This window comes from Mixophyes fleayi, chromosome 6 (assembly GCF_038048845.1).
Source record: "Mixophyes fleayi isolate aMixFle1 chromosome 6, aMixFle1.hap1, whole genome shotgun sequence".
NCBI lineage: Eukaryota > Metazoa > Chordata > Amphibia > Anura > Limnodynastidae > Mixophyes > Mixophyes fleayi.
In genome coordinates, this window is record NC_134407.1 from 122,890,754 (window position 1) to 122,962,842 (window position 72,089).

At 42.1% G+C, this 72,089-nt stretch overlaps 1 protein-coding gene across 2 annotated transcripts; it reads right to left on the bottom strand.

Moving 5' to 3' along the window:
- Positions 1 to 806: 806 nt before the first annotated feature.
- RPS6KB2 (ribosomal protein S6 kinase B2) lies at positions 807 to 39,133 on the bottom strand. Of its 2 annotated transcripts, XM_075217246.1 has the most exons (15): positions 39,025 to 39,131; positions 37,672 to 37,706; positions 37,448 to 37,568; positions 33,118 to 33,186; positions 32,687 to 32,834; positions 32,399 to 32,456; positions 32,208 to 32,308; positions 20,326 to 20,416; positions 18,524 to 18,614; positions 11,591 to 11,698; positions 11,442 to 11,504; positions 9,482 to 9,559; positions 7,547 to 7,651; positions 7,228 to 7,322; positions 807 to 6,068 (listed from the first exon to the last, which is right to left on the bottom strand). In XM_075217246.1, the coding sequence occupies exons 1-15, from the start codon at positions 39,082 to 39,084 to the stop codon at positions 5,957 to 5,959; spliced, it is 1,335 nt and encodes a 444-aa protein (XP_075073347.1). In that variant the 5' UTR covers positions 39,085 to 39,131; the 3' UTR covers positions 807 to 5,956. The 2 variants fall into 2 exon arrangements, with proteins under 2 accessions (XP_075073347.1, XP_075073348.1); XM_075217247.1 differs by lacking the exon at positions 33,118 to 33,186 and having other exon boundaries at positions 39,025 to 39,133.
- Positions 39,134 to 72,089: the final 32,956 nt, after the last annotated feature.

Genomic DNA, 72,089 nt, shown 5'->3' on the forward strand with positions numbered 1-72,089 from the left:
ACGGAAATGGTCAACATATTGTAAACATTATGTATTCTTTCGATGCAGATGTACTTTCGAAATCAGTCATAAAAAAACTTAAGTGTAAGTCTAAGGGGCATATTCAATTGTCCAGATTTCCCGCCGCATTAAAACTACTACCGTTATTACAGTAATAGTTAGCTGGATTTCAGCTCGCGGCTCAGGGAGCCGCGAGCTGAAATCCAGCGAGAAAACTACAGCAATAACGGTTTTTCCGCGCACTATTACCAGGTGTGTGGATAGAAGTAAATGCTCATATCTCTATCTATCTATCTATCTATATATATATATATATATATATATATATATATATATTAATTAGGTCACCTCTAAGGTGCCATTTTTTCAACGTAAGCTCTATGGACCGGAGTCATTAAGGACTGTAAAGCACAAAAAGGGAGTAAATTTACACCTGGGCAAAACCATGTTGCATTGGAGGGGGGGATAAATTTAAAATGTGGGGACAGAGTTATAGTTGGGGTAGGGCATGTCCAACTCAACTTTAAATTTCAGTGTAAAAATAAAATATTTGTGTGCTACATGAAAAAGCAGCCAGTATTTTCCTTACATGCAAAATAATAAACTAATTTGCACCTCTTGCATTGTAACATGGTTTGTCCCAGAGAACATTTACTCCTTTTTTTGCCTTACTTTCCTTAAATACTCAGGCGCTATGATTACATCATTTGCATTTATTCCCCATTTTATGCACAGCAGTATTTTGTATGTACGGGAAACAGCTAAAAGAAATAACTGGTGTGCACTATAGCATATTAGTGTAAGCAGTGTTAACATTGGATAAAGACATTTACTCAGATTTGATTGCCTGATGGATGGCTGCTCCTGTATGAGCAATGGCACTCAAGAGAGTGACAAGAACACCGCTACCCCTGTTTTTGTGTGAGCAATGGCGCTGGATCTCCTGGGGAGGGAGGTACTGATAGAATCCAAAACCCTCGAGATCCGACAACGCAACAATGACGTTTTGCCTTGACTCAGATCCGAGCAAATGTAACGAGCGGATCCCCTAAGTTCAGGTGGGCTCAGTTATCACAAAACCGAGCCTGAGCATCTCTAGTTAGAATACTTTACACTTAACAGAAAAATATATTAAGATATGAAAAATACAAAGTAGTTCTAAGGCAAACTAATGGTAAATCTACCTATTATTACCTTAAGATGTATCCAACTAAGCAAGACCTGGGTGTGTGAGATTGTGTGTAATAATGTGTGCAGTGTACGTTATAGTAGATAGTCTGATGAGGTATATCTGCTACTGCTGAAGAACTATATTTTATTTATGTAAAGAGTAACAGCCTTGTAGGAAATGGGATTTCTAATGCTGTGCCAAATTTAGCATCTTGCTAACCTTATCGGATCCACACCAAACACTTAACTCAACTGATGTGTATTCACCAAGTGAGTTGTAGACAAACTAGAAGATAGAACTGCAGTTAAAATCTTCCTATGTTTATGATGTAATATCTTTGTACCCACTCCTGGTTTGGCCACAAATGTTATACCCCCACCGATAGCTTCAGCTTTTCCTCACAGCAACACATTTTATTCATTGAAACCATTCTGATACATGGAGATGTAAAATAGGTTCCGTTGTATTACATGAGACACAAAGCCACCACCTTTGAGGGGTTGCAAAATGCAAATCCCTGTGTGAAGTGAAAATGGCCATACACCCCTTTGCACAGCAAGCAACACTATTAAAATGTACTCTCTCCAGCCCTTCATCTCATTACAATTACAATCTTGAACTGTATAAGGAAATCACTTTTCTGCAATCTGAAACACCAGTGTGCTTGCTTTTTACTTTGCAAGAAATGCCCTCAATCTGTCTAGAATGAGCAAGCCCAAGATGGGCAACCTTTAGGTTTCATGACCATTGTAGTCTAGGGTTATCGAGAGTGAAAGGTGTTAGAGTACCTGTTTGGACTGCAATCTAGCTAGTTTAGCCATGTTCAATTCAGCATTAATACATTTTGCTTCCATTCTGACTTTATCACATGAGTATCTATGACAACTAGACTAAAATATAAAACCAACAAATAAGAACAGAATAAAAACCAGTGAGTGCCTAAAGCCTAACAAACCTCAGGCATACCAGACGTTTCCACAAGCACTATTGATGTATCCAGAAAACATGGGATGAGTGGAAAAATGTTCTCTGAAGTGTATACATGCTTCTTCGTACAGCCATCTTTTTTATACCCCTTCTGTGTCTTCACTGTCAGTTACAGACTTTGCTGCAAGTGATCCAACTAGTGGCAAAAACAAGGTACTTACCACATTTCTCCTCATTTTGTTTATGCAGCCGTTACATTTCATGTTTTGATGTCATTCCTTTTGCCCAGAGGACCTCCAAATGTACATTACTGATTGTGATAATATGTTATTACTGCAACAATTTGCCAATTTACTACTTTAAGTCAGCTCTGATATGCAGATTTGAAAGCACTGCCTGTGCTTAATCACATTTTATTGATATGTTCTTTGTTCAGATAATATTTAAACATATGTTTGCTGCAGCTATATAGTTTCTTCTAAATTCCCTATTTACAAGAATCTCAACAACAACAACCATCTGCATGACATATTTCTGATTATTAAGGAGTGTGCGAACATCCCATGTACTGGTACTGGCAGCATGATCACCTTGCTCACAAGAGGCTTTTTGTGAAATCATATTGCAATTAACATGCCAGTTTAATTCAAAGTCGTCTGATTTTATTATACCTATGACGTAGGAGGGAAAAGGCCCCATTTTGAGAATTTTTTTAAAGAATGACATGTTTGTTAAAAGCTGTTCATTTAGGCACTTTTAAAGGTTACAATGTTAAAGGAAGAATATATATATATATATATATATATATATATTTTTATATAATATAATATATTTCCACCCTTTTTCATAATTATATGCACACGGCATCTTTTTGCAACACCAAAGACGAATTCTGACGGATTGTGAATGAAATTTGTTATCACTCAAAATCGTGACACACATATACACTGCAAATGTCAGAATCAAGGTCACCTAGGACAAAAACAAAATAATCCAAAGCAGCACAATAGAGAAACCAATATAAAACTACTAATATTGTAGAAAAAAAATAAACAAAACATGCTCATAAAACAACACACAAATAGATAAGTCACAATAGACATCCTCTGCTACAGTACATTTAATTACAGATCTTATCAATTCACAGAATTAGCTCGCAGTATACACAACACATCATAATGCCAGCTCCTAGCAAAGAATGAGACTGCAACACTGTTGTAGGTTCGCTATATACTACCCTTTCACATATATGAATTTCTGTCACAGTTGTAGTGCTTTTCCATTTTTTGGTGTTCAGTTCCACAAAAGAGGGTTTACATTAACTGTAATACATAATTGCATTAAATTACTTGTACTGCCGCCCTTGGGATGATGCAAGGATAAATTTGCAGGTACAGAGCAAGTTGCAACTTTAAAGCAAAACTTCACCTGAGAAGTGTTTTAGTGGAAAACCCCAAAAACATGTGAAATAGTACTCAAACTGTTTACATGACATGCAATACTTCACTTACATCAGGCAATAACTAAAGACCACAGGAATATGGTTTTAGAACACTGGAAAATATTAGATAATAAACATTAGAAATTTACATTTGTTGTGACGTAAGCTGTGGATACTCCTTGATCTACTTTTTTTCTGCATGTTAATCCCTTCAATAGATCCCTGCTGAGATCCTACTTCATCTAAGTATGTTATGTGACATGCCTTCACTATAGCTGTACTGCACTTTTTCCAAAATTAGAATACATATGGAAAGAACATTAAATGCAGTCTTATAATACCCTTTTTTAGTGCTCCTTCCCACTACATCCTCTATCGTAAAAGACATAACACCAGTCTTTTTGCGCACATAGGCAAGGCTTATCAAAAGAAAAAACAGGTAATTGCAAAGTGTTTCTTGCATTTGGCAACACAACTAGGCACAGTGAATATTTACAAATTAGATTTCCCACAATTCTTGCCCATTCTATTTTACTATTTGTAAATAACTTTATTCCCCAACTATAATCCAGCTATTACTGACCTTTCATATTGTGACACATCTGCCTTGTGATTCCCTTCTGTGCCACATGTGTCAAAATATTACAAATAAAAAACTAGAATAATGGAAAAAAAAATGTGAGAACCCTAGGCAACTCTTGGCTCTTTCTTATTTTCAATTTACATTTCAACATCAGTATTGTTCCACTGACTTGTACTGCCACCCTTCCCCCAATACGTCCATCACCAGCCATGCACTGCTGTAACTTAGGGACTTAAACTGTGAGTGGAGTAAGGGAAGGAGAGGGAGAGAAGAGATTTCCACAATCCTGCATATCATCTCTGTTAAAAAAAAAAAAAATATTTAGACTTTTCACTATTGCATGTATATTTTGTGACATATCCAACATAAGTCTATCATGTAAAAATATGTCAAAGCCAATGCTTTTCATGTATATCAATTATTACAAAAATAAATTGTCAGTATCAGAAAGGATAACATAACTTATACAGTTGATTATAAGAACGTTAGACATTTTCCTGGAATCCAGTGACCTCCATGAAGGTTGTCAGCCTGTAGCTGTGTAGTGGTGATCACTTTAAATAGATCCTTACAATATGTATAACAGAACCATCAGTTACATCTTAACTATAAGATAACACCTTGTCCACCTGAGACCACCTCTTTTGCCCGCATAGAAATTTGAAGAGCATCCTGTCCTATCGCACCCCACTGTCACCTGAGAACAAGTTCTGGACTGTGACATTTTCAAGGCAAGAAAGTGTCTGGGGCATTCAAATGTCCATGGATGGGAATGTAGACAGGAATACAGTGCCTGGTTAGACAGATACAGAATTCACTAACACCCTTGTCATATGTAGAAGTTTGATTCTCCCGCTGCATAGATTCCTCCTCTCCTTTCTTGTACATGGTTGAGTCTGACACCATTTCTCGGGTAAAGGTTGGGTCAGGCCAAATTGTTACACAGGGGTGGGGAGTGTGTATGGAAGTAATTGCACATTGAAAAAAATATTGTGAAGTACAATATATTTAGGCACAGCTTCAAAGTGTGAAAAGTCTCACATTCATATATTGATTTTTCATGGTAAAAATCAGCCTCACTAGAACAATGAGATGTTATAGAGAACCTGGAGGTAAGCTGCTGGTAGATATTCTGTGTCACCACAAGCCTGTGTCTTGCTCTAAAATCCCAGTGGCAGGGCAAGGACTCAAAGGGCTGTAAAGTCAGTGGCTTATTCTCTTTTTGCAGAATATAATTGACATGGTTAAATCAAAATTCCACCACTATAAAACACCTAAAAGCAATATCATACTTCTGCAGAAGATGATCAGGGTTCAAAACAGGTGGGACTGACTTTAGCAAGCACATATGTGAGTTAAAGTGAAGTCACTGCTCACAGCTTCCCAAAAGCAGAGATATAAATTATCTGGACATTGTTCTACATGTCTAACCCTTTCCATGCTGTTGTCGCAGCACAATGTGCAGTTTTGTTGTTATTTTAAAGCTTAGAGTTTTCAATCTTGATAATGCACGAAGCACTGCGGACCTTTACATTTTAACAGGATGTAGGCAGACCACACTGTTCTCATTTGAAAGGTAAGAAGTTAATATATTATTCTGCTGAGAACGTGAAAGAGGTTTACGAATATGGTGCAGCCCACTTCCCATAGAGAGTTTCATTAGAGTATTAACATTTTGCATTCAGACAGTTTATTTCCCTGAGAGCTCTCACAGAGCAGCTTGGAGCCACCTCCTGCTGCATGTCCGGTTGTGCTGTAAGGTTACCAACAGCCGTCTGTTACTGATGGCTGACTCATCTTGTGAATCCTTTGTAGCAGTCTCTCTTTCTCTCTCTCATACTCCCAGCCGCCCTTTATTTTTACGGCTTTTTGAAGTAATTAGTAGTGGTTCAGAGGATTTCTGGGACTTTACTTCATTCTGAGGGATATGAGCAACGTTGCCAGGACTATAAAAAAAAAAAAAAAGAAATAAGAGACTCAAATAACTATTGTTTTCCAAGCCATGTAAAAGCAGCCCAGAACATGCAAGATACAACTATATAATTAAGGATTGTTGAAGTCAAGTTTATTTAGTCAGTACTGGAACTTCACAGCTTCTTTCTTCTTATATTACTTGAAGTGGCAACAAAAGTATAGGAAAATACACAAAGATAAATAACACAAGATACATATGGGAACATACATATCTTGTTTGCACAACAACAACAACAACAACAACTCACAGGAATTGCTTGCTATCATGGAACACAACTTCAACTACATTGGTTAGCACTGAGCAGACATGTAGTAGATGTACATAGCTTTATTCAGCTAAATGTCACAATAACCACTTAATGACCAGAGTACTCTGTGGTTTGTTAGCACTTATATACGATTGAATATATAACCCACACAATATATAAAATTTAGAAGTGACTGTACTAAAATGTAAGTATATAAAATCATACGTAATTATATACTTTTTTTTGGTAACAGACACTTTTTTTTTGGTATTGTTTTAAAATAAATAAAGTCAGGATTTTAATAACTACACATACAAACTGTTAAAAAAATAATGAAGTGTCCAAATTAATAAAAACTGTATGAGAAAGGACAAACAAATATTGTTATGCAGCTCAGCAAAACCACGCAGCAGGATGTAGGTAATGCAGCCAACTGGTAGACAGAACACGGCAGGAAACAAAATATCCACCACACTCAGAGCTGAACAACACAAATGTCTGCACACCAGAGAAGTGAATGGAAAGTTACTATTTCAAAGCTAACAACATCTTGCAGCAAACATACTGAGCATATGAACAGGGTTTTGCACATAGAAGACAGCAATTAGTAACTCTTCTACAAAGAACAGCTCAACCAACTGTCTAAAATAGGAAAATCTGAAATATTCAGCATTTCACTGAAATATGGAGCCTTTCCTCGTAACCTGCAAAACCCTGGCTACCCTCCACCACCTTTCAGTCCTTACACCTAAACATTAACCTTATTTATAACTACAATTTCAAATGTTAACTTTTATCACTGCAAAACAATATATACAATTCAGATTGTTTCTCATTTTGGTACATACACATTTTAATTATAGCATAAATGTAAAGTACTGACCTCTGTGGTTGGAAGTGGGGAGTTTGATGCCAAGACTGGAAACTGAAAACCTTTTGAAGACTTTCCAAAACAGAAGGAGCAATATAAGTGAAGCCCTAAGATAATAGTAGACAGATGTTAGACAAAAAAATAAATAAATATACAAAAGCAATTCACAGGCAGTCATAAGTAAGTTCTGCAGACACTTAGAATATTACAATTTATATTATATTGAGCACTCGAAGGACATGCCATAGTTGTTTGTGATTTTTAGCATGTTGACTTGTATCATAAATACATAATAAATAATTTGCTTGTCAGAGAATCAGTCACCACTTACCAAAAATGCCTGGTTTGCACTCTCACTGATGCCAGTATCAGGACTGTCTATTGGAGTCTGTCGGGTGAAGTGAGCGCCAAAGTGGCTTGCATCGTCCTCAGACAGCTGAAAGAGTAGATAAAGAATAGTGAAGACAAAATGTTTTATATTATTTCTTGAAAAAAATAAATAAATCTGTTAACAAATTCCCTCCATGACTTCAAAAAGAGAGGTGTTGCGTTTACTACCGTCTACTGCACCAAACCCAGCAGCTTACATACAGCATGGTAAGGCACAACTAAGTTTGGAGTATACTATTTTGATTCAGACTGGCTTCTAGGGCTTTGTCATTGGTGTCTACCTCTACCTCGAAGCTGAATTCAGCTCCAGGAGGTTTAAAGTCAGTTCAGTAAGACTGAGCTCACTGAAGCACTTTGCCTCATGGAACTTCTAGCAGGGTCTCCAGCGCTGCCACCATCTGTTCTGTGTTCTTGACACTAAAGGACTAGCAGTCTAATAGCAGTGGGCCCTCCTGGATCACAGGTAAGCAATTATTTTTATCCATACACATTTACATATAAAGCAGTTTATACATTTATTTTGCTATTACCAATTATACCTTGGTGTTTTATATATATAATGTTTGTATCCTGCTTTTTTCAGGTTCTGTTTTGGCACACTATGAGCCTGATTAATGTTCGAACGAAAGTAAAATTTAAAAAAGCAAAGAATTTAAGCGTAGTTCAGACCATATTCAAATCAAAGTGGATCTAAAGATGCTTTTCAATTTGAATCTGGGTGTAAGCACACTCTGCCTAAACAGTACTTGCCTTCCATAGACACACCAAATAGACTGCAGTATACGCACAACATATGTGCAATATGAGGTCACATCAAAACGCATACAAAAAAAATAGTCTTACTTGCATACACATGTTTTGTGTAAAACTATGCTATGTCAGTCATCACTATCAGTTGGCATTTACATCTGCCTTGTAGCTGGTACAAATGATACTGCTGAAACCAAGCGTACTTACGATAAACCCAGGACTTGATCCAGCTACAACTGAGTCAGAATGCCCTTGGCACGCCCTTCCTGTACACCGGCTAGTCCAGTGATGGCTAACCTGTGACACTCCAGGTGTTGTGAAACTACAAGTCCCAGCATGCTTTGCCAGTAGATAACTAGCCGATAGCTGGCAAAGCATACTGGGGCTTGTAGTTTCATAACACCTGGAGTGTCGCAAGTTAGCCATCACTGGTCTAGTCCGTTCAGATAAGATTTGCCTGCAACTGCATTCATTGGCGCAAGGTGCGTTTCTGAGCATGCGCAGAGCTATTTCATGCAAGATATACTACGCATATGGATGTACGTCTGAACGTGACACAAACACACACCTTCTAGAGTTTTGAGATAGCAGCTTATTTTGGTGTGCTCTAATGTTCTTATGCTTCCAAAAAGCAAATTTAGCGAAAAACAGTTAAGGTCTACAACTATAAAACATACTACAATCAATTCAGAGGGAAAACTGAGGTTCCGTCATCTAATAAAACCTCACAGTGGTTACACAAGGCCACATAATGCACCTGAACAAATAGTATATAAAAAGGAGAAAATGGAAATTCTGTCTACCAATACCCCATCAGTTCAGGAGACCTTGCCCTGGAAGTCTTGGGTAGAAAAATAGGATCTCACAGCAAATATCAACACTTAGTAAAACAATGGATTTGTGCTACACATAAACCACTTGCTTAATATGAAGTACACATGCACAAAGACTGACAAAAGGAGTTTGTAAATCACACTTCAGTCAGCTCAACTATAAATGTAATAACGGACATAACATTGAATAAAAGGACACAAATAACAAGAATTTCAGCACCACTTTACAAGCTCACTTCCACACACAGTTTCTCAAGCTCATCTTCTCCACCCCAGCTCATTCATGCACTTACCAGATTGGGTTTGTATGGTGGCTCTATTTTACACTGCAGAAGTTCCTCCCAGTGAATTTGTCTGAAGAACTGGTGCTTCTGTGTATTAAGGAAAAAATAAAGTTAAGCTAATAGGAAAATAGGGCGTAAAACCCCCTGCCATGATACTGAGGCACCCACAGGTTATTTACCCTCAGCACCATGGATGTGAAAACATACTTTCACACCCAGCAAATATGCGGATAAAAATATGCATTAGGTTTATTAATACAAAAACACCAACAGCAATTGTAGCACTTTCAAGAAATGGTTAGCAAAGTCATACTAAAACAGATGGGGTATACATCACACAAGGATGTGATGCACCACTATACCATCATTTTATTAGCCACCCTGGGGTGTCCGAACTGGACTGGCCACTATGCTATGGAGGCTTTTTTTTCAGATGCTGCCGAAGAGGCAGCAGTCCTGCTCACTTTCACTCCGCTTTTGGTGGACACACAAAACAAGAACCTCTCTCACTGATCCATGCAGTCCTTCTGCAGCGCTCCAAATTTCAGTCAGTCCAGATGGAGCTGTAAGTCCACAACAACCCTTTCCCTCAGGTCTTCCAGGTTTCAGTGTCCGAGATACAGTATAATGTGCTCTGTTATCGGCCTCCACCCCTCAAGCAGCAGATCCACACTGTTTCATACAATGGGTCTCTCAAGAGGAGCTGAATCACTGTTTATGAAATTAGCAAGGTGATTTCCTGGATATCAAACCATGAAGATTAATCACTGGGATGTGATTACATCTGGCATTCTCCCTGGGTCAGTAACATTGCTCAGATGCTGTCCATCTTTGTGTCAGACTCCTGCTAGTGAAGGCTCCAGGCTGTCTACAGATTCCAGATTCACACTAAGGATCTTCTAAAAGGAACCTAAATCAACCGTGATGAAGCAAGAGCATTTGAGGTTGGCTGGAGCTCTTTAACATACATATTGTTGAATTTAACAGGGACAAAGGATATAATAATTGTATGAGTTTAAAACATAACTGGGGAGATGGAGGACCTGGGGGGGTATCATGGCTAAAAAGTATACTGATCACAGTCCGCATTTTGTGAAAAATAAGGCACAGCAATTCTGTCACTTCATGGAGCTCCCCAATTGGCTCTTACCCCCGGTACCCAGTATTCCCACTCCTAAACCAAAAACAGCACAGCAGCTTTTTACAGTGACCTTTTGGTAAAGAGGTCATCTGATTCTCGCTGGCTCATCTTTTTAAGTGGCCAGCTAGAGAGGCTAAACCCCAGAGATGGTGATCACACCCTTCCCTGGATCTAGTTACTTGGCTGTCAGCAGTAGCGATGCCTTCATGGACTTCTCCTTTGCGATGGGCATCCCCCAGATGGGCTAGCTAGGCATCCTGGAGCATGGTACCATAGCGCACAATGCCTGCAGGGCTGGTAAGTCTGACAGCTTAACCCATATGCTGTATCAGTGAATCCTGCCGAGATTCCAGAAGAAGGAAAGCACTCCAATCATCAGTTAGTTCAGCTGGAGCTGTAATTCCATACCAAGCTGACACTCAGTTTTTCCAGGTTACAGATTGTCCCAGATGCAGCAGCATGTGTTACTTAAATAGTCCTCATTCCTGTCTCCACCACTCCAGCAGCGGATCCATAATGTCTTGGATCTCAAACAGGAGTATAATCAATAAGCCAGGGTATGGCTCCTGCCACTCAAAGTAAACAATTGATCGTTGGTGATATAATTATCAGGGGTATTGTTCTAGGGGTGTCTGCTTCCTTGCTAGTCTGCAGATGATCACTCTTACCCAGGATGGCAATAGCTCTTTAACAGACATATTGTTGTATAGAACATAGACACAGTATATAATATAATATAATATATATATATATATATATATATATATATATAAATAATACATAAATAATACAAGAAAAGACAGCCCAAACGAACAAGCATTATGGGACCTGTATATCAGCCACATCAGCCTCCCCTGACCCCAGCCTTTGAGTTGGATTCTTCTTCAGCAGCTGAAAGAAAATATATAAGGTGATTATTTTTATTTTTCATGCATCCTTGACTTATTTAAATAAAAAAAAAAATCTATCTATGTTACCTTCTTCAACAGGTCACAGGCATCTGGTGTAAGATATGGTGGAAAAGATGGTTTTCCCTTTAGAATCTTGTCAATAATTTTCTTCCTGTTATTTCCAGTAAAAGGGGGCTAAACATATATAAAAAGAGAAAATGAAGAGAGATTATGGAGAGAATAAACTGAAGTGAGAGTTATACATCTATCACACATGCATAAGTGACTTAGTGTGAAAGTATTTCACATTGAAAAGCAAGAACAATTGAACCATCTACACCCCACATAAACCTGAATATCAATCAGGTGACACATATTTACTAGGCCATGGAAAGGAGTATGGGAATTGGACCAAGTAGCAAAATTGTGAACATGAGTGAGCATACGGTGCAAATTATGAATTTGCCCTCAATGCAGTGAAATATCCTGCAACAAAAAATAATTTCTCTTTTCTCTATGGATTTGGAATTGCTGGGTGCACAGTTTCACCACATCTCTAACAGCCATGAACACCACTGTGGTCTCGCATTGTGATGTCTCTTGCTCCATCCACTATATTTATTATTTGTTGCTATAACAGGATCCATTCCCCTAGTTTTTTTAAACATGGTTGCAGGGGTTTGCATCCATTCAGCCACAAGGGCGATAGTGAGATTGGGCACTGAAGTTGGACAATAAGACCTGGTTTGAAGATGGCGATCCAATTAATTGCAAAAGTGTTTGATTGGGCCGAGGTCAGGGCTCTGTGTAGGCCAGTCAAGTTTGTTTGATTTTATGCACCTGTTACTTATACTTACGTTTCTCTAAGTTCATTGGGGGACACCACAAACACTGGGTTATAGTGTAGAATTCAGGCAGATCTTTTAAACCTCTACCAGTTGCCTTTAGCTCCTCCCCCTTTGTAAATCCTTCTCCTTTAAGGACCTCAGTTTATGTCTAAACAAGCCCCACAAAAAAAAGATAAGAGAGAAAAGCAAACAGAAAAAGAACAACCTCCTGAACAAAACCAAAACACAACATGTCACACAAAAAGGAGAACTCAAGAGTGTAAAGGGTAAATGCCCGGTGAGCCAGTGCCAGAATGAAAATGTCCTGGTTAATATGGAATTTGGACTCCATCTTACGTTGGAAAAAAAGGTTCGACCTGCCTTATCCTCATGAAAAACTAGAAGAGGAAACTTTTCTAGCAGTAGAAATGGCCAAAAGGAAGACAGTCTTCCATGTCAGAAATTTCAGATTAACAGAGTCCAAAGGTTCAAACAGTGAATGCTGCAGAGCATTCAAGACTAAGTCGAGATCCCATGGGGCAACCAAAGGAAAATAAGGGAATTGTACATGAAGTACACTCTGCAAAAACATCTGAACATCCGGTAACAGAACAGGCAACGGAACTTTAAGAGAACTGAGGCGCAGTCCAGCATTCAAACCCTTTTAAAAAGAAGATGGGAAACTTTTTCCTCTTGCACCATGAAATATATGTTCTCAAGATGATATCTCCCTGTGATAATTCCTAGATGAAACCAGCTTCTTGGCACGAAGCATAGTTTGTACCACATGATCAGATAACCCCTCACTCTAAGGGTCATTGCTTCGGCAGCCATGCTGTTAAAGCCAATCGCTCTAAACTTTGGTGTAGAAATGGCCCTTAACTTAAAAGATATGTTCTCAGTGGCACCTGCCACCATGGATAGACCATTGGTGTACCAGGCCCCTCAAGGCCAAACTGGAGCTATCATAATGACTAGGAAGCCCTCTCTTCACCTTTTTCAAAACCCTCAAAAGCATTGTGTGGAAGTCAAATAATTGGATGAAGTAAATTAAATTGATTAATATTGTATTACTGTGCGATTGCTACGCCACGCGTAGTGACACAATCGTACAGATTAAGCATACATATTTACATTCGTACTTACACTTATAAATAAATGCGGATTGGAACCTCAATAAATGTGTATTATTTACTAGTAAAATGTATTAGAGATTAATTATACATAGATATTAAAATTAAAGTATTTATGGCTCAGATCCTCTAAAGGGTAAAGAGTTTGGTCTCATATTAAAGCTTATTTCACCAGCATTAACCCGGTTTCGACAGAGTAGCGATATATGAGATTAACACTCAAAAGTACTTTGTTTATGGGTCAGTTTAAACTGGTTATTCGGCAGGAAGACACGTAGGCAACAGTTGGAGCGAGTTGCCCCCTCTTTTGTGAAAGGATCAGCAGTCTACTGGAACATCATTAACCCTGGACCAATGAAGACCTCTCTTAGTGTTATCTGTGTATATTTGTGACACCATCACTGTTTATGCTAATTTAAGCTGCATATAAGCTCCCTGGGCCAGTGTCTTCTTTCTCTCTTCCTGACAACAGACAACATCCTTGTGTCTTAACCTGGGCCCAGATGAAGCGCATGCGGAATGAAATGTTTATAATTTCCTGTTTATGATTATATTTTATTAGATTTATTGTCTATGCATTATCTTGCTTTGTCGTCATCCTGCTATATTTGGCTATTAAATCTCTTTGTGGGTTGGAACCCCAATAATTGCATTGGACAATGTTTATTGGTAGCGATAAAACAAACATTAAAATTGCTATCGGAGGAAACAGGTAAACCAGCTGAAACTACCAGGGAACTGGCATCTACCAAGACCACCCTTGGATCTAGTGCCCTGGAGAAGAGCTCCAACTTGCGGCTGAATCGGGAAAATCTAGCAAAGGATCTCCAGATGCAGAGACCATTAGCCTGCTGAGAAAGTCTATATCCCAGTTCTCCATCCCTGGGTTGAAGACTGCCATGATGGCCTAAAAGTTTCGTTCGGCCCACTGAAATATTCTGCATGTCTCTCGCATGGTTAGAGGACTCCTGGTGCCGTCTTATAGACTGAGGTATGCCACCGCCATGAATGTCTACCTGTATCTTCACAGCTCATTCCTGCAGCAGACAGAGCGCTGACCAGAGCACTGAACACAGCTTTCAGTTCCAACACACTCATCAGCCAAGTCCAATCCCAGCGCCTTTTTAGAGACGCAGCACCTGACTGGAAAGACATGTGAAATTGGTTCCACTTTGAGAGGGGATCCAACTGAATGCAATGCATTCAATGAATTGTATGCAACTGAGCAAATTGGACCTCCTCGAAAGTCAATGCCATCTTGCCCAGAACCTTCAAGTCTGACAGTCAGAAACCCTATCATTTTTTGCAAGGCCTGAATCTTATCTGGATCTTATCTGGTGGTACGAACACCATCTGTTTTTGGGTGAAGAAAAGTAGACCCAAAAATATAATTTGCTGTGATTGAATTTCAAGTCCAAAATCTGACTCTTATTATAGGATTCAAGAGTCTGTGCTGTCACTTGTACATTGGATGAAAATACTGCTGGCGGCTCTGCCTTGATGAGAAGATCATCCAGGTAGGGAGAGATGGTCACTGCCTTGGTCTGCAATAGAGCCAACATGACCGTGGCGAAGATCCATGGGGCTGTGGTGAGCCCAAACGGAAAAGCCCTAAATTGGTAATAATCTGACTGAACAGCAAATCTAAGAAGGGACTAATGTCCCTCCCAGATCAGAATGTGTAAATATGTGTCCTTAATGCTCACAGCCACCAATAACCTGTCTCATTATCAATTTCAAGGACTCCATCTTGAATATGGGCACCTGAAGCTGGGCGTTTAAAGATTTCAGAATGAGAATTTGCCTGACGAACAGTAGGGTTTTTGCACCAAAAGCAAATTGGAGAAAACCCCAATCCTCATTGATGGTACAGGACTGAAATAACCACCCCTGAAGAAATCAGGGAGTAAATAGCCTTTCGCAGAGTAGAACATTTTGCCCAGCTTGCAGGAAGCCGTCTAGTAAACAACAGTTTGGGTGGAGATCAGGAGATTTATCATGTAGCCCCAATCCATGATTCCTCTGACACGCACACCCCCATGGTAGTGTTGAAACACTGATCCTGAAAGAGGACTAGACAGGTGCCTGCCATAACGGAACCTGGGTGTGCAGAATGCCCATCCCACAGATTGCATGCCCAAAGACTTGGCAGCTGGACGTCTAGCAGACCACCCTTTCGGCAAACCACAACTGGGGCTGAAGACTGCCCTCTAGGATGCTGGAAATAAATATTATCTCCTTTTATCTGACTAATAATATGATCAAGCTCAGGCCCGAACAAGGCACCCACTAAAGAGGGAAGCAACTCAAGAGTCCTCTCCGACTCCACATCAGCCTCCAAGGCCTTAAGCCAGAGGGTCAGATGAGCCGAAACTGCAGAGGTTGAGATCCTAGCCAACAAGCCCTTGGAATGCTGTTTGGACCATCATTCCACAGCTTCATTCACAAAATCAGAGGCCAAGGTGGGCCTTAAAGAGGCCCCTGCCACCACGAAAATGGATTTAAGGATGCCCTCGACATTATGTTCCACTACCTTAAGTGTAGCTGCACTTGAAATGGGTATGGTAGTCACCTTTGACAACCGCGCAACAAATGCTTCGAACTTAAGGGTCGTTTCCCATTTACCAATATCCTCAGAAGTAAAAGGATAACAGTTTTGCAGCCTACTGGACACCTGGAACTTCTTGTCCAGCGAGATCCACGCCTTGCTCTACAAATCATCCAGCTAAGAGGAAGAAGGACAAGAAATCGGTCTTTTTCACCGTCTGTTTAAACAGATTAGTCTCCACAGCCTCAGGATGTCCAATACCTGGTGAATTGCCTGTATCATCTCTTCCACCCCCTGACGGTCAGAATGGACATCCTCCCGAACGGAGGAGCCCTCCACATCTGACCCTACAGTAACTTTGTCATCCTTCTGGGAGGAACTGTCAGAATCTGACTCATTCCCAAGTTGGGGTGTCACCAAACTCCTATGCATAAGCAAGGTAGACAGCGTGGTAGATACAAACAGCCTTGCTAAAGTGGAGGAAACCTTAACCAGGCCTTCAACTGAAGCTGCCAGACTTCTGGCCCACTCCAGTTCCTCTAAGACTGCTGCCACAGCAACTGCAGGAGTTTGGCCTGGTGCCTCAGACCACTGATCTGCCAAGCTCCAGTAGAGCTGGAGGGAATTTAGGAAATACTTCTGTCACAGGAAAAGGCAAGCTCAGCTATAGAATTGACTAGAGCAAGCTCTATCAAAAGTATACCCCCCTGCCGCACACAGCACTCAATCCTCAGACTGGCAGGCTGTGTACCAAGCATCCGCACCCGGCTTTCCAGAAGGCATTTGGTGTAGTACAGGTACACTTCATCATAGAAGTAACCCCAGCCTTAGTCCTCAAGGATCTTGATGTATCTGATAGATGATAGACACAGAGGGAAGAAAAAAAAAACCCAAAACAAAAATAAAAAAACAGGACTGAAGCAGCACACACCCAGAAAAAGAGAGTGAGTCTGCAATACAGCCCCAGAGCTCAAACAATCTGAGAAAACCAACATCCCCATATCTGGTACCTTTCAAATGAAGGACAGAGAAAGTTGGAGCTTCAAGATGGTTGCAGATCTAGTGCCTGCACATGAGGAGCGAGAGACTACCAAGGAGCAAGTGCTGAGAGTGGGAGGAAGCACCTACCCCCATGGCCCAGAACTGGATTAGTAGTCATCCAAAAGGACAGCTCTCTCTACCAATCCAGAGCCTAGTGGAGGCTTGCAACTAAGTAAACCCAACTCAATCCAGCCCCATGACAAGTAAGAGCCAGTGGCAGCCTCCAAACCTAGGGCCCATCACAACTTGCCTACATCCTCTCTACCAGCACTTTGAAGATTATACTCACTGCTTCCAGCTCTTCTGTTGTACTGTGTAGCTGTGGCTGCCTGTCTTGTAGCCACTGCACGCGAACACTAGTCACAGTCTGTGATGGCCATGCCTGGCTCCCCTGGAGATATCCAGTTTTGGAAGCAGGGAGGAGACAGCGGAAGCACGCTCTCAGTACCTCCGATGCTCTGCTACTAGCAACATACAGCCATCCGTGCCGTGCTCTGTCCTACATCCTGCCGCCAAAACGACCCTGGCAACTGCAGATGTGGATCCATAGAATGAAAGTAAATGAATAAGGATGCAATGCAGCCCCAGCCAAAAATATACCGCTTACACCCCTGGACACTGAACTAAACTGAGGTCCTTACAGGAGAGGAGTATAGACAGGGAGCAGTTCAGGACAACAGAAATTTAAAGTGCCCACATCTCATGACCCTACACTAGATCCAAGTGTACCTGGTGTCCCCCAATGGATGCCTGAGAAATCTCCAAATACTCTAATTAGTGCCCACATACTTTTGGCCATGTAGTATAATATTTCATTTTTATTTATACATATATCTGTGACTTGGGTAAGAACTGTTCATTTTGATTCCTGTCCCCTTGATTGGTAAACACAGTGTTCAAAGTTAATGATGTACAGTTCAAGTGCGAAGTAAATAGTGATTTCCCTACTGAAAGGGAAACACAAGAAAAACCAATCTCCCCTGCCTATCAGCACTGGCAGATCAAATATCATCTGCTGCTGGATCCAGATAAAACAATCTACCAATGATAACCAGAGTTTGCCTGCTTTCCCTGTATGATACGTTTAAAAGAATATATTTTACTGTGCTATCAAAAGAAAGCCCAGCCTGTCAGCAAAAAAAAGGTACATAGATTAGATTACAAACAATGCTTAGTGTAACCCACACATAACAAAAACAATGCAATGTAGTCTGACCACAAAGGTATGAAATACCCCAGGTCAGGAATGGGGTGGTGACTTTTGTTTGAGTTAAGCAGGAGCAGATTTAATTTTCTTTTCCACTTGACAATACTTTATGGATGGAGTCGCAAAGCATGGTGTATTAACCAGCAGCTTGAAAGAAAAAGTTTCGGCCTAAAACTAGAAACAACATTCATACCATGCATCTTATTACATTACCCCCCACAATGCACAACATGAGACACAATTATCACAGCACAAAACACTCACCGAGCCGGTAAGCATGTCATACAAGAGAATTCCCAAACTCCACCAGTCCACTGCTCGGTTGTGACCTTTGCGTGACAAAACCTCAGGTGCCCTAGGATAAGATAAACTATATGCCAATATATTCTACATATAAGTACTACCTATAAAAAAGCAGTTTTCAAATATTTTATAAAATTCTTATTTTACATTGTGGAGGATAAAAAGTTAGTGCCAGAGTAAAATACTAATATTTCTGCTTGTGTTTTTTTGTTTTGTTTTTTTGGTGGTAGGGAGAATCAGGTTGTTGGATGTCTGGACATATTGCAGTTTATCTAAATGAAAATATTTTTACTTAATGCTATATTTTGTATATTACTTATTTGGTAAACAACATCTCAATAAATATTTTTTTTTTTTATGCAAGGAAGGGAGAAAACAAACAAAAAAAAACCCCAAACACCACAATCCTAGAGTAAGACTTTCTGGAGAACAACACAATCCTAAATTAGATACTAAACTTGTTTGTTGTGATTTGTACAAAACCATGTAGGCGCTTTGGACTGTCAGTCAGACAAACATTTTTGGTGTACAAACGATGTAACACATAGATGTAGGAAAGGAAAAACCATCCATAGGTTGTTAAATGAGAATTCTGAATCCAAAAAGGGGGCATTTAAACTCACAAAATAAATACATTTTGAAAGCAATTTAATAATATTATTACATAATGTATTACATAAATATAAAGTGTGTTTGATAACTAATCACTTTATACGAGATTTTCCTACTTCTTTAGTTGCAAGATAATAATGAATATCTTGGTCTTGGGAAGTGGCGAGATCCCCAAGAAAAGCTGAGTCATCGTAAAGCCAGGCACATGGTACAATCCTAATGCTTGGCCGATTAAGATCTCTGTCAGCGTCCAATTTGGTAACACATATAAATGACCATATTGGATGAGATTTGGAGTATGCATTTTCACTGAATGTTCCAGGGAAGGTTGGCCTCTTCTACATTGTTCTGATTCATTGGTTCTAAGCTAAAGAAGGTTCAGACTGACTGATAGTCCAAAGCAGCATGCAATTTTCAAAAAAAACAAAAACAAAAACCCCAAAAAATGAGCAAAATACCCTAGGATTGCCACATGGTGACATCTGCTGACATGGAACTATTACTACACCACAGAAAAAAAAAATAGAACATGACTAGGCATGTTATTCACCCAATGGTCACGGTTAGGGCTGTTAACAAGTTCAGAAGCCCAATGTAGTACTTTAGTATAGCAATTAAGAGTAAATGTAACTCACTTACTATTGCCCTTTCTATATTAGGCTGTACTGAATTCTGCACTTCTACTTTAAAACTGGTTATTTTCAAAAGTTGTTTTAATGAGGGGCATCAGCCTTAGAAACACAGATGTGCCCTAGCTTACATGTATGGGGCTCATATTGCCATATAACGTGGCATTAAATCTCAACCAAATTCATGTACTTTGTGGGTGGATGTACATACAGTACATATACATACACAGCACATTAAGTGAGGTGTTCAATAAGTTTCTCACTTTGTCAATGCAAGTACAGCAATTTGTAAATCAAACACTAATCAGCAATAACCCATAGGAAAACGCAATAAAAAATAAATAAAAATAAAAATAGTATAAATATAATATCCTAAAATTCTTTCTACAGTCTGTAATTTATCATTTTTGATGTTTAGTGTGGATTATATAACTTTAGGATTTTATACTACACTGTTTATTGTATTAACTTTTCCTTTTTAAACTACATGTTCACACACACTACATGTTGTAAAGTACATACATATACTCCACAGTTCCGCAGAAGGTGTGTGTCACACTATCTCCGTGAATGGACTCCTTGCACATTCCAAAATCTGTGAGCTTAATGTGACCTATAAGACAATAGAATGGTCAACTGGTACACACTAAATGATGATTAGTAAGCTAAAGTTAAAATATATCTAAAAACAAAACAAGTTAATCTAGTGTAAAATATGGCATTTTGTACAATTCAGGTTAGAGTTCTCAATTATTTAAAGATTGTTCCTTACCATTAAAATGCATTTTCTTCAGGTTTAATGTCTTCAACACACCAGAGAGATGAAAGAAAAGGTATTCCAAAATTGTAAAGGGGACACTTGACAAAACCCCAATGTGATCAAATAGGATATAAAAATGCTGCTTACAATTGATTAACAGTGAGGGAGGCTTGTGTGCTGCCTTAAAATAATCTCTGAAAACTTTTTATGGGATAAGCATGTCTTCTAGAAGCACGCCACAGTTTTATGAAGATATCCAGAGAGCTCTAAAATGCCTACTCAAAAGAACCTTATAGACTTTGTAGAAATATAACTCCTTGCAAAGGTGTATAGATGCTTTCAAGCAGCTGGCTTGCTGAAGCATCCCGCTTCTCAGCCAAGAACATGTGCCATGTTTTTTTAATTCAATGATCTCTACCCATAAACATACAATATATTAAAATACGCTTGTGTGGGTTTCCTCCGGGTGCTCGTTTCCTCTCACACTCCAAAAATATACTAGTAGGTTAACTAGCTGCTATCAAAATTGACCCTAGTCTCTCTCTCTCTCTGTATGTTAGGGAATTTAGACTGTAAGCTCCAATGGGGCAGGGGCTGATGTGAATGAGTTCTCTGTACAGCGCTGTGGAATCAGTGGCGCTATATAAATAGATGGTGATGATACTTACTTAAAACTAGAAATGTTTGGGTTGGAAGCTTTTATTGGTCCACATAAATTACCATGTTTTTTTAAAGACCTTGGTTCTATCTAGATAAGATTAATGACATATCTGCACATCCCTAAGTAGGAATTCCTTATTTGTTTGTGCCTAGAAAAATGTAAGGCAGATATCTTGTGACATGCTGAAAGTAGACAAAGTTTAGGAGACAACTCAAGTGTTTGTATCCTGAAGAAACAAATCCAAAAGGTAAAAAAGTGGAGGGAGGAAATACTAACATTATAGGAGAGAGGCTCAACTGGAGAATAGTTAATGTTGTTAAACTCCAATTTAGGTGCCACTAGTGGAAGAGCACTCCGTTTAAAGCACTTTTAATGATTTTTCTGAATAAGGCCTTATCATGAGACAATGTGTTTTTTTTTTTTTGGTTGTTTTTTTTTTTAAATAAAAGTAAAAAGAAAAGATAAGAGGGGAAATATCTTCCAAATTCTTTCATATCCAGAAGTTGACATATTTGTCTATTTTGTAGTAACATCTCATTTGAGAAAAGAGAGCTTGATTTGTATCTGCACTTGAGTAACTAGTCGTTTAGGTGTATTTAAGTTAGATCTTGCTCCAGTGAAAAATACTTATGCTGTCTGACATGACATCAATCTGCTGGTTCCTGTAAAATTTACAGGAGAAAAACCATGATCGAAAGTCTGGATAGAAACCTCCACACTGAGATTCTTTCCAAGGATGTAGCAAACATCTATCTCCTCTCCATCACCTGGCAGTAGCCACTATTGGGTTAAATCATCCCTGAAGTGTACTGGATAGAAGAAAAAAAATAAAAAAGTATTCCAATAAATTCCCCCACCTTTGCACAGCATACTTTTTCCTGCCCCTGCACCAAAAGACAGGATCTATTCTCTTTTATTTCTCCCCATGCTAGCAAAAGAGGGGTTCCGTCTTACATCATCTAGTTGAGTGCCCCAATGTTAAATTAAAAGGGTACCAGCTGCCAAGGGGAATTCCTTGTAACTAGGGCAGGGTGGAGTTGTACGGACAGTACTCTTCCAACTTCAATTGCCCTTTTTCACATGTACCTGCCTACCTGCTAGAAACAGAGTCTGACGTCAGGAAACAAACTTCCATAGGTCTCAGCATTTAGTCTATGGCTACTCTGCATTAAACAAAATCTGTTTTGCTGCTCTGGCAAGCATTACGTGAAACTTCTGTAACATTTATGTTCCGATTACTGAGGTCTGTTTTTAAGATATTGCCTCTAGTTAGTAGAATTCTCTCTCTCCAGCAAACCGAGTTCAATGAGTATATGTTATGTGACAAGTATGCCTCACATACCCCAAAAAAAAAAAATTCACAACTGTATAAATGCTGTAACATCTGCTCCAAATGACAGCTTTGACGCACTGGATAAAGACATCCTTTGTACAGACGATGGAATCTGTGGTCCTTAAATTTCTTAAGCAACATCCATTCTTCCTTAGTAACCTCACTCTGCTACGGCTTTACCAGGCCTTTTTCCTTTCATAATTAAAAAGCATGAATTGCATGATGGTATGACCCCTTTAGATCTTTCTGAAAGTTGAGCTAAAAGAGGATTCTTCTAGTCTTGCCACAAATAGCTCATTAACTTTTGATTTGAACATAAAAGAGTCATGAACTCAGGTGATTAGTGATCATGGAACTCTGTACAGGTTAGAGTGCAAAATGTTTGTTGAAGTCCTGAGGAAAATTTGATGTTTTCTTGATTTTTAATCTTGACTTTATGGAGTGGAAGAGTGGTCACAAAAAGAAAAAATATTTTTAACCAATAAATGGCTAAGATGTACATGCTTAATCTGGAGGAGTTATTTTCCTGAGATTCTCCACTGAAAGTTTATGCATCTACTACTCATGTAGCGATAAACTACAATTAACATTAATGAGGGTGGTACCCTCAAGGAAAGGAGGCAAGGGACAGTTTAAAACAAAAACAAACAAAAAGTTGTATGGTACCAGGTGTCATATAGGCTATTACTTCACCAGCAAGAGAAAATCATTTTTCAGTATGTGGCGTTGAGAAATTCCTTTATAATGATACAAGTAAAAGAGAGAATATTATAGAACTTTTATAAATTATCGAAATGGCTAATTAATTTTTTTCTGATACCTTAATTGAAGCTTTAAAAATCTGTTGTATACAGAACCTACTGAAATCAGGTTACAATAATGAAATTTAACTATAAAATAGGACTCTTATGTACCAATACTCCAAGAATTCATAATATTATCTACAGTCTTGTAGTAAATGGTCTGATGTCACTATCATAGAGGTGCCAATCCCTAAAATTATAACCCTATAACATACCAATAAAAGAGAAGCACCACCAAACTAAAATGTCACTAATACGGATACTAATTTTGATACCAAAAATGCACACAGCACTATATATATATATATATATATGCTCATCCTTCATACTAGATTAATCTAACTTTTTAGTCTGACAGCGTTTCTGGGTCAATCTATATCAAATGGTCCAGAATTAAATTAATTGGTTGCTTGACCATTTTAATACATTTTATTGTGTGTGTGATGACCCCTGTAAATTAGTAGTTAGAAACCCCCATTACTCTATTTTCATTTACCTTCATAAGAGGATGGCGGCCATTTTTGTATCATGACGTATGACATTTTCCGCTGTTGCTGATGTTTGGGGTAAATGTAATATCTCTGCTCAAAAAAGTCATAGAAAGTTGGTATAACAACCATTATTTTCAGCACATTTCAAGCTACATATTTTGCATTATAACTATTTCCCTTCTTCCTAATGACTGAAATTTAAGCCCAAAGTTAATTATCAGATTTCAATGGAAAGGAATACAATTTCATAGCTGTAATTTTTTTAGGGAATAGCTATACACTCAAATATTTAACAAACAAATTTTTTGAGTTATCTATCTTTTCTACTATTTTTATTAGAGCACTTTGAAATTGCTCATTTTTCACTAAAATTGACCCCTAATATCTCTGGTAGGGAACATGATAAAAAAATGTCAAATTCACAGCATACACAGTACTCTATGAGGGGTAACTATAAAAAAAAAAAGTTTGATATACCATGGGGAACAAAGTTACACTACGAGCAAATGTGTTAAAAGAACGTTATCCATATATCTTGCCGTCTACTTTTTTTTTTCTTATTTATTTTATAGGTCGTTACTCTGTAGATATGTTGCTTACAACCTCCTTTGTAATAGGTATGGTGATGTATACGTGCCTGTTTTTCCCAACCCGTTCCCCCTCCTTAACCCATTTTGTTTCCTGTCTATTTCCTACTTCTCCCTTCTACTATAAAAATTTTAAAATAAGAGGAGACATCGTGTTGTCTTAAAACAGTTGGTTTTTACTTGTTGTTCGCTCTTTTCTATGCGGTTTCCTCTTGTAACAACTAAAGAGTTTAAAATAAAAATAAAAAATGGGAGCCATCATCACATGAAGGTAAATAAAAATAAAATAATGGTGGTTTCTGACTACTAACTTACAGGGGTCATCACACACACACACACACACACCAACCTCTCCTAAAGTTTACAATGAACGTCACTTCCAAGACAATACTCTTGTTGAAGATTATTCATAGTCCACTGAATTGACTTCAAAGAATCCACACCCAATATCTTCTCATATGGAGTCCAGATGACATAAAAATGTATATACCCAAATACAAACTGTAGACAGTAAATGGAAGCATTACTATAAATATGTGAGCAGATATAAAAAGTAAACACATTGTTATTGGAATTGATTTTTATGACGTAAAGCCTGAAACCAAGATACATCATGACCTTCTTCAACCTTTAATGTGACCTTGAAACCAACAACATTCAACTGAAAAAAAACACTACGCCTTTTAGGAAAAATAAGTGAAAAAGAGGATTTATGTACCTACGGTAAATCCGTTTCTCTGATTCCGTCTGGGGGACACTGCTTACCATGGGGTTGTGGAGGGAGCTTGGGGAGTTGGCACCTAACTTTTAGTACTGCCGACAGACCCCTCCCCTCTACAATCCCCCTGCCTCTTCCTGTCAGTCAATTAAAAAGCACCAAGGAGAAAAGGCCAATCAACCAAAAGCACACAGAAGAAAAGCAGAAGGGAGGGATCGCAGTGTCCCCCAGACGGAATCAGAGAAACGGATTTAACGTAAGTACATAAATCCTCTTTTCTCTTTCATCCAGTCTGGGGGAAACTGCTTACCATGGGGACTTTCTAAAGCAGCCCCCTAAGGGTGGGACTACTCTGAAAATCCCGCTCGTAAAGCATTACGAGCAAAATTTGCATCCGCAGATGCAAACACATTAAACTGGTAAAAATTTGTAAAGATGTGGACAGAGGACCAGGTGGCTGCCCTGCAGAAGCCCCATTTCACGCTGCCCACGACGCCCCTACCGATCTGGTGGAATGGGCCGTAAGTCTCTCCGGCACAGGACGGTTAGCCTTTATGTAAGCTTGTTTAATGGTTGCCGTAATCCATCTTGCAATGGACTGTTTTGAGGCTGGCCAGCCTCTCTTACTAGCATCATAAAGAACAAACAGAGAATCAGTACGTCTAATCTGAGAAGTTCTCTTGACATAAATGCGGAGAGCCCTAACCACATCTAACTTTTCCATAGACTGTTGATCCGAATGGGAAGTAGATGAAAAGACCGGAACTACAATTTCCTGGTTCACATGGAAAGCCGAAACTACTTTTGGAACGAAGGAAGGGAGGGTTCTTAACACCGCTCTGTCCTCGTGGAAAACCAGATATGGTTCCCGACAAGACAGAGCTCCTAATTCCGAAACCCTACGTGCAGATGCAATTGCCAAAAGGAAGAGGACCTTCCAGGTCAACCACTTCAAATCTGCCACAAGTAATGGCTCAAAAGGAGGCCCCTTAAGCATATCCAGTACCAGGTTGAGATCCCATGGTGCTGTGGGCGGAACATAGGGAGGCTGAATATGCAAGACTCCCTGGAGGAAAGTCCTAATATCTGGTAAATCCGCTAATTTCAGGTGAAAAAATACTGACAGAGCCGAAACCTGAACTTTTAAAGAACCTAACCGAAGCCCTGCTTCCAGGCCATCCTGAAGGTAAGCCAACAAGCGAGGGAGGCGAAAAGAGGACGAGTGACATGTCTTATTTTCGCACCATCTGATGTAGGCTCTCCAAATCTGGTGATCGATGCGAGCTGAAACTGGCTTTCTGGCTCGCATCATAGTATTCACTTCGCTGGAGGAAAAACCTCTAGCCCTCCAGAGGCTGGCTTCAACAGCCATGCCGTTAAACTGAGCGGAGGTAAATTCTGGTGACGGAAGGGACCTTGCAGAAGAAGGTCGTCTCGAGACGGAAGACGAAAACCTTGTCCTTCCGCCATAGAGATTATGTCCGCGTACCAGACTCGGCGCGGCCATGAAGGAGCTATTAGAATTACTGGCAGACTGCCCTGCCTTACTCGTCTGAGTACGCGAGGAAGCATGGGAATCGGAGGAAACAGGTATCCTAACCTGAACACCCATGACATTGTCATAACGTCCACTGCCACCGCAAAGGGGTCTCTTGCCCTTGCGCAAAACCTTTCTGTTGTGTCTGGAGGCCATGAGATCTATGTCCGGAAGACCCCACCCCTGAACCAGAGACTGGAAAACTTTCGGATGGAGTGACCACTCCCCCAGCATCACCTGGTGTCGACTTAGGTAGTCGGCCTCCCAATTCTTTATTCCTCGAATGAAAACTGCCGATATTGCTGGAACAAATTGTTCTGCCTAAACCAAAATTTGAGCTGCAATATTCATTGCCGCTGCACTCCTGGTTCCTCCTTGCCTGTCGACATATGCCACGGCCGTGGCATTGTCGGACTGAACTCTGACAGGGTGGCCCTGAAGGAGGGACTGGGCCCCCCAGAGGGCCAAAAGAATAGCCTTCAACTCCAGCACGTTTATTGATAGGGCTGATTCCTGAACCGACCAAAGTCCCTGGAGCCGGAGGTGCAGAATTACTGCCCTCAAACCTTTCAGGCTGGCGTCCGTCGTTGCTATGATCCATGGCGCGAAGGACCTGCCCACTGTCATGTGATCCTGAATCAGCCACCACTGAAGCGATTCTCTCGCCCTTGGAGATAGAGATCCTCTGGAGATCCAAACGTAGGTGGGATCCTGACCATTTTGTCAATAGATCCCACTGAAAACAACGAGAATGGGCTCGACCGAAGGGGATGGTCTCGAAGGAGGCCACCATCTTTCCCAGCAGCCGCATACACAAGTACATTGAGGGGTTGGGAGAAGACAAGACCTGAGTTGTTATACTCTGAATTGAACTGATCTTCTCGACAGGTAGGAACACCCTTTGCTGGCTGGTATCCATAATAAGCCCTAGGAAAACCATGCGTTGACACGGAACCATCTGGGATTTCTTTAAATTTATTAGCCATCCATGGCCCTCGAGAACCGCCAAGGTGAGGGATAAGTGATAACGTAAGCAATTCTCTGTGGAGGATTTGATGAGCAGGTCGTCCAAATAAGGCACGACCTAAACTCCCTGAAGGTGAAGACATGCTGCCATAACTGACATGATCTTTGTGAAAACCCTCGGCGCTGTTGAGAGTCCGAAGGGGAGGGCCCCGAAACGGATAGTGGAAGGATCCCACCGAGAATCTTAGGAGAGACTGAAGGTGGATCCAAATGGGAATGAGAAGGTATGCGTCTTTTATGTCTATAGACGCCATAAACTGATCCTTCTCTAAGCCGTTTATTACCGACCTTAGGGATTCCATCCGAAATTTGTCCATCCTTAAGTGCACATTGAGACCCTTTAAGTTTAGGATTGGACGAAAGGAGCTGTCCGGCTTCTTGACCAGAAACAGGTTTGAATAAAAACCCCTGTCCTTTCTGGTAATCTGGGACCATGCAGATAACTCTTTGAGAAAGAAGAGAGGCGACACAATCCTGTATTGCCTGCCTACTTGATGGATCTCGGGGTAGCAGAGTTAGGAAGAAACGATGTGGGACCGGGCCCAGCAGGTCTATCCTGTACCCCTCTGATATAATACCCCGAATCCAAGGATCTTGGGAGGACACTGCCAACTGTTCCTGAAACAAAGATAGACGTCCCCCCACTGGTGCCCCCTCCGGAACAGAGTGGTCGTCAGGACGCAGACTTCTCCTGGGTCTTGGAGGCCTGGCGCCTAGCTGCAAATGAGGATCTCCCCCTGGCAGATGAGCCTCGAGAATTTGGCTGTCTGCCTCTAAAGGACTGTCCTCTAGGTAAGGAGGTGCCCCGAAAGGGCTGACGAAAGGAGCTGACGAAAGGAGCTGACCCGAGGGTTTCGGCTCCTGCTAGGGAATACCGGCAAGGAAGTGCTTTTGCCCCCCGTTGCCCGTGAGATCAGGGTATCCAATTCCGGGCCGAACAAACCTGCTGCTAAAAAAAGGTATGGTTTCCACTGACTTTTTTTTGTTTCCGCATCTCCTTCCCAGTATTTCAGCCATAACGTTCTTCTTGCTGAAATAGATGCAGCCTGAATAGAAGAGGATACAGCCGCTGAGTTCTGGGCCGCCTCATAAAGGTACCCCGATGCCTCCTTCAAATGCAAAGCCAGGGGAAGTAAATCAGAGTCCTGCAAGGCCTCTGCCAGCTGATCTGTCCATGCTTCCATGGCTCTAGCCACCCAAGCTGAAGCAAATGTGGGCCTAAAGAAAGGACCCGCAGCCGCAAATATAGATTTTAGCTGGGATTCCACTCTGCGGTCATTGACATCCTGCAGAGATGTAGAACCCGGAGCTGGAAGTAAAGTGTGCTTGGCCAATCGGGCTATAGGAATATCCACTTTTGGAATACTCTCCCAGCGAACCACATCTTCCTCCTGCAATGGATACAGGGAAGAGAACCTTTTGGGAGCAGAGAACCTCTTATCAGGCTGTTTCCAGGCTCCTTCTGCAATATCCTTAAGCTTTACGGAAGGGGGAAAATGGATAGCCTTTCTTTTGGCCTTCTTAAATAGACTTCTGTCTCTGGGAGTAGTATCCTCCGGTTCTGGGAGGTCCAACGCTTGTCTCACTGCTAAAACCAAATCATTAATAAATTGGCTTTTAGAGCTTTCTTCCTGTTCCAAAGGTTGAACCTGGTCAGGATCAGAATTAATTTCCCCCTCTTCCTCTGAAAACTCCTCAGAGTCTGAAAGGACCATAAGGGTATTATCAGATCTAGGCGTCCTTCTTTTAGCAGACGGAATGTTTGGGGATTCAAGTAACTGGTTTAGTTTATCCAAACCCTTTATAAATGCTGCAGACCATGCTGGTTCTGTGGGAACAGGGGCTTGGTCTGTATGAGGAGAGAAAGGTCCTGGTATAGACGTTCCAATAGAACCTGTGCTAACAGGGAGGCCCATCTGAGTACTAGTATTATTAGCCACCGAAGTAGCCACAGTAGATAGCAATTGATTAGATTGAAAAACCATCTGTGCTAAAGAGGAAACCGACTGTGTCAGGGAGGTCACTCAGGCCGGTTCCTCCGTCAGTGAGGCTAAAATATGCTGGGCTTGCGCAGGGGGGACCCCTGCCTCGCAGACAGAGCAGAGCGCCAACGGGTCCTTCTGCCCACAGGGTAATTTTACATTACATTTAGAACATGTAAAATATTTTGCAATAGAGCTCTTTCCCTTATCTGACATTTCTTAATAAAGGAAGGCACACCAAACACACAGACATAAATTGTTAAATTTAGCTGAGTAGAGAGAGAGATATAAATGTGTGGAGAGAAAAGTGTAAACTACAAGTAATCAACTAATCTAGATATAAAAGTTGTACTTGTAAAATTTTAAACACGAAATAATACTTAAGCAAGTAGGAGAACTATAATATAACTCCTACTAGCTCACTTGTACACAGCAATACAGAATGTGTGTTTAAATAAATCAAATACTTAGCCCATAGGCCAAACAGGGGAGAAGTCCAACAGCAGTATCCTGGTGCCTGCTCCCTCAGATCTGTTCTCTCTTCCCGGGCTTCTCCTTGGCGCCAGAAGACTGGGATAAACCATCTCTCTCTCTGGAAGGAGGGGGAGCTCTATGTGTTAGCTCCCCCGCTTCAGTAATGCTGCCTCTGCAGCAATTGTGTCTGAATAAAAAATTAAAAGTATTATGTGGCATAGTAGTGGAGACCTCCAGGGGAGGTCTCCGCAGCGGATAATACCAGATGCCCCCTCCTATGTATGAGGGGGGATCCTGGTATAGCCCCCTTCTCCTCTCATCTGAATCCAAGATGGCCGCCGTCAATGCAGTATCCGATAACCGGCGCTCTATGCTTGCAGTGGCAGCGTCGGTTATCGAGGAGACTCCAGGAGTGACAGCGGTCCGTGAGACCGCTTGTCACTCCTAATTCAGGCACCAATTTCTTCAATCTCCTCCTGTCCCTGTAAGTGAGAGCCGCTGGCTCTCATCTGACAGGGTAGTGCCTGCGCTGCCCTGCTGTGAGTGTGTTCTCTATATTAGAACACACTCCAGCTCTGCCACCTGTAAAAAAAAGTTAAGAATAAAATAAAAAAGTTAAAAATTACCTACAGTACTAAAACACTGCCCAACTCCATGGGCACCTAAAAAAAACTGACAGGAAGAGGAAGAGGCAGGGGGATTGTAGAGGGGAGGGGTCTGTCGGCAGTACCTAAAGTTAACTAGTTAGGTGCCAACTCCCCAAGCTTCCTCCACAACCCCATGGTAAGCAGTGTCCCCCAGACTGGATGAAAGAGAAATAAAAATTCTACAATACCTTGGTTCTGTAAATACCAGGGGGTAAATGTATTAAACAGCGCATTTTGCAACTTGTCAATATTTGGCAAGCTTGACAGCTAATTTTAAAACAGCAATGTGTTCAAAGGCAATATTTGCCTTTAAACACATTGCCGTTTTAAAAACAATACCCATATCTATGCGCACATTGGAACCTAAATACCATTAGTGCTGTGTTTTAATATAAGTAGCATAATTTTTCTGGTTTTAATTCTCCTGTGAAGTAACCAGAAACAAACAGCTCTTCCGGTACAATTCTAAAACTACTTCTGGTTTTCAGAACTATATGTAAACCTGAACATGTATAGAACCTCTAGCATTTGGAATGTCTCAACAAACTAAACATGCATAAACGCGTAAAAAAATGCATGACATGTACTACAGAATATGAATAGTGCTTCCACCGTCATGGATTATGCATGTTGACGCTAAAAATAAAAACAAATAAAGAATCTTGACACTCCCTGGGTATAAAGAGTAAAATCCTCCGCCTGCAGTATTTCTTAGAGAAATGCTTGTTGTTCTTGTTATAGTTAGTTTGCTTTCCGTATATCTACTTACTTACCTTCGGCGCAGCTCTACTTTTATGCTAGTGTCCATTGTAGTTTATGGACACTGAAGATAATGTAACTGCTACGGTTTGTTCCGGATTTATTTATATTTATCTCCTAGGAAATTTTCATCCACCTTTTTCATTCATATATCAAATTGACCATATGATGAGCTGCAAATTATTATTACATTTTATGTGTCTAACTAAAATTAAAAGGAGTTAAAGGTAAGTTCTGCCTATCTTGTCTACCCACCACATGTAGCAATTACCTTGAACTCAAGGGTTGCCAATAACCAATCGTGCTGCGAGCCCAGGTAGTGGTAGTCTGTCCAGGGCACTCCCATTGCATTTAATGGAAGAGCTTCTGTTAAGTTGTAAGGGACAGATTAACAAACTCCATCTCCTCTAGTATTAACAGTTTGCATAAAACAAGAACATTTCAATAAAGATGAATTGGAAAATCATAATTGGGGGAAATCCATTACAAAATAATGGACATTGAAATTAGTCACAGAAAAGAGAAAGTTGTATATAGTACAGGATGCCCAGAAGGGCAATAGCATAGTCACCAGGAAATTAAGAGTGTGTATAATATATATATATATATATCTGCCGTTGACTTACCGTGGGCGCTTAGCATTACATTTTCTGGTTTCAGGTCCCTGTATATAATCCCCAGAGAGTGCAGGTGTCCAAGAGCAAGTGTAATCTCTGCCAAGTAGAAACTAGAAGGCAAACAAACACCATGTTAGTCTTCACAAGTCCACCTTACAATTCACAAGCACAGTGTCCACCACACGGAACGTTACACCTACCAAGCTGTGTCCTCCATGAAGATACCTTCTCGCTCCAAGTGCAAGAATAGCTCTCCACCTGCAGAAACATGCAAGTGAGCATATATTATAAAGGGGAAACATTTGAGGATTGACATCATTTCGAGGTAACAAATACAGTTGTTATAACATAAATTATTACGTATTTAATGTCCTGTAATAACATATCCAGCCCATTGCAATTTCCGGAAACCATTGTATAATGAATTCAAAACTGTACGTAGAAAACGTTTAGGAAAACAAAACTAAAAATGAAGAAGTGGAGTTTACCGCTGAGACATTCCAGGATTAGGTAAAGTTTTCCATGGGTTTGGAAGGCGTACACCAAATCCACAATGAAGGGATGTCTGACAGATTCCAGGACGCTACGCTCTGCAGTCGCATGTTCGGTGTCTTTAGCATGACAAATTAGCCGAGCCTGAGTAAATAGTGAAATAGGTGGAATAATACTTTGTACATCTAATTTATCCAACTTCAAGTGGAACACAGATATGGTCATTAAGTAATATTTATAATGCTAGCAATATGACTAAGTCTTCCTGCCTATCTACAGTGGCATTTGCACTCAGCTACAATGTTTTTCAAGGAATTACTTTTTAATGCCTAAACCCTGAAAACTTGGGTGTCTATGTTTTTCAATAGTTAGAGAAAGCAATCTCAGATATTTCAAAAGTAGGAAGAAACAGGATATGAAATCTCACCTTTTGCAACACCTTCATAGCAAAAACTCTGCCAGAATTGGAACCAGTCACCTTCCTCACCTGAAACACCTGAAGGGGTTGTTGGTGGGTCATTAGAACAGTCAAGCTCACATATAATTAAAACTCATAGTCATTGAAGTCCAAAGCAGGATATTAATAGCAATTTTTCACAGATGTTTGTTTTCTTTTAACAGCAAGCTTTGTACAAATTTGTCACAAAGCTGACAATCATACTTCCAGAAGGTTGTTCTACAAACTCTGTGATTCCTTTGAAAATTGCTCCACAGGGAGAGATTATATGGCTGCCACTGCAAAAACAAGCATTTATTTTCTGAGCCAGTCACGAAGTTACTCAGTGGTCACGTGACAGCAGATAAAGGAGGAGGGAGAGGTTTATGCTATGAACATTCCAAAACTCATCTATTCACTACATAATGTCATGTGACAGATTACCATGGTTGTTACTGAGAAAAACTATAAGTCATTAATAGCAGCTATAAGGAAAAACTTCAAGTCTTCTTATAGGTACCCAGAGTGATGTTTTTAAAAACAAACAAACCACATTTCACTTTTAGAAGGGATGTATGAACTTTGTTCATGTAGAGGTGCTTTTCAGACAACAATCTTTCTGCACTAGTTTGACAGTTTCTCAATATTAGTATGTGCTGATGTTAATGTTTAGATACATAAATCACTTTATCTACTGTAGCCACATGTTGCCATAGTTCATCCACCTTCAAACTCGTCACATGAGGGAGGAGTTGGTAGAGCCTTGTACTGTGGTTAATAGTTTAATACTGCGATAGGATACAGATAGTTAGTTACAAGAATACCCATCCTGCTCGTCTGTATGTACCCGGTTTAAAACAATCAAAGCGGACCCTAAAAGAATGCCTATAAAAACCCAGAAGGTATTTTTTACAACTAAAAAAATGAAGTAAACATTATTTATGTAACATGAATTGGTCATGTTTTCACAGGACCATTTAACACTTACTTCGAACCAAACACTTGTACCTATTGCACATCTAGACATTCAGCCCAAATTTGCACGCAACACTTGTTAGACTTGACATGATCCAAGCATGCCTGATCAGAATAATTTCACTTTGATAATATCACAACGATGTTTGTAATATTATCAAGATGCCGAATACAATTATATTGTGTCAGAGACATAAAAACAGGACAGCAAAAAAAACAAGTAGGTTGTATGTGATCCACATATCTGTGTTTTTCACTAGTTCTCACTTTACAAGCACACTCAATGTGCACCACAAAACTCCTCAGCTTTGCACTAGTGCTCCTGGATGATCCACCCAACGCACATCAAGAAAACTATGAAGGAATACACTGTAAAAGTATAAACATTGCATCAAATTTCAACCTCCTACCACTTTCAAACCACCTCTTTCATTAAACTTCCCAGGTTTTTCTTTAAGAACTAAGAATTACTTTGTTTAGCCCAATTTATGGCTGAAAGCTGCATTTTCACCTATACCCTAACCTGCTCCCTTCATGCAGCTGGTTTTCAGTTTTCCTGGGGCTTTTTCCTCTGTCTCCCAGACAGTGCCGGACTGGCTATCTGGCACTTCTGGTCGATGACTGTATGGGCACTCTGCACTTCCGATTCCTGCTGCTTTTACTTTCAAGCAGCCGTGCAATGTGACGCAAGGATGTCATGTGCAGCCGCGTAGGAGCCTTCGCGATGTGTGGTCTGATGAGGACGTAGACTGCTGAGGTAAGTTGATGTTTTCAATGGGTCTCTACTCTTTCTTTGCATTCCATTCGGGGGATAGGGAAAGTGTGCAGCGGGGATAGTGACAGGTACTGCAAGGGGGGAGGAAAGTAAGTAATGAGGTTGGGGGGGCTTAAGTGAAAATGTCTGCAGGGAGGGAAAAGGAGGGCGGGGGGGGGGCTTGTACAAGTGAGTGAAAATGTCTGCAGGGGGGGTTGTACGAGCGAGTGAAAATGTCTTTGGGAGGGTGTACGAGCGAGTGAAAATGTCTGCAGGGGGGTTGTACGTGCGAGTGAAAATGTCTGTGGGGGGCAATGGCTGTAGGAGGGGGGAAATAAAAATGGACAACTTGTGTGGGGGACAGTATATGACTATAATGTGTGTGGGGTAAAGTATATGAATATAATGTGCGAGGGAAGGGGGGGGTCTTAATATAATGAGGGAGGTAGGCTATTATCTAATTGCAGGTATGGGCTAATTATTGGGTGCTATTTTATTTGTGGGGTAATGGTGGAGCAATTTAATTTATAACTGGGGTCTATCAATTTAAGACGGGGTGGTTGGACCTTTAATTTAATGCTGGGGAGGTTTGGGAGCTATTAATTGAATGTGGGGCTGTTTGGGGAAAATGAGGTCTATTTATTAAATGTGATTGTGAATTATTTAATGCCTGGGATGGTTGTGGAAAATGGTTACATTTATTAAACGTAAATGCTATTTAATTTCTTTCTGGGGTTGTTTGGAGGGAGGGAAATAGGTTTATTTATTAAATGGGAAAACTATTAATTTAACGTCAAGGCTAGTTGGAGGGATATAGATGTATTTATCAAATGTGAATACTATTATTTTAATGTTGGGGCTGGAGTGAGGCCTAATTTTAAAACGTGGGTGCTATATTGATTTAACACCAGTGCTGGTTGGAGTTTTCTAAATTTCATGTACCCATTTTTTTTTTTTTTTTTCACTCCTACATTTACCCCCCTATTCTCTATAATCACACCCATCTCCAGTGCCATCTAACCCCTGCAGTAGTTTACTTACCTCTCTGCATCTTCTTGCTGTCTCCTTTTGGCTTCTCTCTATTAACAGCACTCTTATTAATTCCATGATGTTAGAGTGAGGTGCCTTGTCGCGGCTCTATGTCCAGGAATTGGGTACCTGGGGGGCAGGGACTGGAGTAAATGGTGGCAGCCGACATCTTGGGAATGGAGGCAGATATGCTGCCTACAAGGACTGCTGCCGCATCCTTAATTACACACATAGGTCTCTCCCAACACCACCTCCCACATCTCAGGAACAGCTGTTGCCTAGAAATGACACCAGATACCTGCCTTAATTCACTGCGGATGCCTCCTCCACTAATAAATTTGTTTGGCCTCAGGGCTTGTGGGGCCCCATACTGCTGTACTCCCTGTACCGCCCTGATGGCTGCCCTGGGAAAAAGCAGGACAGTCTGCAAACTGTCCTAAATTTGGTGGGTGACTGTCCCGCTTAGTCAGGATTTGGTCTGACTGCAAGGACAGTTGGGAGGTATGTCCTACTTCACATTGTACTGCTTGTGAAGGCAGAACTGTGTGCACCTAACAGTACTGCTCACAGTATTGCCAGTGTATTTGTCAAAAATGTGTCTAAAAACCATATTACATCATAGGAGCACCCCTGTCTTAAGTGCCTAGGGCTCCCCCAAGCCTTTTTTGCTCTCAGTCCCGGACAGGACACAGCCTGCAGAGCAAGCCAAGGAGCTCTAAGTCTCATGAGATTTATTAATCTTGTGAGACTGAAAGCTTCCCTGCTCACTCTACAGGAAGTTCCCACCCTTATGGATGTCAGCAGCATCAGACGCATAGATAAGTACAGTGGACTGGGGGTGTCATAATGCGTCTGGAGGGGGTGGTGTGATGTGGATGGGGAGGGCGTGCTAAATGTAATGTTTTATTATAATGTATGTATCAATGCCCCATGTTGGCCACACCCCCAACATAATGTTGCCACGCCCTTGCTGCCGTTGTTTTTTTCATCAACAAAGGTGGGCCTATATGCTTCAAATGCCAGGGCTGATTTTTAGTCCCAGTCTGGCCCTGCTCCCAGACGAAAACCATTCAGAAGCCACAATAAAGGAGATTGCGGTTTCTGAATAGTTCTCACCCCCAATCCAAAGACATTTTAAAGTGGTAAACAGGAACATTCTGCCACTCAGCTGGCAATGCAGCTTTGATTAATCATAAGAGTTATGGGGAAATTGCAACTGTGTATAAGATTGCTGGGAGTGAACCTAGAAATGTGCATCATGCTAAAGTTCAACATGAAGTTACAAAATAGGATAGGATGAGACCAGATCTGAGCTGCTACAAAATTCAAGCCTTTTAGTGGAGTGAAAATGGTCATGTACTCCTATGAACAGCAAGAAGCACCCCACAGACTTTTTGCGCTTTGAAAATGACCTCCTTTGTTCTTTTTTTTGTGTATATATATAATGCACTTATATTGCTCTTTGGCTGACATCCTTAAGAATACAAGTGAGGCCCGGAGCTGTGATATGTCTTCCCCTCTTTACTAGTATACAGAGGAGGACATTAGAAGCTACATAATTACCTTTCCATAGCTGCCATGTCCAAGCACACGTAGTATGTGAAAGCACTGAGGAGATAGGGTCTCCTGCCCAGGACAGATGCTGCTGTCTGAAAGGTCATACTCAGTACAAGGGGAGCTGGACCTAAATGAAAACACTATTACAGATAGGTTGTTTCAAACAAACAACAAACATGATTTTATTATTAAAATTTGTAATGTGCTATTATAAGAATGATCGTACTTACACATCGCAATACCCTATGAGTTCTGAGTCATCATCCTGTAATAAAAGGAAAATAATTAGTAAAGTCAGTGAGCATGCACACAGATTCATAGTGCCACGGCTAGGACCATCAATCAGCATATAACATTACAGAGTGTGGCTGAAGCCTAGTAAACTAGAGCAGGGAGCAATTCTGGTGAGTAGGCAGGGGTAGTATCATACAGGCTGCTCACAACACTATTTTTTCAGCTGGCAAATCACAGCACACAAGATCATTTACGAAGTGTAAATTGGCTGAAGGACAGAATAAGCTGTAGTCCCACTGTATGCATTGTTCCGGGATTTCCATAAAGCATATAACTTTTACTACGCAAGAGGGTGACATGATAAGGAGCAGAAATTGTACAGGCTTATGGTAGGGTCTGGCTGGAATAAGGCTGATCCTTGTGTGACCACTTTTGAGATGGTATTTCATTTGGGGATCGAGATTATGTAAAGATAAGCAGGAGCATTTTTAGGGGCATTCCTTACGGTTCGGAGGGATGCATTTTCACTCAGCAAAAAGACTTTTGCACCGGCTGGCTATCTGACTTTTATCATATACTTTTCTTCCAATTCCACTCCAAGTAAGGTAATGAAAAACTTTACTTACAAAGTGAACATAATAAATAGTTCTGATGTCCCTCTCTCTCTTATGATTAATTTAGAACATAAATTATTTTAAAACAGTAGGTATTTTAAAACAAAAATGTTAGTTTTATATAATGAAAGGGCTACTTCTAAAGTGGCAGTTAAACAGTGATGAGATATTTACACAGAGTGTGTTTTCAGATATTTCTGCCTGTCTGCACACCTATAGGTGACCATCTAGCATCTCCTGTAAAAAGAGAGAGTAGGAGTTTGCAGGACTCCTTGTACGACCTCGGGAAAAAAAACTTTTCCCACTTACTTTAATGCATCATTGCTCTGGCTATTCATACACATATAGCTATTAATAGTTAGATACATATAAACATATACTTTAAATTTACTTTTGTATGATCTTTTGCTATTTTAGTTACTTTACGTTGTTGTGTTGTTTTAGTTTAATGATTGATCAGTTACATGAAACATAATTCTTATGAATTTTTGTTTTTCCTGTGTGTATGTTTTACATTATTTACTATGTGTCCAAATATTGTTAAGTAATCTTCGATTTCTAGTAAGGACACTAAATGTTGAGCCCACTCCACTATATGCTCATGCATTTTACACCATCCGCCCCCCTCATACATACCCACCTATCACTAAACTCCTATTCTCCACCCCAAAAAAGACCCCGCCTCAATCCCGGGGTTCACGTCATTCCTTCCCCTTTCTCCCCATTCTTGCTCACTTGGTCATTTTCCTCGCTTTTCTCCTCTGTTTCCAAGTCCAGATCAAAGACAGCTGCCATTCCAGCCGTATACCCGGAACAAAAAGAACGTGCCTTTTCCGGGTACAGGCTTTCTATCTTTCTATAGCGCTTGTATAACTAAAGACTAAGTACTAACTTCCTGTCTGCAGTTTCCTAAGGCAATTATTACGTAGACTTCAAATTATCTTGGCTCTAATATAGTGGTCAATCGACATTGGACATACTTATATTGATACGAAATTTTATAGAACGTGACGCCTATAAATTAGCCCATTATTTTAATTTACAGAAGCTTATTATAAGTTTGGTCTCCGGAAACATGGCCACCGACGTAGATTTTGAACTACGGCACCTAGTCATCAGTGTAGCTCATGAAGAAATAGGATTATAACAGCGCCACCCCGCGGTCACCCGAAAAACTGGTTAACACAAACAATTCGCCTTACGTTTGTAATGTGGTCTAATTGAGGATTGCAGTTAAAAACCACAGAGTTTGTTTACAGTATTCCATCAGATGGTTTTAAAGATAATTTACAAGGGTAAACACAGGATTTGTAGAGGGGGGGTTCAGAGCTGGATTAAGGCTCTGGGGGGCCGTTGCACTTTAGACAGGGGGGCCCCTAAAGTGTACTATGGCTATAATTTTAGACAAATACACAGACAATACTGTGTGCACTACTGTTAGGTACACACAGCTCTGCATACACCAGTAGTACAGTGTGAAGCAGAACATACCTCCCAACTGTCCTTGAAGTTATACCAAATCCTGACTAAGCGAGACAGTTACCCAAATTCGGGCTGCCCCACCAGATTCAGGACAGTTGGCAGAGTGTCCTGCTCTCTCCTACCTGTTCTTGTCACTTTCATCACCTGTGGCTGCTGGTGTCTTAAACTCAGTTGTTGCTTGTGTAGATCCTAGAATGTTCGTGAAAATCTAAAACAACCCTGGCATTAAATCAATAGCACCCACATTTAATAAGTAGGCCTCCCTCCCTGCAAATAGGCCTGAAGATAAAATTAAATAAAATTAATAGTATACAAATTTAATTAAAAAACCTATTCCCACCCCCCTCAACAAAACAGCCCAGCAATAAATTAATAGCATTCACATGTAACAAATAAACCCATTTCACACCATTACTGACAATTAATCTTTCATATTCACGTTTAATAAATTTGCCCTCCTTCTCCCCAAACTTAGACCCACATTGAAAAATAAATTAATAGTCCCAAAACATCTCTCTCTCTCTCAGACAAGGAGATGAATGTTAACATGTATGAGGTGGTGTCTCTAGCAACTGGTGACACCTGGTACCAAGGGTGGCAGGAATATCAGGGTTTCCTAGTTCATGATAGCCATGCATTGGTGGTGGCAATAAGGGCACTGTTGAGATACCTGTACAAAGAGATCAACCTCTACCACAGTGAGCATCCTGATGTGATCCTGAGCCGAGCCAGTGCCTGGCGCTTAAACCTAACATTTATCTGCATCTGTATTTAAGCTGCATCCCGGAAGGAGGTGCTCAGTCCTGCCTATCATGGGGAGAACAGACTACTGCGGAGGTTCCCAAAGTGTTTGTCGTGGCTCCCTGGGGTGCCGGGGCGCTGTCACACGGGTGCCATGATCACCCTCTAAAAAAAGAAATAAAAAACTAACAAAAAAAACTTACCCATCCAGCGCCGGATCCTCGCCCTCTCTGACTGCCGGGCGTGACGTCATCACGTCCGACAGCGTCAGTGAGGAGCGGCAGCAGAGAGGACAGAAGACAGAAGCAGAGAGGACAGAAGAACATGAAGAATGAAGGTAAGTAAAGGAACGGAGAGTGATGGGGGACAGACACCCTGAAGGAGGGGGGGACAGAGAGAGAGAGACACGCTGAAGGAGGGGGGACACAGAGATAGAGAGACACGCTGAAGGAGGGGGGGACAGAGAGAGAGAGAGACTCTGAAAAAGGGGGACAGAGAGAGAGAGACTCTGAAAGAGGGGGGCAGAGAGAGAGAGAGACTCTGAAGGAGGGGGACAGAGAGAGAGAGAGACTCTGAAGGAGGAGGACAGAGAGAGAGAGACTCTGAAGGAGGGGGACAGAGAGAGAGACTCTGAAGGAGGGGGACAGAGAGAGAGAGAGACTATGAAGGAGGGGGAGAGAGAGAGAGACTCTGAAGCAGGGGGACAGAGAGAGAGAGAGACTCTGAAGGAGGGGGACAGAGAGAGAGAGAGACTCTGAAGTAGGGGGACAGAGAGAGAGAGAGAGAGACTCTGAAGGAGGGGAACAAAGAGAGAGAGACTCTGAAGGAGGGGGACAGAGAGAGAGAGACTCTGAAGGAGGGGGACAGAGAGAGAGAGACTCGGAGGGGGACAGAGAGAGAGACTCTGAAGGAGGGGGACAGAGAGAGAGACACGCTGAAGGAGGGCGACAGAGAGTGAGACAGAGACTCTGAAGGAGGGGGACAGAGAGAGAGAGACAGAGACTATGAAGGAGGGGGACAGAGAGAGAGAGACTCTGAAGGAGGGGGACAGAGAGAGAGAGAGACTCTGAAGGAGGGGACAGAGAGAGAGACTCTGAAGGAGGGGGACAAAGAGAGAGAGACTCTGAAGGAGGGGGACAGAGAGAGAGAGAGATAGAGACTCTGAAGGAGGGGGACAGAGAGAGAGAGACTCTGAAGGAGGGGGACAGAGAGAGAGAGAGAGAGACTCTGAAGTAGGGGGACAGAGAGAGAGAGAGACTCTGAAGGAGGGGGACAGAGAGAGAGAGAGAGACACGCTGAAGGAGGGGGACAGAGAGAGAGAGAGATAGAGACGCTGAAGGAGGGGGGGCAGAGTGAGATGCTGAAGGAGGGGGGGGCAGAGTGAGACACTGAAGGAGGGGGGGCAGAGTGTGACGCTGAAGGAGGGAGGCAGAGTGAGACGCTGAAGGGGGGGACATAGGGTGTGAGATGGCGAAGGGGCGCAATGATACAGAGGCACAATGTGATGGTGAAGGGGTCTAAATACATCTTAAGTCATTTTGACCCCAACTACTTAAAAAACGGGACTACCTGGTAATTATTTTTGCTTCGGGGTGCCTTGGAAAAATTATCGTGACCCTAAAGGTGCCTTGAACTGAGAAAGTTTGGGAACCACTGGCCTACTGTACCCCTGGCTATCCACTCTAAGGGTTCTCTGCTTTCAGTGTCTGACTGTCCCCCCAGTATACTGGCTGCACGTTTTTGTTGTATGACTGCCACTGACAAATTGCTGAAATCTAGCCTCCTCGGGGTGCAGGGTGCCTTGCTGAGCCAGATTGTGAAACCACTGTACATAACAAGCATCGCCATAGGCACCACTGAGCAGCAAATAACCTCTCTCTCTCTCAGGCTGTCGTTGACAGACTTAAGCCTCCCCTGGACTTGGCTCTGTTGCCTTCCTATGCTGTACACTCTCCTTACTTGTATATTGAACCGGACAAACGCTGGGCAGCTCTCTCACCCCTCCTCCATGCCCTGGGAGTCAGCTCTGCAAAGCAGCCGTGCTCCTTTATTACATCGGTGTACAGCATTTACGAGTTAGACGTCTCCTATTACAATGCTAAGGCTTAATTTTATCAGTAAGTGTCAAGACCCCCTCCCTCCCTAACACAGGCTCGCACCTCCAGACGGACAAACTCCTTGCCAGCAGTGTACATTTTGACATCGCCGACTTCTAGCTACTGCGCTTCTCTCCTCCTAGGCGGCGGGGGGCCCTCAGAGAGAGGGGGGCCCGGGGCAAGTGCCCCCTGTGCCCCCCCCCTTAATCCGGCCATGGGGGGGTTGCCACTGAAGGAGGCATGCCTATTATTTTAGACAGCGGTAAGCTGCTCGCCAACTCTTCCAGTCCTATTCATATACACGGACAATGCAGTGTGCACTACTGTTAGGTGCACGCAGCTCCTCCTTCACGAGCAGAGCAGTGTAAAGCAAGACATACCCCCCAACTGTCCTTCCAGTCAGATCAAATCCTGACTAAGTGAGATAGTCACCCAAATTCAGGACTGCCCCACCAAAATCAGGACAGTTTGCAGACTGTCCTGCTCTCTCCTGCCTGATCTTGCTGCTTTCACTACTTGTTGCTGTTGTCTGTGTCTTAAACTCAGTTGTATTTGTCTGGATCCTGGAATGTTGGATCCCTGTTTTGGAAAAAGGACAGGTATATAACACATACTTACCAACTTTTTGGAGTTGGTGTCCAGGAGCCTCCCTGGGGGAGGTGGGGGGGTGGGGCTCCGAAATCGCATCATTTTGGAACCGCCCTGTGATGTAATGACGCGAAACGCGTCATTTTACAGCGGGGGACGGGGCTAAATGCTGCGATTCCCGGAGAATCGCAGCATTTTGGCCCTAATTCTGCCCACTTTACTAGGAAGTGGGCAGATGCGGGAGATTGCTACATTCTCCCAGGAGTCTGTGAGACCCACCCGAAATGCGGGAGTCTCCCGGACATTCCGGGAGAGTTGGCAAGTATGATATAATATTTAAAAAGCCATGGCAATGGGTAAACACTGTAGAGCTCCCTCTGTTCAGTCCAACAACATTAAATCAAAAGCACCCACATTTCATTATTAGCCCTCCCTCATTGCAACCAGTCCGACTGTAAATTCATTTAATTCACCTTTAATAAAAAGATCTATTTCCCCCAAACAACCCCAACATGAAATTAATAGCACATTTAATAAATAAAACTATTTCCTCCCAAACATTAAATAATTAGCATTCACTTTTTATGAAATGGCAATCCTTCTCCCCAAACTCTGCAACACACCCCAGCATAAAATTAATAGGCCCATCATCCCACCCTATATTAATAGGTCCACACCAACAGTTATTAAATTATATAGTCCCCACCATTAAATAAATATCCCCACCAATAAATTAAATGCTCCCACCCACCATTAAACGATTAGAGCCCACTTTCACCCTACTATAAAATTAATATCTCACACCCCACCTACATTACATTGAGAGACACCCCCTACACTTACACTAAAATTCCTACCCCCACATTTACATTAAAAAGCTCCTTCCCAAAAATACACACTTCAAATATATATTTACCTTAACCTCCCCGGCTAACCCTATTATAGCTAGGGAATGGATGTCGACTGAACCACCTAGTGTACCTTAGTAGATTTACTGTAGTAACTAGATTAATCCAGTATGGAGGCATGAGCGGTTCATGTCTGAAAGTAGAAAGGCCATACATAAATACCATAAGAGATGACACCACTGGTATGAATCAAGTTATGCTATCCACCCTCATCAGGAGGATATGGTGGGTTTGGGGAGTCACCAGGTGGATGGTTAACTCTCAGCCCTATGCAGCTTCAAATAATCTGACCTGGGGGTAAATGTATGAACGTGTGGGTTCTTCAACACCCGCGTGTTCAGCGTGTTCGGCGATTAAATTTCAAGCGGCGCTGCATTGTAAAGGGAAGTGAAATTTAATCGCCGAACACGCTGAACACGCGGGTGTTGAAGAACCCGCACGTTCATACATTTACCCACTGGAGTGTAGTGAAAATGTTATGATGATATCATCACCCTAAAAGTTCAATAGATATCACTGTATAACGTTTATAGCAACTTAGGCAGAGATAGATGTTAGTTAGATTAGATTTTAAATATGTTATTTGTATGTTGTAACTAAAAAATCTCAATAAAAACACTTTATTCGAAAAAAGCTCCTTCCCCTCAATGTGACACAAGTGTGATACACTTACATGTAAAACCTCCTCTCCACACATTCCCCCACACTTGTCTTCATCATCTGGTGCTGTTTCTTGTGTCCTGCTGCCTGCACCACACATAACAGACATACATGCTGGCAGTGGAAAAGGGGTGGTGACACACATCAGGGGAGAAATCTGTGAATACACAACAGGGGATAGTGTAGAAACAGATCATAAACAATCTGCAGCCACAATGTTTAAAGTGGCTGTTCCCAGGGAAGGTGCCCAAAACCGTAAGCCTACAGCACCCCAGGCAGGAGAGGGGTTTCTGGCACCAGGAAACTCACCCTGGGTGCAGGCCTGGCGCATGCCGAGTACCAGGAGATATGGCCTTACAGCCCTGTCCGCTGTATCCACCAATGTAAAGGATACATACAACAGCCTACGAGTTCGGGGAGTGAACGGGGAGGGGAAGGGGCATTTTGCCATAGCCAGTATACAGTAGGGGTGTGCCAAACTCAAGTGCATGCAGCCACATTCGAATCAAGCTCTGAGTTACTTGTTTTTCAGGCATATCTCTTGCTCCAGCTAAAGGGCTAGTCTAAGTCCTGATCAGTAGTGATGACATTCTCATATGCATGCTATAACATGTGCTTGCTATCACGTGCAACTGTACTTTTTTATATTAACTGGTTTACTATTAATGCCTATATTATTAACAGGTGACATTAATTCAATATTTTTTCCTGTGTGTTCTTTTGTGAATTTTTATTCCACATAGGTATTGGAAGTATCCTGCAGCGTCTTGTGTAGTAGAGCACAGCAGACCTGCCCCCGATTTCAAAAGCACACGTATCGAGAGATCCATGTCTTGATGAATTTAGGGTTATGCAAAGCCTAAATACGTGCATATAATACTAAACGCAGGTTGTGCTCAAAATGCGTGCCTTGATGAGTCAGGCTCATGATGTCTGCATGTTCATAAGGTTGACACAGTTAAAAAGTCGACAGTCAAAATGTCAAAATAAAGCATTAGATTAAAAACAGCAATACATGCTACAAATAAATAAATGAAGGAATGGAAAAAAAAACAAAAAACAGAAGCCCCCTCCCAAACAGCTTTACCAACCCTAGTATTGTCAGCCTAGGCTGGTATTAGCAAAATTGGGTGTACAAAAGCATGTGGTTCCCCCCTGTTTTACTATTGCCAGCTGTGCAGGTAGCACTATAGCAGGGAAACCCACAGTGTGGGGTCCCCATGCCATAATACTAACCAGCCCCAGGCTAGTCAGTATAGTTTAGGTCGAAATAAAAATACAGACCTTTCTTCCCTTGGTGTACCTAACTCTGTGCTGAAAGCACTAGGACTCTGCCCACAACTCTGGGCGGTGGGTGTGGAATAATGCAAATTTTATAATGTATAAAAGCATTTTGTCCCTGGTGCACTGCAGGTGTCAACATGCTCAGGCTGCCATTAAGTGTTTGGGGATGCTGGTGCTTGTAGTATTGCAAGCACCAGCATACCCATGGCTACCAGGGCATCCTGGCACTTGGAGAGTCACAAGTGCCAGCATGCCCTGGTATCCAGGGCCCACTGGGATCTGTAGTGCATCAAGAAAAACCATAAATAAAACACAGACACCAGTGTAAACATTTTAATTGGAATAAAAACACCCCTACACTACACTCATTCACCCTCTTTATTTCTCACTTACATCAAGGGTCTTCATTTTTAATTTCGTATTATGGCATGGGGACCCCACAATCTGGGTTTCCCTGCTATAGTGCCATCAACCCAGGCTGGCAAAGTAAAATCGGGATGACCGTGCGCTTTTTGTCCCTCCAATTTTGCCAGTACCAGCCTAGACTGGCAGCACCAGGCTTAGTTAAGCTATTTGGGGGTTGCGGCACACAGTTTTTTTGTTTTTTTAAAAATGTCTTCTGTGGTTTTATTTAAACATGTATTGCCGTTTTAAATCTAAGCCTTTATGTCGACATTTTGACGGTCAACTTTACAACCCTGTTTACATTTTACATGTCTACATTTTAACTGTGCAGACATTACGAACATGTTAACATTCTGACTGTCAACTTTTAACTGTCGACATTATGACTGTCTATGGTGTACATATTGTAACTGTCGACATTTTAACCATCAAATTTTCATACCCAATCCATATGTAGTGTTACGCACGTTTTGTCGCTATCCAATTGTTATGAACTTACCTTGTCCCCGCTCCGCAGCGCTGTCAGCGTTGTCTGACAGCTGTGTCTCTGCTGTTCGGCGCTTCTCCCGATGGCGCTCCCGCACTTCCGGTTTCTCCCTGCATCGTGTCATGTGACTCCTGGGCGGGGAATTCAAATCTCTATATCTACTCTGCTCTGACACGCTGCTTGTGTCAGAGCAATGTGTTTCCTGTTCCTGGCTACAGTTCCTGTGTTCTTGACCCCTGTGAACCTGCTCCCTGTGTACTACCTGATACCTCCTGTGTACCGACCCGGCTGTGTTACCAAGTATTCTCTGGATCTCCCTCTGGCACCGTATACCTGATACCTCCTGTGTACCGACCCGGCTGTGTTACCAAGTATTCTCTGGATCTCCCTCTGGCACCGTATACCTGATACCTCCTGTGTACCGACCCAGCTGTGTTACCAACTATTCTCTGGATCTCCCTCTGGCACCGTATACCTGATACCTCCTGTGTACCGACCCGGCTGTGTTACCAACTTTTCTCTGGATCTCCCTCTGGCACCGTATACCTGATATCACCTGTGTACCGACCCGGCCGTGTCTCTGGACCCATATCCTGCTACGCACCCATTGACTCCGTGCATCTACCGGTTACTGCTCCAGACCTACAACACCTGGAATTAACGGTTAGTGCCTGTACTTGCACCGCTTTGTCATATTGCCTGTCTACCTGCCATCACTTAGAACTTTCTCCCTTACGTCAGTAGGCTAATCTGGGGGCCGCGACCTGCGGTTCTTCGGCAGCAAAGTCCACACTACCTTGCGGTGGTTCTTGGTGAAGACCGGAAGGCCGTTAGACTCCGCGCCCTAGGTAAGCCTGTGCAAATACTGACTAAGGCATCAAAATCGTAACACCAATAACGATTGTCAAACCTCGATTTGTGTTTCCAACGCACAAAGATATTTATTATCCAAAAGTAGCAGAATAATTCAAGCAAAATAAAATAAGTACAGCCGTTACTTATCGCTGGCGCCCTGGATCCAGTGAACAGTCATTCAAGTCTGAAGTCTGTGGTCAAAGAAGACTGGTCACTGGCTCAAGAGCCCCTGCTTATATGCAGTCAGAAATACAGTAAAAAAATGCAGATGATGTGGCTTGCTTCTATTGGTCCAGGATTCAGCAAGGTCCAGGATGTTGCAGATCATAGGTCAGTTCAAACCAAAATATCCAAAGGTGGGGGTCATCTCTCCAGGGGATGTGCTCCGACTTTCCCTCCAAGAATCCAGTTTCAACTAGTCTATTAGGATTTTATAGTCAGTATCACTTTAATCATTTATTCCCTAACATCGCTAACTAGAGTATGCAATGTGCGATCTCTTTGGCAAAAAAAAGGACAACTGTTGATGAATAGGGGATTAAAATGATACCAGACATGACACATTTCCTATAACCTGAACCTTATGTTTCACCAACATGCATATAACTTAAACATAAATACTACTATATTTTGACATAAAATATATAAATATATATTTTGACATAAATAACTATGTGTTGCAACTGCAATTAATGTGTACTAATTACAAATGTGTATGTTTGTGCGAATGTGTGTAAAAGTGTCAAAACTGTTATTGCCACGTGTTGCGGCTGGATATGCCCTTCCACGCCGTAGCGTGCTCTACGCATCTTTCCAGACAAAGACAACCAAGTTTGCTCGATATTAATTGAAATGACTTTATCCAATTTGCTGATTTTGACAGCTCCACCCTTTGATAGTGTAATAGACTATCACAATATCAGAGTTTCAACTTCAGGATTGTACAACACTTCTTCACAGACCATGATCTCGGTATCCCTCACCACCATTTCAGTCCCGTTTTCAGTGTTTCCCCCAGAAGACTGCTTTCCATATTTCAGCACAGTAGGAACACATTTGACACACAAGCCAATTACTAAGATGACACCAAGTATAAGGAGAAGGAGCTTACCTACACTAGCAACCATTTCCTGTACCCACTCCCCTAGACCAGAGAACCATTTTATAGGGTTCAACCATGAGAACCAACCTGCCACCTTTTCCCCGCCTTTATATAATGAAGAATTATGGTGCCTTCGAAATTCCCATTAAAGTTGCAGAATTTCATCCGTCTATAACTTCCATGGGGTCATCTGTATTATTGGTGATGTACGTGCAACATTTGACACCAAACTAGAGGTAAGATAATTCAGTACCAGCCTATGTTGCACCAACTCCTTCTTATACGCTTGTAACTCCCTTCCCGTATACCTGAAGTGTCATCATACATCTCGGTGATATTGTCTATCAATTTAGCTACATCTTGAATATACTTAAAATTTAAAGTTCCCAGAGCGGTCCTGGTGAGGAAACCATAACTTGAAAACCCGACGTTTCGCTAATCAGTTTTGTAGCTATGGGTTCCTCACCAGGAATCATATTTCTCTTGCCACAGTGTTCATACTGTGTGTGTATGTATGGTGGGGATGTAGTCTTGTGAACACCAACCATTTCTTCATGAGTAATAGTCATGATTTCAGGAACCAGTTTACTTAAGAAACACAAGCCCTTGGAACTCGGAGTCACCCAGGAATAAGCTTTTCTCCCACAAACAAAGTACACGTCATCTGGGAGAACATAAGGAACAGTATGGCCATTAATTATATCACATAAGGTTTTGACAAAACTACCCATAAATGTAAAAAACAAAAAAATGCAGCGCTACAAACCTATCTGACACGATGGAAAAATATGGTCTAGGTCACGAATAATCTGACAATATATTTATTCATTCATTCAATAAAACATATAAAAACCTCTAATGCTACACGTCATAAATTATAAATGAAACTACCCCACAATAGATAAATCACAGTGCACTGTGATATATACAAATATATAGAGCTCATAAAATAGGATGGTAGCGCTACTATATCACCGAATGTATACGACAGCTGTCTCCAATGTAGCTAAATATATCAAAATGAGCATATGGAGTTGTTCCGTGATGTAGAATCAATCCAATGCCACAGATATCCGTGGTGGATATAGAGCCACACTGAAAATAGTCAATTGTATCCAAATGTCCAGATAAAAATATTACAATCCTGTGGTTCACAGATAAATGATATGCATAAATGTTCAGACTTGTTTATCAATGTGCAAGAGCAAGTATCTTATAAATTTGCATCTATACGCTCATAGATTCTTATAGTATGCAGCTTCCACGTAGGCATCAATATAACATATATTCGCTGTTGTATAGTAAAGGAATAACCGGAACCATTCCCCACGGCTATAATCTTTCACCTGCCGTTAAATCAATTATGGAGAATATGGAACCTCAATGTTATTTGTTGTAACTATAGGGATATCCGTATATCCGTATTATCCCACTACCCATGCCTACTGTCTCCATTTGTTCAAGACACGTGTCAGCATGGATAACATTCTTACAATTAACTATAGAGACCTTCCCAATGGATACTTTCTTATGTTTGGTTACGCGTCCTAATTTATGGTGTCCATCAACATTCCTGCCTATTGGTGACCTTGTAAGTCTCCCTTCAAAATGAGTGTGGCGAGCCATTGTCTGATCTGATAGGTCAGCTTCCTAATTCTCCAGACGTTTTGCATGTGAGATATTTGGGCACAGTAAACCTCCCTCCCCTTAATTCGAGGATCTCAGAGACATTTAATGGGAACGGCACTAGTCCTATGTTATGCTGTCCCTGAGGTACATGAGAGCACACCCAGCACTCAGTTTGGTTTAGGATCTTACCCACTAAGGAGTGATAATCCTCCAGAGGATGCCCGCCCATGTCCAGGATATTATTGGACTGACATCGCTGGATGCATTTCTCTTCAACTAGAGAGTCACAGTACTTACAAATACAATATTCATCAGACAATAGCCCCTCACACTGTCTCCGAGTTCCAGGGCTAGCAGACCTTTTCATAACCCCTGGACCAAGCTTGATAATGGGCTGCTCTGGGTATTCTAATAACTTTTCCTCGACATCCATTTCATCAGTATCACTACCAGATCCTACCTCTGTCTTCCATCCTCCTTCACAAAAATAGAGTGTCCTATAAAAAGTAAAAACAAGAAAAATCCTGGAACAAAAGAAAAACAAAAATTGCCACTCCATCGCTGGAAAGATAGTTTTGGGGCAACGTCTTTTGCTCAGGTGTCTTGACTGCAGGCTTTAGGTCTCCCGAAACAGGTTTACGAGTGACAGATCGGTGTCGTCAGTCTCAGTATCTCGCACTTTCTCCGTGTTACTGACTTTCCTGCAGTGGGTAGAATGGACCCAAGTGTCTCTTTCTGCAACCTTCAGTGATGTGGTACTGGTCAGCAGCACTTGGTAAGGATCTTCCCAACGGTCTGTTAAACAACCTGAGTGTAAGAAATTGCGAATCATAACATATTCCCCAGGTTCAACATCATGACAATTTGTTTCTGGCATACCAGGTGACAGCATTTTTAGTTTTTGTTGTTGTTGTTTTAGCTGTCTGCTCATTTTTATAAGATATTGCACAGTCACTTCATTATTACACTTCTAGTCCTCTTGTGGACTGACTCACGATCAAATGAGGTTGTCGGGCCGAACAATATCTCAAAGGGGGACAGATTAAGAGGAGGTCTGGAGGTATGAAGGACTAGCGGCAAAGCTTCAGGCCACGCCAACCCTGTTTCAACCATTATCTTACCCAGCTTGTTCTTAATGGTACCATTTACTCTTTCCACCTTACCACTGGCTTGTGGTCGGTAAGGGGTGTGAAGTCTGCTACTGATTCCCATGAGCTTACACATGTTCTGGAAGATATCACCAGTAAAGTGGGTACCCATCACTATCGATGATTCTAGGGATACCGAACCTACATACAAAATCTTGTACAATTTTCTTTGCAGTAAACACAGCAGTATTAGTGGCTGCCGGATATGCTTCTACCCAACCGGAAAACACATCAATACAAACTAACACATACTTTAGATTCCTGCACGGTGGTAATTTGATATAGTCAATTTGTATTACCTGAAAAGGTCCGTCTGTAGGAGGGATGTGGGATGGCTCAGTTAGAATAGTTTTCCCGACACTTTTCCTCAAACTAGTAAGACATGACATTGCCTTCTTACCAGCCTGAGAGGAAAATCCGGGAGCACACCAGTATGCTCTCACCAGTTTGCACATACCTTCTTTACCCAGGTGAGTCAAGCCGTGTGCTGCTTCAGCCAGGCTTGGATAGTACGTTCGGGGAGCTACAGGCTTACCTTGTCCATCCCTCCAGAGTCCTGAGGACTCTTGACCACATCCCTTCACCTTCCAGACTGCCTTTTCCTGCAGGGAACACAAATCTTGAATTTCAAATAATTTCTGCATGTCTAATGTCTGAAAAACCATCATTGTCTCGGTCGATACAGTCATAGGTTGCCCTGCTGCCCATTTAGCAGCTTCGTCCGCCCTGTTGTTACCCAATGACACTGGGTCTTCTTCAAAGGTATGGGCTTTGCACTTTATGACGGCTACTGTTCTGGGTAACTGTATCGCTGTCAGAAGTCCTTTTATGTATTGTGAGTGTGCCACTGGCGTACCTGCTGCTGTCGTAAAGTTTCTAAGACGCCAAAGGGCCCCAAAATCGTGCACTACCCCGAAGGCGTACCTAGAGTCAGTATATATAATGGCTGATTTACCCTCTGCCAACTCACACGCTCTCCTTAATGCTACTAGTTACGCCACTTGGGCTGAGTGAGGTGGGCCAAGGGGTTCAGCTTCTACCACATCCTGATTGTCTACCACAGTGTAACCAGTACATAGCTCTCCCGTCTCTGTCTGTCTATGACAACTCCCGTCTGTTTAAAACGTAATATCTACATTTTCTAAGGGGGTGTCACGTATGTCGGGCCTTGCAGTAAAGGTCTGATTCAGGTGTTCCATACAATCATGCGTGTCAGTATTCTTGCCTAACTCATCATCAACCAGGGTCTCCTCACCTCCCACCCTTTGTGTCTCTAGAGACACATATGGAAGGTATGTAGCTGGATTTAAGGTGCTACATCGTTTGATGGTGATGTTTGAGGGTGCCATCAGGGCTAGTTCCCACTTTGTGAATCTAGCTGAAGAAACATGTCTGGTTTGGGCTGAATTTAACAGAGCTGATACAGCATGAGGTGTATAGACAGTTGAATTATGTCATAATACTACGTCCTCGCTCTTACTTACCAGAAGAGCAGTTGCTGCTACACTTCTGAGACATGTTGGGAGTGATCTTGCCACAGTGTCCAATTGTGCACTGTAGTATGCTACCGGTCTGCTAGCGTCACCATGTTTCTGTGTGAGGACACCTGCTGCACAACCATCAGCTTCCGTACAGTATATAGCTCAAAAGGCTTTTCATAATCAGGTATTCCCAATGCAGGTGCTCTAGTCAGACTATTTTTAAGATTAAAGAACGCTTGCTCTGACTCTCCTGTGTGTACGACACGTTCTGGTTTTGAGGAAGAGACTAGCTCCTGCAATGGTAAGGCCAGAATAGAAAAACCTAGGATCCAGGATCTACAGTATCCACACATCCCCAGGAAAGTACGAATCTGCTTCTGTCTCTGCGGCAGAGTCATGTGTTGTATGGCCTCAATCATGTCGGTTGTCAAGTGTCTTAGCCCCTTTGTGAGGCAGTGTCCTAAGTATTTGACCTTAGTCTGACATGGCTGTAATTTATCCTTTGCCACCTTGTGCCCTGTTTGTGAAAGATGAAGTAACAACAATTTAGTATTATGTAAACATGACATAAAAGAATCAGAGCACAGCAATAAATCGTCCACATATTGAATTAGAACAGACCCATTGTGGGGTTGAAAGGATTGCAAACAGTCATGTAAGGCTTGGGAGAAAATACTGGGGCTGTCTATGAACCCCTGGGGCAGTCTGGTCCATGTGTATTGCACTCCCCGGTAGGAGAATGCAAAAAGGTATTGGCAGTCAGGGTGAAGAGGGACTGAGTAGAAAGCAGAACATAGATCAATGACAGTAAAGTGACTAGCAGACGGTGGAATCTGCATGAGGATGACAGCTGGATTCGGCACTACGGGGAATTGGCTCTCAACAACTTTATTAATTCCCCTTAAATCCTGGACTAATCTATAGCCCCTCCCCCCACTCTTCTTCACAGGGAAAATGGGACTATTTGCTGTACTGGCTGTACGAATTAAAATCCCTTGTTGTAAGAGCCTCTAAATAAAAGGATATACCCCTAGTATCACGTCCGGTTTTAATGGATACTGTGGGATTTTTGGAGCTATCCTACCACTTTTTAGATTGACCATGACAGGGGCTACGTTTGCCATCAGTCCAGTGTCCTGTCCATCTCTGGTCCATAGTGAACCTGGTATTTCCAGCAACATCCCCTTTACTTGAGATGGACTTTGTTCTATAACAGGAGAGTGTAACATTAACCTTTGAGGGGTGTCCAATATATCCTGTACCTCATGTGCGACCTTCTCCGGTATATCTAAGAACACACCATCAAAAGTACAGTATATGACACATCCCATTTTACATAACAAGTCTCTTCCCAGCAAGTTAGTAGGAGCCGCCGCAGCCAAGAGAAATGAATGCTTGGTATGCAGGGGCCCAATAGTAACTTCAGCAGGTTTAGTTAGTGGATAATGTAACACTCTTCCCGTTACTCCCATAGCTGGAATGGTTTTACTGGTCACCTGTAGATTGAAAGGAGAGGTTATCACAGATTGGGCCGCCCCTGTATCTTCAAAAAAGGTTTGTTTCCTACCAGCTATGTCAACTATCATTGTTGGTTCTTCACTCTGACTCTCAGTTAACCTCACTGGCTGTAGATTACAGGTATGACCTGACCCCTAGCGCTGACTATCATTTTCCCGCGCAATATTTGCTGTTATAATATGTGCGGGTAGATGTGAGTCTTCTATTCTATGTGAGTTCTTCCTTGGAGGATATCTATGTGTCCCACCTCTAGGGTTGTATCAGTCTTTTTTACAATCCCTCCTAACGTGTCCTTTTTCATTACAATTGAAACATCTGATCACTCTATGTTTCTTATTATGTGGGTTGTATGCTGGTGGTCGTGTATGCATCCCCTCTAGAGCCTGTATACTCACCGTCATTAACCTATCACTTTTCTCCTTCTTTCTAAAAAGGTTTTTGTCATGCTCCACAGCAGACTCCCTAAGAGAATCTACTGTGATGCCTCTCCAATTAGGTAATGTGGTTTGTACTCTGGTTTTTAAATTTTCTCTAAGGCCATCCATTAATACTCCTACAGCTACTTCCCTATGATGTGGGTCCTCCCCTATGTTTGATATCCCAGTGAACCGTGTAATCGCTGCTATAGCTCTAATGAAGTAATCTGCTGCTGTCTCACTATCTTTCTGCTTGATGGTGAAAATTTTACTCCAATTCGTTACTACTGGAAAATAGATGGCTAAATGTTTAACAATTTGTTCTATATTCTCTTGGTTAATCTCATCCGTCAAGGTGTCATCTTCCTCCAACGAACAATCTCTGATGAATTGTTGTACGTTAGTATTGGGAGGAAGACACGCCCTCAACACTACCCGCCAATCCTTATCGGTTGGTTCGTGTGCATTTCCTAAGCCTTTAACAAACTTCTGACATTTAGCCAACTCTTTTCTAGGATCTGGGAATTCAGTCATAATGGAACGTAATTCTGATCTAGTCCAGGGACAATGCATTGTAACATTTCTTAAAGGAACTACACCATCCTTATCCGGTTTCCCATTGGGAACTGATAATGTGCTGTTTCAAGATTTAGAACGCAATCACTCCTAGTGATCACACTACTCTCACCTATCTCAGCCATTGCTCCTTTCCCATACTTACGCTGAACCTCTAGCATATTAACAGCATGAGCAATGGCCGAAATCACAGTGGGTTCATCTTCATCTTCTGATACACTTGTTTTAAACTGGCTTAAAACAGGATACAATTTAGCAATTTCTCTTTTTTCGGTTTTAATAACGGCTATACTTACCCCCTCCCGCCACATAAGGTGGCGGGGGCGCGCTTGCGCTGAGTCCGCCACGCTTCTCAACGACTACTTCCGCCCTGCGCGCACTTTTCACCATGCCTACTTCCTCTGTGCATTCGCTGCTGTGCCACGTGTTACCTTCCATTTGCCACAATTTTAAACAATCATTATGTTTATTCCTCACTTTCGTTGAGGTAATCAACCATACTTTATCTTTTACAGTATTTAGTACCTCTACATTAAAACTCCCTATTGTTGGGAAAGGCCTATCACAATCTTTGGTCATCTTGACCCACGTGTCGCAATACGCAGTTGCGTATGCACCATATTTCTTACATATGAGAAATCTCGCTGAACCAATAGGACCTTCCTTAGGCAGTACACTGGCCATCTCTATCGTATGCTTAGCAACCATGTTGAACAACACCAATCTATGCAGAACACTTTAAACAATTTGCTACAAACACTCTACCGCTAGAGTTCTCTTACTGGCCGTGGACGTATTTGCTCAAGCCGCGTCCACTCGCTTCCTCTTGTACTAAACAAGGACCCCTAACACAGACAATATCACTGTGGGACCCAAGGGCTATCAGCTCCTCGATACCCTGGCTAAACCACAAAAATCTGTTGAGTTTATTATAACTGGGAGAACAAAGTCGATACAATCAACCAGCCTTTCCAATATAATTCCTCCTAGCTGCTTCACCAATTCGCACTAACGGTTGTCGTGCGGTTAGATCGCACTGCCTACCAATACTAGTTATCAGCAAACCTTGCGATCTATTGGTAGCGCTTTGCGAAAACCCGGTTTTCGCCTTCGGTATACCTGCCCTGTATACCGTCCTTCAGTTGGGCAACCCGCCTCGTCAGACAGCAACTGAGCCCAATGAATAATAAACAGTGTATCTACGTTACAAAATCACACACTATACACCTTTTCTGCGCAGAAAATAAAAAAGTTCCCAACAACAGTAATAATGTCTCAGAGGTTTTCACAAGTAATTATACTATGCACATATAATAACTATCAAAACGATTGTTTAACCACGTGGCAAATCTACGGGAAGTTCGCGTACGCACAGCAGAAAATACACATACGCTAAGCAATGCAATACAGTAAAAACGCACAATGACAGTAAAAAGAAACAGTTTTTTCTTTTGTCCCTAGGTTTTAGTTAGCGTGCCCTAGACAATGCAAAACGGACATTCGGTTTCACAACACAGAGTAAAATTCAGGTTTTGAACACATTGCGTTCTTACCCGTATATGACGCGTCTCCACCCTTTGTTGCGAAACTGAAATCCGTTGGTCTTGCGTATCGTCCGGCAACGAAACCTCCAAAGCTCACGAGCCCCCAAATTGTTAAATGCGTATTGTCGCTAACCAATAACAATTGTCGAACCTCGATTTGTGTTTCCAACGCACAAAGATTTATTTGCAAAAAGTAGTATAATATATTCAAGCGAAGTGATAATAAGTACAGCCGTTACTTATCGCAGGCGCTCTGGATCCAGTGTGCAGTCATTCAATCCTGAAGTCTGGGGACAAGATGTCTGAACACTAGGGGCTAGATTTACTAAGCTGCGGGTTTGAAAAAGTGGGGATGTTGCCTATAGCAACCAATCAGATTCTAGCTTTCATTTGTTTAGTACCTTCTACAAAATGACAGCTAGAATCTGATTGGTTGCTATAGGCAACATCCCCACTTTTTCAAACCCGCAGCTTAGTAAATCTAGCCCTAGATGTGAAGCTGCTGCTTATATGCACATAGGAATACAGTAATACAATAAAGATGGTATAGCTTGCTTCTATTGGTCCAGGTTTCAGGAAGGTCCAAGGGGCTGTCAATCATTGGCTAGTTCATCCTAAAGAATCCAAAGGAGGGGGTCATCTCTCCAGGGGGTATGCTCTGTTCTTCCCGCCAAGATTCCTTAGTCTTAAGTAGTTCATAATTCCCTATCATTCATAACTTGCGTATGCACTCTGCGATTCCTTCGCAGAGTGAACCGAACAGTAGCAAATGTTAAGAGGTTTATTATGATACCACACATGATATGATTCCTTCAACCTGTTCCATATATTTCACTAATATGCATATAACTTTAATATAAAACATAAATACTACTATATTTTGACATAAATGACTATGTGTTGCAACTACGATTAATGTGTACTATTTTTACAAGTGAGCGTGTTTGTGCGAATGTATGTAAAAAGACTAAATTCTGTGGGTGCCACGTGTTGTGGCTGTGTACGCCCTTTTACGTTGTAACGTGCCCTTTTACGCCGTAGCGTACCGTACGCATCTTTTCAGACAAAGACAACCAAGTTTGCTCGATTTTATTTGAAATTACTTTATCCAATTTGCTGACTTCGACAATAGTCCAATTGATAATGTGTATTCAAAAGATAAAAAACTGCATCCTTAAGCAGGTAGCATAGGACAAGAAATCAGGAATGCAAACATTGTGAAACAATCTGTAGTTGCAAAAGATTATTCTTTCCTATCCAGTGTTCAGAATGCAATATACAAACATTTTATATACTATATACTTACCGTGATTTTTCATACACAGGGCTGTCTTCATATCAGGCACCCCAGAGGATCAAACGATCATCACCCTGCAAACAGTGGATGCCCCTGTGTCTGGCCCAGAGCTGGATTTAGACCTCATGGTGCCCTAGGCAAGATATTGGTTTGGGCCCCCCGCCGCCCCCCCCCAGCCCTCCGCATGCCCCCCCGCCAGCCCCCCACACACCCCCCCCAGCCCTCCGCACGCCCCCCCGCCAGCCCCCCACACGCCCCCCCAGCCCCCTGCCTCCCTGAAACAATCCATAGCATTATATTTTTTTAGCATAGCATATACTCCTATAGTTAAGCAGACGGGTAAGCTATGTACCGCCGCTCATCACGCTGCTCCTCCTGCATCACCATGCGGCCCCTCATTACTGTCCCTCTCATCACACTGTGCTCTCCTTTATCATTACACTGCATCACACTGTGGTCCCAGCAGTTAAAGAATAATGTTCATGGACCCCATATTTTGTCAAAGGATCTACCAGAATTTTGAATTATGCTGGTCATATACTCCATACAATGAATATTAAGCTCAGTGGTTGAAGTGGAAATTTAGAAGTGGCGGTATGAAAAATGTAATGGGAATGTAAACAAATGAATGGAATTTTATTATTTTACAATGAAGGCAATATGAGAAGTAGCGGTATGGCATACTACCATATACACCCCACTTCCACCACAGATTACCTTTCAATTCACACAAATTGTACTTTTTCTTTAACTAAACTTAGGTATTAATCATAATTAACATGTCAAGAAACTGCAGTTCATGGTTAGCAAGCCCAGTAAAAAAAACCCAGCAGTCTCCTATCACTACCACGTCACAGACCGACCGCCACTACAGTTACTGACTGCAGCCCTCTACCTACAGAAACATGAAAAATGCTGGAATGAAATAATTATGTTAATATGTCAGTCTTCTGCATGAATCCCATAGTACACCATTTAAACAAGTCAGACCTCCTCATAATATAAATCCCACCAGATTCAGGATAGTTGGCAGACTGCCCTGCTCTCTCCTACCTGTTCTCGGCACTTTCACGGCTTGTGGCTGCTGGTGTCTTTAGATCAGCTGCTGCTTGTCTGGATCCTGGAATGTTGGAGGCCCTATTTGGAAAAAAAATGGGTACACGAAATTTAGTAAACTCCAACCAGCCCCAGTGTTAAATCAATATAGCACCCACATTTTATAAGTAGACCTCCCTCCAACCAAAACATTAAATTAATAGCATACACATTTTTATAAATAGACCTATTTTCCTCCAAACAGCTCTAACATTAAAATAATAGTGTTACCATTTAAAAAATAAACCTATTTCCCTCCCACAAACAGCCCCTCATACACACACATAATATACATACACTGGCCCCTCACACACACATAATATACATACACTGGCCCCTCACACACACATAATATACATACACTGGCCCCTCACACACACATAATATACATACACTGGCCTCTCACACACACATATTATATTAATATAAATGGTGCCTCTTTATTTTGAGGTAAGAGAGGTGTCAGGATTGAGGTAGCGGGTCAATTGAGGGAATAGTTAATGAGCACGTGTCATGGGGAATGTCAAAGAAAATCTGGGGAGAGTTGTAAGGGTATTGTTAGCTGAGGAGGGGCCGTGTGGGGAACAGACTTCTAACTCACATGCCCGCCCTGTGCCCTGCAGTTTCCATCACACATATCCGCCCCCCCTACAGCTTCCAAACATGTCCCCCTCAGCAGCTTCCATCAAACATGTCTCCCCCTGCAGCTTACATCAAACATGTCCCCCCCTGCAGCTTACATCAAACATGTCCCCCCTGCAGCTTCCAAACATGTCCCCCTCAGCAGCTTCCATCAAACATGTCCCTCCCTGCAGCTTCCAAACATGTCCCCCCTGCAGCTTCCAAACATGTCCCCCCCTGCAGCTTCCAAACATGTCCCCCCCCTGCAGCTTACATCAAACATGTCCCCCCTGCAGCTTACATCAAACATGTCCCCCCTGCAGCTTACATCAAACATGTCCCCCCTGCAGCTTCCAAACATGTCCCCCTAAACAGCTTACATCAAACATGTCCCCCCTGCAGCTTACATCAAACATGTCCCCCTCAGCAGCTTACATCAAACATGTCCCCCCTGCAGCTTACATCAAACATGTCCCCCTCAGCAGCTTCCATCAAACATGTCCCCCCTGCAGCTTACATCAAACATGTCCCCCTCAGCAGCTTACATCAAACATGTCCCCCCTGCAGCTTACATCAAACATGTCCCCCCTGCAGCTTCCAAACATGTCCCCCTCAGCAGCTTACATCAAACATGTCCCCCCCTGCAGCTTACATCAAACATGTCCCCCTCAGCAGCTTACATTAAACATGTCCCCGCTGCAGCTTCCATCAAACATGTCCCCCCCTGCAGCGTACATCAAACATGTCCCCACTGCAGCTTACATCAAACATGTCCCCCCTGCAGCTTCCAAACATGTCCGCCCTATGCCAAGTACCCTACTTACCTCTTTCCACATGAATGATGCCAGAAACAGAAGATGTGACGGAGGTCCTGCACCAACTACTTTGAACTCCAGCAGCCCGCCTTCACTGCCTACCATGTGATCGCTGCGATCACATGATCCCATACCGAGTGCAAGGTACAAAACCTGAAGGGGATTTAGGCTCTACCCCTAGTAGCTTTAACACCAGCCCCTCCCCTGAATCGCGACACCGCCCCCCCCCCCCCCCCCCTAGGTTGCCTAGCGGTAAATCCGGCCCTGGTCTGGCCTCCACGACCTTTCACCTGGGCCTGCAGAACCACCATTACACCAGCAACCTGCACCTCCAACTATGGACCCAGGAAGAGAAATGGCGCTGTCTATTGGCCTTTTTCAGCAGCAGCAATCCAGCTTTATGGAGAGTCAAACTAGGCACATGTCACACATTGCGGCCCAGTTGAGGCGGGTACACCGCACCAATAGCCAGATCCCTGCTGCATTGAACCGGATTGCAGCTGCTATGGAGCAGGCTAATGTATCTATGATCCAAATGAGTGGGGCTGTGGAGGCCTTACATTCCTCAGTTAGGGAGGGTAATGCCAATGTGATCCTCCTGGCAGGGCAAATCCAAAAGGAACCAGTTTCCCTGCACCAATGTCATCAGCCACCACCAGTACTGCTAGCATGCCAAGTAGGTCTGTGCTGAGTACTCCTCCAAGGAGAGGTGCTCGCACCAGGGGTGGCCGAGGGAGAGGAGAGAGTGGCTCCAGACCTGAACTGATATGGCTGCAAAAAGGCATCGCTAGTGCATGTTTTTTTTTTGGGGGGTTTATGTTTTGTACATTTACTTCTATTGTGTTGTCATGCAATAAATGCAGTTACATTTCAGTGCACAGTGTCTTTCTTTTCTGCAAATGAAACAAGAGTATACTGCTGGTAAAAAACAATGCACTATTTTCACTTACACATTGACTTCTGCCTGTAACTTTTCAGGGATGTTCATATTTACCACATGAGGAGTACACACTATCCTCTTTTTAAATGTTCAAATTTCCAAAACAATTTAAATAAAAAAAAACATTGCACTCACATTAAACACATTTTAGAGCAATAAATGTTTATCCTACTATGCACTTACATGTAAAGTAGTTTGTAATGAGACGGTCTCTAATCTGCCTTCTGCCCTTTGTGCTCTGAACATCACCAGATGTGACACGGACCCCTTCTTCTTCACTGTCTACTGCAATAATCGGTGGGGTAAGTTGATGTAAAGCCAGGTTATGCAGCAGACAGCAAGCCAGGACAATCTCAGATACCTTTTCAGGTGCATACATAAGCACCCCACCAGATTTATCAAGGCACCTGAACCTGGTTTTCAAGAGTCCAAAGGTACGTTCTATGACACCTCTAGTGGCTTTGTGTGCCTCATTGTATTTGTGCTGTGCAGGAGTCTGAGGATGCAGCAGAGGAGTCATGAGCCAGGAACGACACCCATATCCTGAATCTCCTGCAATAAAAGTAAAATGTTAGCTACCATTTAATTTGAGCATGTTGTACAGCAGTTAGCACATGTGAGGCAATTTGAGCAATGATAAGGAATATATAAAACATGGTAAGTACATACCCAAAAGCCATCCCTCCGGCATTTCACCACTTTCATATTTGGCATAAAAGGTAGACTGTCTCAGGATAAAGGCATCATGACATGACCCAGGATAGCCTGCAACAACACTCACTATACGCTGCTTAGCAACGCACACAACCTGCACATTCATTGAGTGGTAATGATGGCTATTTACAAAAACCTGTGGTGAGGTGGTCTCAGGGCAATATGAGTGCAATCTATTGCACCCATTACATTAGGGATACCTGCGACCCTATAGAAAGCTCCCTTGAGCTCATGCCACTGTGACTCTTGGCTGGGGAAGTTGATATATGTAGGGCACACTCTTTTAAGGGCACCTAAGATCTGTCCAAAATGCCTGGAAAATGTAGGCTACATTATGCCAATCACTCTGGAGGACACAGATAGAAAGGAACCTGTTGCCAAAAAGTGAACTGCACACAGTAGTTTGTGTAGTCCTGACACTTCATTAGAGCGGCTGGTTGTAGGCTCCAAATCATCCTTCACTTGCTCATACAGTGCCATGAGGTTACTACGATTGAGCCGAAACATTTGTACTACCTCCACATCAGCCAAAGACTCCAGATTCAAACGCACGTGGAGTGCGGGGTCTTCGCAGGGTCCGCGGAACAGATGCCAATTGCTGCTCATCCTCCTCCTCCTGGCGCCTTTCTGCCTCCATCAGATAAAAAGCTGCAAACATACACTGGCAAGAATGCACCACATTACCTGCAAAAGCCATTCTCCAACAAACCCACACCTGACAAATAATGAGGGGCCCTTTTTGTAAGCATCATGATTAACTTCTGGCCAATAGACTGTGATTGTCTGTGATTTCTTTAGCCAGAAAAAAACATTTTTCACATTTGGGTTGCATTAGCATTAAATTAAGGGTTAACTATGTAATGAAACATTGTGCATCCTAATTTCTTTGAGGCACCAATATTATAGTGGATTTGTTCAAAGGAAAAAACAACTAGAAAAGGAATGCTGAAATGAGATTTTACTATGCAATTATACTGGGCGAATTTTTTTTCCCAAAAACACATAACAGTACCCTGAAAATACATGACACTTTGGCCATTTTCTATACACAGTACTAATGGATCATTAGGCATGAAATAGGCCTTTCTCTTATGTTCTAATTGGCAAAATACCTCAAACAGCACACTGTTTCAACAATCTCGCCGCTCACAAGCAGCGCTTTCATTTTGGTCTTATGAATGGCGGTTTTCCGGCAGCTTTATAAACCCCCTGATAGTAAATCCGGCTGTTTGTATGTTGAACATTGTTGAAACCGTCATGGCGCTTTCTAAAGAGGCGGGTTTGAAAAAATCATTTCTGGCCGTTTGGACGGCGGGTTTAGCGTTAGTAAATCCGGCGATGGCTAAACCGCCGCCAAACCCGCCAAAAGTTGGCGGGTTTACAAACCCACCTGATAGTAAATCTAGCTCAGGGTGCCTTCCTAAGGATAACTTTGGGGTTTGGCGGTAGTACACGATGTAAAATGGGATCTTTGAGTAGGATGTTCCAATGTTTCTTGATGACTTTAGATATTTGGTTAGCTGCTGTGGAGTACTGGGTTATGAAGTATATCTCTTTTTCTTGTTTGTCGGATGGTGGTTTCTCTTTGTATGTTATGAGCGTGCTTCTGTCTGTGGCCCTTACTTCTGTAAATGCTTGTTGCACCAGATCTTCATTGTAGGATTTTTTGAGGAACTGTGATTGTAAAGCTCTGCCTTGTGTGTCCAACTGGGATGTTGGACAACCAGTTGTAGTGGTGATGACTGAAGGCTAAAATGTAGCTGTTCACATCTACTTTCTTGTGGAACGTCCTGGTGACGATGGATTGGTTCTGTATGTGTATTTCCAGATCAAGGAATTCTATTTTGTCTTAACTTGTTTGTGAGGTGAATATGATGTTTCTGTCATTGTTGTTAATATAATTAAGGAAATGGTTGAGGGAATGAATGTCACCTTTCCAGATAAAGAGAACATCATCTATGTATCTCTTCCAGAGCACCAAGTTCACACCGAGATCGCGCCTGCTCCAGATGTAATCCTCTTCCCACTTGGCCATGAACAGGTTCACATAACTTGGTGCAAACTCGGTGCCTATGGCGGTGCCTCTGTGTTGTAAGTAGAACTGGTTATCAAACCATGTGTAGTTATGGGTGAGTATGAACTCAATGCCTTTGGTTATGAAATCAGTCTGTTTTGGGTGTAATGTACCATTCTTTTGTAGGAAGTGCTGTACGCTGGTGAGGCCCATGTTGTGGTCAATGATAGTGTAAAGTGATGTTACGTCTGTGGACGCCAACCACATATCGTCAGACCATACTATGTGTTGTAATGATTGGATGGCTGCTGTAGTATCTCTTAGGTATGAAGGTTGCTGTCTGACATAATCCTGTAGGAAATGATCCAGATATTGCGAAAGGTTGGAGGTGAGTGATCCTATACCTGAAATTATAGGTCTGCCAGGGGGATTGGTGGGGTTCTTGTGTAGTTTAGGGAGGTAATAGAATACCAGTATGACTGGATGTTCTGGGTTGAGGAAGTTATATTCTTTATTGCTCAGTATGCCTAATTCTTTGCCTGATTTAAGGAGAATGGATAGCTCATTTTTGAATGTTGGTGTGGGGTCTGTGGGGAGCTTCTTGTATGTTGTGGTGTCATTAAGAATATTGTAGGATTCTTGTTTGTAATCCTGCAAGTTTAGTAGAACTAGACCCCTGCCTTTATCTGCGGGTATGATGACAATGTTGGGATCATTAGCGTCAACCATCATTAGCGTCAACCATCATAGTCTCAGTCGATACAGTAATAGGTTGCCCTGCTGCTCAGTTAGCAGCTTTGTCTGCCATATTGTTGCCCAATGAGACCGCGTCTTCTTCAGAGGTATGGACTTTACATTTTATGATGGCTATTGTCCTGGGTAACTGTATCGCTGTCAAAAGTCCTTTTATGTGTTGTGAGTGTGCCAAGACGCTAAAGGGCCCCAAAATCGTGCACTACCCCGAAGGTGTACCTAGAGTCAGTATATATATTAGCTCACTTACCCTTTGCCAACTCATAAGCTCTCCTTAATGCTACTAGTTCGGCCACTTGAGCTGAGTGAGGTAGGCCAAGGGGTCCAGCTTCTACAACATCCTGATCGTCTACAACAGCATAACCAGTACATAGTTCTCCTGTCACTGTCTGTCTATGACAACTCCCGTCTGTTTAAAACGTAAAATCTACATTTTCTAAGGGGGTGTCACATATGTCGGGTCTTACAGTAAAAGTCTGGTTCAGATATTCCATACAATCATGCGTATCATGCGTATCAGTACTCTTGCAAAACTCATCACCAACCAGGGTCTCCTCACCTCCCACCCTTTGTGTCTCTCGAGACACATATGGAAGGTATGTAGCTGGATTTAAGGTGCTACATCGTTTGTTGGTGATGTTTGAGGGTGCCATCAGAGCTAGTTCCCATTTTGTGAATCTAGCTGAAGAGACATGTCTGGTTTGAGCTGAATTCAACAGAGCTGATACTGCATGGGGTGTATAGACAGTTGAATCATGTCCTAATACTACGTCCTCGCTCTTACTTACCAGAAGAGCAGTTGCTGCTACACTTCTGAGACATGTTGGGAGTGATCTTGCCACAGTGTCCAATTGTGCACTGTTGTATGCTACCGGTCTGTTAGCGTCACCATATTTCTGAGTGAGGACACCTGCTGCACAACCATCAGCTTCCGTACAGTATATAGCTCAAAAGGCTTTTCATAATCAGGTATTCCCAATGCAGGTGCTCTAGTCAGACTATCTTTAAGATTAAAGAACGCTTGCTCTGACTCCTCTGTGTGTACGACACGTTCTGGTTTTGAGGAAGAGACTAGCTCTTGCAATGGTAATGCCAGAATAGAGAAACCTGGGATCCAGGATCTACAGTATCCACACATCCCCAAGAAGGTACAGATTTGCTTCTGGCTCTGTGGCAGAGTCATGTGTTGTATGGCCTCAATTCTGTCAGTCATCAAGTGTCTTAGCCCCTGGATGAGACAGTAGGTATTTGACCTTAGGCTGACATGGCTGTAACTTGTCCTTTGCCATCTTGTGCCCTGTTTGCGAGAGATGGAGCAACAGCAATTTAGTATCATGTAAACATGACATAAAAGAATCAGAGCACAACAACAAATCGTCCACATATTGAATCAGACCCATTGCTTGGTTGAAAGGATTGTAAACAGTCGTGTAAGGCTTGGGAGAAAATACTGGGGCTGTCAATGAACCCCTGGGGAAGTCTAGTCCATGTATATTGCACCCCCCTGTAGGATAATTCAAAGAGGTATTGGCAGTCAGGGTGAAGAGGGACTGACAGTAAAGTGACTAGCAGACGGTGGAATCTGCATGAGGATGACAGCTGGATTGGGCACTACGGGGAATTGGCTCTCAACAACTTTATTAATTCCCCTTAAGTCCTGGACTAATCTATAGCCCCTCCCCCCACTCTTCTTCACAGGGAAAATGGGACTATTTGCTGTGCTGGATGTACGAATTAAAATCCCTTGTTGCAATAGCCTCTCAATAACATGATACATGCCTAATTCCACCTCCGGTTTTAATGGATACTGTGGGATTTTTGGAGTTATCCTAACACTTTTTAGATTTGCCATCACAGGAGCTACATTTGCCATCAATCCAGTGTCCTGTCCATCTTTGGTCCATAGGGAACCCGGTATTTCCAGCAACATCCACTTTATCTGAGATGGACTTTGTTCTATAACGGTAGAATGTAACATTAGCCTTTGTGGAGTGTCCAATACCTCTTGCGCGACCTTCTCTGGTATATCTAGGAATACACCATCAGGGGTACAGTATATGACAAATCCCCTTTTACATAACAAGTCCCTTCCCAGCAAGTTAGTAGGAGCTGCTGCAGCCAAGAGAAACGAGTGCTTGGTGTGCAGAGGCCTGATAGTATCTTCTGTGGGTTTAGCTAAAGGGTAATGCAACACTCTCCCCGTTACCCCCATAGCTGGAATAGTTTTACTAGTCACCTGTAGATTGAAAGGAGAGGTTATCAAAGATCTGGCCGCCCCTGTATCTACAAGAAAAGTTTGTTTCCTACCAGCTATGACAACTATCATTGTTGGTTCTTCTCTCAGACTCTCTGTTAACCTCACTAGTTGTAGACTACAGGTATGACCTGACCCCTAGTGCTGACTATCGCTTTCCCGCGCAGCATTTGCTGCTATAACATGCGCGGGTAGATGTGAGTCTTCTAGTCTATGTGAATTCCTCCTTGGAGGATATCTATGTGTCCCTCCTCTAGGATTGTGTGTTTCCTTTCTACAATCCTTACTCATATGTCCTTCTTCCTTGCAATTATAACATCTCAACATTCTAGGTTTCCTGTCATGTAGGTTGTGTGCTGGTGGTCATGTATGCATTCCCTCTAAAGCTTGTATACTTACTGTCATTAACCTATCACTTTTCTCTTCTTTCTTTCTAAAGATATTTTTATCATACTCCACAGCAGACTCCCTAAGGGAATCTACTGTGATGCCTCTCCAATTAGGTAATGAGGTTTGTACTCTCGCCTTTAAATTTTCTTTTAGACCATCCATAAGTACTGTTACAGTCACCCCCCTATGATGTGGATTCTCCTTTATATCTGTTATTCCAGTAAACTGTGTCATTGATGTAAGAGCTCTAGTAAAGTAGTCTGCTGCAGTTTCACTATCTTTCTGTTTTATGGTGAAAATCTTACTCCAATTTACCACTACTGGAAAATAGATGGCTAAATGTGAGACAATTTGCTGAATATTTTCTTGATTACCCTCATCTGTTAAGGTTTTGTCTTCCTCCAACAAACAATCTTTAATACATTTTTGTATGTTAGTATTGGGAGGAAGACATGCCCTCAACACTACCCGCCAATCCTTATTGGTTGGTTTGTGTGCTTTTCCTAAGTCTTTAACAAACTTCTGACATTTAGCCAACCTAGGATCTGCGAATTCAGTCATAATGGAACGTAGTTCTGACCTAGTCCAGGGACAATGCATTAAAACATTCCTTACTATACCGTCCTTATCCGCCTTCCCATTAGGAACTGCTATTGTGCGGACAGGATAAGTACCAACTAGTTCACTTTCAGAAGTAATCCCAGAAGCTGCTGCTTCAGTACCTTGGATGTTATCCCCCCTAGTGGTCACCCCACTACTCTCACCTATCTAAGCCACTGCCCCTGCCGTTCCCTTTCCATACTTACGCTGAACCTCTAGCATGTTAACAGCACGGGCAATGGCTGAAATTACGGTGGGTTCATACTCTTCTTCAGACACGCTTGCTTTAAACTGACTTAAAACAGAATATACACACAACATTTTTTCCCCCAGCACACTGCTATAGCCAGCAACAGATCTGCCATTTCTACTGTAGATAAAAATGCAAAAGTCTTTGTTGCACACATTTGCAAATGTATGTTTAAGCCATCCTGCCACGCCAAGGCGCTTTTGCATATAGGATGGTCCTACTCTAAACAATGAGAGTCCCTATATTTGGGCCATACATATGTGTTTTTAAATTGAGAGCTAACTTACCAAAGAGGTACCCCAGAAGCCTCCAAATAGCAATCCAATGTCAGCACTCCCCCTCAGCTACTGACACCAACATGCCTCTCAGACAAATACAAAAGTGGAAGCTGCTCAAATCAATTTATAGGCCATAACAGGTGCTGAAAGGGTGGGGTTATCCTGCAAGGAACATACACACAACATTTTTTCCCCCAGCACACTGCTATAGCCAGCAACAGATCTGCCATTTCTACTGTAGATAAAAATGCAAAAGTCTTTGTTGCACACATTTGCAAATGTATGTTTAAGCCATCCTGCCACGCCAAGGCGCTTTTGCATATAGGATGGTCCTACTCTAAACAATGAGAGTCCCTATATTTGGGCCATACATATGTGTTTTTAAATTGAGAGCTAACTTACCAAAGAGGTACCCCAGAAGCCTCCAAATAGCAATCCAATGTCAGCACTCCCCCTCAGCTACTGACACCAACATGCCTCTCAGACAAATACAAAAGTGGAAGCTGCTCAAATCAATTTATAGGCCATAACAGGTGCTGAAAGGGGGGGGTTATCCTGCAAGGAACATACACACAACATTTTTTCCCCCAGCACACTGCTATAGCCAGCAGCAGATCTGCCATTTCTACTGTAGATAAAAATGCAAAAGTCTTTGTTGCACACATTTGCAAATGTATGTTTAAGCCATCCTGCCACGCCAAGGCGCTTTTGCATATAGGATGGTCCTACTGTAAACAATGAGAGTCCCTATATTTGGGCCATACATATGTGTTTTTAAATTGAGAGCTAACTTACCAAAGAGGTACCCCAGAAGCCTCCAAATAGCAATCCAATGTCAGCACTCCCCCTCAGCTACTGACACCAACATGCCTCTCAGACAAATACAAAAGTGGAAGCTGCTCAAATCAATTTATAGGCCATAACAGGTGCTGAAAGGGTGGGGTTATCCTGCAAGGAACATACACACAACATTTTTTCCCCCAGCACACTGCTATAGCCAGCAACAGATCTGCCATTTCTACTGTAGATAAAAATGCAAAAGTCTTTGTTGCACACATTTGCAAATGTATGTTTAAGCCATCCTGCCACGCCAAGGCGCTTTTGCATATAGGATGGTCCTACTCTAAACAATGAGAGTCCCTATATTTGGGCCATACATATGTGTTTTTAAATTGAGAGCTAACCTCTTTGGTAAGTTAGCTCTCAATTTAAAAACACATATGTATGGCCCAAATATAGGGACTCTCATTGTTTAGAGTAGGACCATCCTATATGCAAAAGCGCCTTGGCGTGGCAGGATGGCTTAAACATACATTTGCAAATGTGTGCAACAAAGACTTTTGCATTTTTATCTACAGTAGAAATGGCAGATCTGTTGCTGGCTATAGCAGTGTGCTGGGGGAAAAAATGTTGTGTGTATGTTCCTTGCAGGATAACCCCACCCTTTCAGCACCTGTTATGGCCTATAAATTGATTTGAGCAGCTTCCACTTTTGTATTAAAACAGAATATAACTTAGCAATTTCCTTTTTTTCATTTCTAATATCATCATCATCATCATCATTTATTTATATAGCGCCACTAGTTCAGAGAACCCATTCACATCAGTCCCTGTCCCATTGGAGCTTACAGTCTAAATTCCCTAATATAAACACACACTCACACAAACAGAGAGGGACTAGGGTAAATTTCTGATAGCAGCCAATTAACCTACCAGTATGTTTTTGGAGTGTGGGAGGAAACCGGAGCACCCGGAGGAAACCCAAGCAAACACAGGGAGAACATACAAACTCCACACAGATAAGGCCATGGTCGGGAATTGAACTCATGACCCCAGCGCTGTGAGGCAGAAGTGCTAACCACTAGGCCACTGTGCTGCCCAACGCCCCCTACCTCATAGGGCGGCGGGGGCGCGCTTGCGCTAAGTTATCCATGTTTCTCAATGGCTACTTCCGCTGTGCGCTCGCTTTTCGCCACGCCTACTTCCGCTGTACACTCGTTGCTCTGCCATGTGTTACCTTCCATTTGTCACAACTTTAAACAATCATTATGTTTAGTTCTCACTTTTGTTGACTTAATCAACCACACTTTATCTTTAACATTATTCAGTACCTCTGAATTAAAACTCCCTATTGTTGGGAAAGGCCTAACACAATCCTTGGTCATCTTGACCCACGTGTTGCAATACGCCGTTGCGTATGCACCATATTAAAAAATGAAATTATAAAATAAATGAGCAACTCTTATCATTAATAAAAATATGGATTTTTAAAAATATATTACTTTTTCCTTTTTTATATTAAATACATAAAGCAAGATGCTTTTAATGTATTCTGTACATACAATGAGTTTATATAGTCAATCTTCCATGCATACACGTGCTACATGTAGTGGCACACATGACAGACTATGCCATGTCAGTCATCACTATAAGTTGGCAGTTACACCTGTCATGTAGCTGGTGTAAGTGATACAGTTGAAACCAGGCATACTAACGGTAAACACAGGACTTGAATCGTCCGCTTCTGCGGCTGCACGCCCATACTGTACATGGTTTACGTTAATCTGCCCCTCCCCTCCCCATTCAGCCTCTCATGTAGTAATCAGTTGTAGTGTCATTTACGTTGACATGAATTGCATGCAATTGCATTTATTGAAGTAAGGTCAGTTTCTAAGCATGCCCAGAGCTTATTTCACGCAAGATACTGCACCCAGTGCTTTTAATAGATATGTGATGGCTTACATGGGTCACTAACTACTTAAGTTCATTCTCAATACATTGAAATATACTACGTTTTACAAATATTTGCAATTAAGAGTTTAGCTGCATTGCAAATATGCATTATCAGATTGTCTATTC

Excerpts from the sequence above, each read along its gene's own strand:
- RPS6KB2 (XM_075217246.1), bottom strand. The coding sequence starts at position 39,084 with ATGGCAGCTGTCTTTGATCTGGACTTGGAAACAGAGGAGAAAAGCGAG. Across the intron at positions 32,457-32,686 it reads AATCCTGGAATGTCTCAGCG|GTGGAGAGCTATTCTTGCAC; the intron begins GTAAACTCCACT and ends ATGTTTCTGCAG. Across the intron at positions 11,699-18,523 it reads ATGACATGCTTACCGGCTCG|CCCCCTTTTACTGGAAATAA; the intron begins GTGAGTGTTTTG and ends ATATATGTTTAG.